At 45.8% G+C, this 72,089-nt stretch overlaps 1 protein-coding gene across 1 annotated transcript; it reads left to right on the top strand.

Moving 5' to 3' along the window:
- The first annotated feature begins 26,869 nt into the window (after positions 1-26,869).
- LOC147957725 (uncharacterized) lies at positions 26,870-29,335 on the top strand. The gene has a single exon (XM_087531842.1). It carries the CDS (start codon positions 26,870-26,872, stop codon positions 29,333-29,335), a length of 2,466 nt encoding a protein of 821 aa, XP_087387968.1.
- Positions 29,336-72,089: the final 42,754 nt, after the last annotated feature.

Genomic DNA, 72,089 nt, shown 5'->3' on the forward strand with positions numbered 1-72,089 from the left:
CGCCGTCACACTATTGTAGTTAGTTACTTGTATAAATGACACATGTTCGTCCATAAATAAAGAAGCTATGGTCCTAATGTTGGATTTATAATACTCTAAGAGCATGTACAAGAGGATCTAGTAAAGCTGAGCCCCCAAATGTTCGCGAACGCGTCCGCTCAGCCCGCATTTTTCATTAATTGCAACACACTCCCATTTCTAAATACCATTTTCACACAATGCCATGCACCATCCATTTGATCTACGTACATATTAACAAGACAGAGAACTAGCAAACGCCGTCACACTAGTACATGTCAAGGGATATGTCAATAACCTCCTTGCCGAAGCCGCTGGACTCTTGGTCATTGGTAGCACGGTGAAGCGTTGGCGCCTCCTTATCGCCTTCCCCCTCCACAAAGACATGCTTGCGCTTAACGCCAGACTTGTGGATGAAGCGTCGGTTTTCTGCCACCTTCTCCTCGAACTTGATGGACTCGAGGATGGCCTGCTCCTCCCCCTCCTCCTCCTCTTGGGAAAGCAAATCATCATGTGTGTCCTCTATGCCGAATCCATCCTGCTCTGGTACCGGTTCCTCCTCCTCCTCATCTGACTGCGGCTCCTCCTCCTCCTCCTCATGCTCCACCTATTCCATCTTATCTGGTGCGCCCATCTCCTCCTTCAACACCTCCACCTCGCCTTGCTTCAGCGAATGCTCATCCGAACTTTCCTACCCTAAAGGAAGGCCGGCCAGCCAGAATGCATGTGGTGTACTGCTACTTGCGATATTGCGTTGGGTTTTCCCTTGAAGAGGAAAGAGTGATGCATCACAGCAACTGTAAGTATTTCCCTCAGTTGTGAAACCAAGGTATCAATCGAGTAGGAGGATCCACCAATGCGTAAGAGGGTTGTCATCCCTCCTTGGTATTGAGATAGATTAAATTATATGAGATTGGATAAATAGATCTAGCAAAATCACAAAATAAAACAAATAAAGAAAAAGTGCAGCAAGTTATTTTTGGATTTTTGGATTAATAGATCTGAAAATAATATGATAGGACATAGACCTGGGCCCGTAGATTTCACTAGAGGCTTCTCTCAAGAAAATAGCATATGGTAGGTAAACAAATTACTGTTGGACAATTGATAGAAAAGCAAATAATTATGACGATATCCAAGGCAATGATCATGTATATAGGCATCACATCCAAGATTAGTAGACCGACTCATGTCTGCATCTACTACTATTACTCTACACATTCACCTCTATCTAGCATGCATCGAGTATATTAAGTTCATGGAGAAATGGAGAAATGGAGTAATGCAATAAGAACGATGACGTGATGTAGGCAAGATCTATTCCTGTAGGAATAAACCCCTTCTTTTTTCCTTAATGGCAACGATATATGCGTACCTCGCTACCCCTTCTGCCACTGGGTGAGGACACCGCAAGATCAAATCCACCAGAAAGCACCTCTTCCAATGGCAAGAAAAATCAATCTAGTTGGCCAAACCAAACCAAAGTTTCGGAGAGGAAATACGAGGCTCTAACAATCATGCATAAGAGACTTCAACAAAGAATCAAATAATATTCATAGATAGATCTGATCATAAACTCACAAATCATTGGATCCCAACAAACCACATCGCAAAAAAGAGTTACATCAAATAGATCTCTAAGAACATCGAGGAGAACATTGTATTGAAGATCAAAAAGAGAGAAGAAGCCATCTAGCAACTTCCTACGGACCAGTAGGTCTGTGGTAAACTACTCACGCATCACCGGAGGGGCAAGGGTGTTGATGAAGAACCCCTCCGTGATCATTGACCCCTCTCGCAAGATGTCGAAAAAGGACTCTACATTGGATCTCGTGGTTCGGGAACTTGCGACGGCGGAAGCTCTGATATCTCTGCTCCCCTAGGGTTTTTGGGATTTTAGAGTATTTATAGAGCTAATAGGCGGTGGAGAGGGGGCATGTGGACCCCACTCCCACCAGGGCGCGCCAGGGGCTTCTGGCGCACCCTGGTGCCTTGTGGGCCCCACAGGCCTCCCCTCGGACACTACCTTTGCTCCCAAGTTGTCTTTTGTCCAGAAAAAAGTCACCAAAAAGTTTCTTGGCATTTGAACTTTGTTTGGAACTGATATTCTGCGAAGTAAAAAACAAGCAAAAAACAACAACTAGCACTAGGGACTATGTCAATAGGTTAGTCCGAAAAAATGATATAAAGTTCCTATAAAGTGAATATAAAACATCTAGGATTGATAATATGACAACATGGAACAATAAAAAATTATAGATAAGTTGACGTATCATCTACTGGGATGTGCAATGATCTAGCGTGACATGTATAAAAAATATGAATGGTGGCGGAGCCACAAAACTACTATGCCAACTATATGATCGTGCAAAGCAGTATGACAATGATGATATGTGTCATAATAAATTAGAAAGGCGGAAGTTGCATGGCAATATATCTCGGAATGGCTATGGAAATGCCATAATAGGTAGGTATGGTGGCTGTTTTAAGTAAGATATAAGGTGGCTTATGTGTGATAGAGCGTATCATATCACGGCTTTGGATGCAGTGGCGAAGTTTGCACCACAACCTCAAGGTGAGAATGGGAAATGCTCGGTACCAAAGAGGCTAGCAAAATGTGGAAAGGTGAGAGTGCGTATAATCCATGGACTCAACATTTGTCATACAGAACTCACATACTTATTTCAAAAGTTTATTAGCCATCAAAGAAAAATACTACTACGCATGCTCCTAGGGGGATAGATTGGTAGGAAAAGACCATACTCTTCCCCGACCGCCACTCATAAGGCGCATGCTTCGGGAATCAAAAACCTTAACAAAAATATTCTTACTAAACCACAATTACTACCTACCATGACTCTAATATCACCATCTTTATATATCAAAACAAATGCAAGGAATCAAACTTCTCATATATTCAATGATCTTCATGAAAGTTTTTATTATATGCCTCTTGAATATCTATCTTATTAGGACTAAATTCATAACCCAAGCAAATTGCCATGCTATTTATAAGACTCTCAAAATAATATAAGTGAAGCATGAGAGTTCATAAATTTCTTAAAAATACAACCACCGCTGTTGGTGTCAAAACCGACAGACCTAGGAGTAGGGGGTCCAGAGCTATGGATCTAGGATTGATGGGGAACAAGGGATGACGAACACAGTGTTTACCCAGGTTTTGGCCCTCTCGAAGAGGTAATACCCTACATTCTTCTTGATTGTATTTGATGTATGGTGTGGTTTACAAAGTAGATCTACCTCGAGATCAGTATGAGCTAAATGCTAAGGAGATGAGGTGATGAGTGTAGCTCTATCCCTAAAGACTAAAAACCCTCGGTTTATATAGACACCGGTAGAGTTAGGGTTACCGGAGATAGATTACAATAAGGGATTAAAGAGATCCTACGCCTTCTTGACTTGGAGGGTACACCACGGCTTCATGTCACTATACGACTCCACCAGTCCGGCCTACGTATAATGGGTCGTTGCCCCGAGGACCCCTTAGTCCATGACTACATCGGTAGCCCCAACTTGCCTCCAACGCAAAGGCTTGTATCCGGCATCCACTCACCCGACCAGTATTACGCTTGCGAGGCGACTTCTTCAGTATGTTTTACCCATGTTTGGAACCAAGTGATGTCTAGAGCCAGAAACGGCAGTTTTCCTTAACACCGAAGGCAATAATAAAAAATACCATCCAAGTGTAAATGGTGCCTTCATCTGACAACTTTTTCTCTTTCAACAAAGAGTCGCCTCTGGCCACAACACCGAGCAGTTACTATTTCTCGAAGCGCAGCTCGAGGCCGATGTCACGTTTGCCACATCCCCTCGAGGTGGAGATCGTGTCCTACCCATCGGGGGATACGGTTAATGATTATGATTCCCCTCCCCGCATATAATGTTGCGGGCGTATCGGGAAGCGGAGAACACAACGGCATGGAAAAAGGAATCCCAGGCCTGTCAACAGTCTATAAAAGGGAGGAGATACCACAATCAGCATCTCATGCCTTCTTCGACCACCCGCCTCCGCAGATCCTCAGAGCTCTGGCGCCCTCTTTCTCTGCTTCCAAAGCAAATCACGTCCCGTCTCCTTCGACCATGGCCAGCTCCAGCGCCAACGGGAAGTGGGAAGCCACCTCCGTCACCGATGACGACATCATGCGGCTGAAACAGGCCGGCTATTTGTCAGCCGATGTTGTTCATCGGGCCCCCGAAGAGGGATAGATCATCCCTACACCCAAGCCGGGTGAAAGGGTCGTGTTCCTTCCCCATTTGCTTAGGGGCTAGGATTTCCCCTGCACCCCTTTGTGCGGGGGCTGATGTTCTTCTACGAGCTAGATTTTCACGATCTATCCCCCAACTCCCTTCTCCACATTTCATCCTTTATTATCTTCTGCAAAGCCCTCCTCCAGGTCCGGCCACACTTCGACTTGTGGCTAAAGGTGTTCAACGTCAAACCCAAGGTAGTTAGCTGCGAGCAGGCGGACTGTAGTGGGGTTATGATCGGCAAACTGATGCGGGTCCAGTGGTCCAAGGGCCACTTCGTCGACACCGTCAGAATGTGGCAAAAAGAGTGGTTCTATATCACTGAGCCACGGGGAGCCGGTTAGGCGGCAGCTCCGGCATTCAGATCCGGACACCCTACTAGGCTGGCCTCATGGATCAACAAGGGCCCGGGCTGGGGGGTCCGCCGACGATTTAAAGGCGCTGCAGAAGCGCGTCGTTAGCTCCATGGGGACCGGTGCGAAGCTGGTCGATGTCATTTAGGTCATCCTCCATCACCGAGTCCTCCCCTGCCAGGAGAGGGCTAAGCCATGTGGGAGTATGGCCCCGAAGATCCGGCCACCATGTAGCACCTCTTTGGCATGACCCACAAGAAGGTTTGGAGTCTGCTATTAAAACCGCAAAAGGAGTGGCCGGTCGAGGGGGAGGACATTGGCATCGACGCCGCGAACCCTCCGAGGAAGGTGAGTGACACCTGTCTTATCATAGATTCGACTATTGGTGCCACACCATTTGATCCGAACCCCTTTATGTGGGTTTTGCCGGGCTGGCTTGCCAAAGCTGAGAAGATCAGCGGCCCAGCGCCGCTACCAGAGGGGCCCCGATTCGAGCATCTTGAGAAGTTGTTGGTCGTGGTTCCCTACAAGGCGCCCGACAAGAAGGGCAAGAAGACGGAGGTGCCAGAGGCCCGAGAGGGCCTCCATCGGAAAGCCCGTCCGAACAGCAGGTCCAGAGACAATTATGTCATTCTATGTATGCTACTATACTATATTATGTCATTCTATGTATGCTACTACAACTACGTTATATCTCTCAAATCAGATAATTTTGTATAACATATTGAAATTTTGACCACATATTCTAATGATCACATGATGACACCATGTAAAGTTTATTTTGTTTAGGCAACACTTACAACTTTTGGTAAATTGCTTAAAATCCTGAAATTCTGTTAGCACCGTGCCATTTCCTGGCAAACGCTGTAAACCTTGCATCTAGCATCATGTACATTACATCACATGCTAATTTCATAAAATATATTATCTTGTTAGAAAATAGCAAACCCATCTCATATAAATTCAATTATTGGAGATGCAAATTTGATTTGTCTGCATTACATGTATACAAGATTTTTTGGTCATACAAATAGCAATACTACCTTCCCCTCTCTCAAGTCGGACATTCTTCCCCCCCCCCCCCTCGAATCTAGGAATCTCGCCATGGATATCGACAAGTATGTAAGCAACATATGTCATAACTTTTGTGTATCACATTGAAATTTTAATCACATATTCTAGTGATCACATGATGACACCATGCAAAGTTTATTTTGTTTAGACAACACTTCTATCTTTTGGTAAAACTACTTAAAATCCTGAAATTATATTAGGAGCGTACCATTTCTTGGCAAATGTTGCAAACCTTGCATCTAGCAGTGTGTCATTTCCAGGCAAATGCAGCAAACCATGCATCAAGCAGAATGTACTTTGTAGCACACGCTGCTAACTTAATAAAATATATTATGTTGTTAGAAAGTAGCAAACCCATGTAAATCTAGTAATTGGAGATGAAACTTTATTTTGTCTGCATTACATGTATACAAGATTTTTATGTCACAAAAATAGCAACACTACCTTGCCCTCACTCAAAACGGACACTACGCCCCCCCCCCCCCCCCCCCGCCTCCTTCGAATCTAGGAATCTCTCACTATATATTGATAGGTTTGTAAGCAACATATGTAACAACTTTTGTGTAATACATCAAAATATTAACCACATATTCTAGTGATCACATGACACCATGCAAAGTTTATTTGTTCAGACAACACTTGCAACTTTCAAAAATCAAAAACTGATTCACATGTCTGTTTAAATAATCCCAACAAATGTTTGGACTTCTCATCAATCCATCTAAAAACTAAAATATACACTAGAAAACTTTTATACCATGGAATTGGCACATAATTGTGGGTGAAGTGTCTAGCAGCTGGCCAGTCACTGGACGATGCAACTTAGCAGTGCTCATTTGCTAGACACATTGCCAGGCTTTAACCATTTAACTGCCCGTCCACTTTAGTTGGGGAAAATTCCCCAAATATCGATGAAGATATCATCTTTCTTCAACAAAAATACACAAAAGATATCCCTTCTAAATGAAGTAAGTTAGGCAAAGCTTTTATCTTCCAACTCTCCAAGTTGTTCTTTAACTTAACCAACTAGCTCAGGGATATCCAACACAGATTCTTGGAGAAGTGGTGGTTTATAAGAAAACTAACTTGATCACGAGCTCAACATAACGGTCAGGGGACAACCTGGTGATACTTCCAAGAAGATATCCGGAAAATTGCTAACCACCGATATGTTATGAAGCTCGAGAACAATCTTGCCTTTCAGGGCTGGACGACATGATCAAAAGACTGAGGGGTTGACACAATCCTAACTCATTGATCGAAGAGTGCACCAAAAATAAGGACAAGGCAGCACGATCAATCTTAGAATGATAATTCAATAACCAACACGCTAAGAATGAGATCATTGTCCATTTACTATCAAGCACCGTTGCTAGGAGTATTGATTTCACACATCGCATTTCATTTGTCGGCATTCCGGTTGCAACAACGTGGGGACCGAGGAATGAATAATGATGATGAGAAGTATCACCAGGACATGGGAAGGCTTAGCCGAGATCGCCTGACGGCGTCCTCGCGTCTTGGCGGACTAGTCTGATTGCGACAGGTGCACTATCGGGTGGAGGGTCGCGGTGCCGCCTGGCCCATGGGGCCCATTTCAGGCAAGGCCGCACGAGTTGGCTGGCGCGTGGGCCCACTCGGCCAACCCGTTAGGTTGGTCCGGTCGCGACATGCGTTGTGTGCCTCCTGCCTTCCTATGCATGCTCATGCGTGTGTAGTGCCCGGGAGAGTGGCACGGCCATCACACCCATGTGAGCCGGCTGGCACATGGGGCCAGCCGGTCACCCCTCATTGGCCACACGAGGACTCGCTTGGTTCCACTCGCATGGCTGGGCGTGGCGTATGATGCTTGGTCCGAAAGATCCATCCGGCTACGGTTGCGTTCTCTAGACAGTCGGTCCTGAGTCCCATATAGATAGGGTTGCGGCGATAATAGGGAGGTATGTCGTGCTCGATGTTGTCTGGTTGCTTCCCTGGCACTGGCAGCGTCGTTTGCTTGGTCGTCCTGTCATTTGACTCGGCAAGCTGGAGCTGTCTCGGAATGGATGGTTGGTTGCTATACATGACAAGCCATTTGTTTTCGAGGGCATTTTGGTCTTTCCCTTAGGTTGGTTGAGGTTTCTTATAAGTTATTGTCTTACACCGCAAGTCGGTTGTCGTGTATGTTGGTCTGGCTTTCGCTTAGTTTTGATCCTGCTAGCAGCAGCCCTATCTTTGAGGTGAAAAGTCTTTGGCAGCACAACCGGTGTCGAGGCCATCGCCGTGGAAGCCGGTGTGGGCGCCTAGCAGTGTCATTGTCGTGTCGCGACTAGGAGTGTTGGCTATGGGCATATCGAAGTCCTCCAGCTTCACGACGTTGGTGTGGCTTTCTCAAGAAAGGCAATCACAACCTCATGGCAGGGATATAAATTGCCCTTCTAGAGGTACTCGCCGGTACCACTCGGATGTGCTTGTGTCTGCAAGGCCGCAATGTGGCGTCCCTTTCACCGCTTCTGTTTTGGGTCGGTGTCCCCTTCGTTCCGTTGTTCGTGCTCTCGTTTTTTTATTTAGGCGTCTTTGTCGCTGCGATGTTTCTATCATTCTTGTATGTGCCAAGAACACGAAATTCCACGTTTGGTGCTGTCAATGTTCTATAGCGGCATGTGATTTTGTTCCTTTAAGAAACTTCATGGTTGTATGTAGTGTACTTTATTGTGTAGTTGTTAATCGATAGGTTCTTTTTCCGAGCCAGTTGCACGACTTGAGTTCACTGGTTTAGGTATCTACAGGGCTTGCTATTTGTGTATGCTATTGTACATAGGAATATCACTTACTGCTCACAGCGTCCCCTTGCTGCACAAGGCACAAAACCACCTTGGCCGATCAATGCCTGTGCTCACTGGATTATAGAAGTAATGACCCCTTGTAATGATGTCACAAGCCCGAACGTTGCCCGGACGGGAAGGAGCTTGGCTTGCCCGGGCACGTAGGGGCTTCCCCGAACTGTCTGGCCTGGTGCAGTTGTATCCTATACTTAAAACATCGAGCCAGAGATCAACTGGGTAGGCGCAACAGTGCGAAGAGGCACGTGATGGAGTCGCAAAACGTGGTAGATCAAGCCAATCAGGTTGTTGAGGTGAATAGAGTGATCGTAGAGGTCGTGCAAGCCAGACATGCATGGAACTTGTTTACTCGGCTTTTGGATCTATTGGCCTCCAAGAAACTGTCACGTGTTCCAAAATTTTGGCTGATCTGGTTCCACGACGAGGAGAAGGTGAGTAGGTTCTTAGCGTTCCAGGACCAATCAGGTGTTCTCCTACCCGGAAAAACTCAGGTCCACATCCAGGTCAGTACCAATGGGGATGTATTAAGCTACTCAAAACAACTCAGGTCCAAATCCCAAAAGACATCGTTGACCAGATGACCGGCGAATAGATACAGGGGATCTGGCAGCGATCTTGCTATACCGTTGGTTGGCAGCAAGATGACCGCAATGGGGCCAATGGCTAGGATCTGGGTAAGCAAGGTTCCATTGCATTAACCTGCCAGAGCCAAAGGACGGAATTGTCATGTATACTACTATAATACTACCAGCGTAACCAACACAACCATACTATTTTTTAGCCATGTTAACAATTCCATCAATTTGTTTGTTTTTTTTTCAATATTTCTCCATGATTCAAGGGGACTTTAAGTTCCGGTCAAGACACATTTTTGTTTCCGTGTCCGCTCTGTATTCGCTCCAGGTTTCTTTCTGGTAGTATTTGTTTTCATATTCGTTTCCAGGGTTTCTGTATTCGCTTGGGCTTCTGCAAAAAAATATGAAAACAAATATGGCGGCACCCAGTTCCGTCCGTTTCCGCGTTGTTTCCGTCCCTACTTGGAACCAAACAACTCCTTGGATACTTTTGGTAACTTAGTTGAGGAGGATTTGTACCACACAGGTGCGGGGCATTGATTCACTCGTGCGGACTTTTTCTTTTGGCTTTCTACTTTTAATCTTTCATATCTTTCAAATAATAAGTCTAAATTGAGTTATGTTTTCATATTCGTATCTCGTGATGAGAGCTTTCAAATAAGATCCATTTTGAATACATTTTGAGGAATTCTCAAACATTCCATTATTTAAACTTAGTAGGCACGACCGATAATTAAGTTTTTTTTTCATATTCGTATTTCTCGTGATGAGGGTTTACAAAAAAGATCCATTTTGAATACATTTTGAGGAGTTTTATAAAATTCTGTTAATTTTCAACCGTTGAAACTTAGTACACACAACTGATAAAATCATAACTTTTGTACAAAATAATCACTTAGTATTTGAACTCCGAAACTTAATACGAACGACCGAGAAAACTGTAAGCTTCAGATGCAAAACCGTAAGTTTCCAAGTTTAAAACTTAAACTAATATGTTGCCCTGTGTACGATACAGCTACTTTGCGGATCGTGAGACGATTGGGTGGCCAGGGAGAGAAAGCAGGTGCATGCCCCTGCGAATTTTGGACTTAGTTGATTATATACATTGAAGGTTTTCTCCTACACCACGATGGACATGTTTTTATTTATGAAAATGTACATTTAATGAAGTGAAACACATTACCCCCCACGGATCTATTCAAAATTCTGGAATCGTCCCATGTTTCTATTTCGATTGTATGGCGTGGCGTATACACGTTATGCAAACAAAACGTGTAGTGGGGGTGTCATTCTGACGAATTGGATTCGGCAACCGAACATAGCTCGTTGCAAAGGCGGCTAAAATATATTTCCTCAATTTCATAATGTATTGTCCTCGTGCTTTTCGAGATTCAACTTTGACCATAAATTAGACCAATAATACATAAATCATTTTACTGAGAAATTATACCTTTGAAAACATTTTTAAATACGAATTCAAAGGTATCTCCATGCTACGGCCGCAGTCGCTAATGTTGGTTAAATTTATGGTCAAAATTAAATCTCGAAAAGCATGGGCGCACTACATTATGAAATGGAGGGAGTACCATTAGTTTATTCTTTTACATAAAGGATCAGATCTGCTATAAAAGATTATCAGAAATACAAAGCATCTCAAAAAAAAAAGAATACAACGAAATTTGGATACCACCAAACGATCACTATTGTTGCCAGACCGAGCCGCCGACGCACCCTTGTCGCGGCTTCCCTACCGGAGCCGGATTGACCTTTTGGATAACAGTCGGACCAGTGCCTTGGAGCCATAGTCGTCGCCTTTGACGCCATGCATAGATATGAAGCACCTGATACCAAAGGTAGCCACATGACGAGAAACCCTAACCTCACCGCCCTAAGGTGGCGGTAGGAATCTACGCCAGAGCTCTATCGACTCTGTCCAAGCGGACAAACTCGAGGAGGACTGAAGTCCAGAATAAAAACTCGAAGAAGAAGTGTCACCATCCGGTCGAGCACCGCAACAGTGAGGACTAAAAAACCCTAATCTAAACTACCAACCGGAGCAGAGGCACCAGGATTATCCTCCCCGCCACCGGGCTGCGGAGTGGCAGGCAGAGTGGCAGCGGTTCCTGGGGTTAGATACCATTAGTTCATAAAAGTTTGCAAAAGAATATTTTAATCCAAGAACTTTGTAAAATTATGCTTGACATGGCAAATGTGTTTATTTAGACACAAATTGTCGAGAGAGAGATTAGACATTAATGTGGCAACAAGATACACTAGGATATCTCCAACGGAGAATCTCAAATCTCCTGCATCCATCCGGACCGCGCGGTTCGGATCCTGCCAGCCATCCAACAGAGTCCCGCATACATCCACATACTAGTATAGACTTTGGTTTCCCCGCAAACCGGAATCAAACGAGGGGGCTTGTGGGAATCTAGACACCAGCCACGTAGGTCTCCGACATCTCCGGCCCACCGAAAGTTGAGCCGGAGCCCACGCATTTGGAGCTGGCCGCACTATTTTCACGGCAAAATCACTCTTTCTCAATCCTCTCCTCTTCCATCCCGCCGTTCTCCACCCCAATTCTCGCCCTTTTCTACTATTGCCGCTGCATAGAGGATACTAAAAGTTATCGGAGTCAAAGGTCGGTGATCCGATGAATGTGGTCGTCCGCAAGATCAACTCGGCGACATAGCAAGATAGCCTACTCATGCATAAGGCAAAGGCGGAGCCTTTTAAGAAGAAGAAGGCCGGCGGACGGGACAGTCGTGGCAGGGGACGAGCAGGGGCTCGGTCGTGGTGCCGGCAGCACTTATGGTGCGGGGCAGGGCCTGGGACATGGAGCGTCGCTTCCGCCGTTGCATTCCATGCAAACATAGAGCTGGCTAGAGGAATAAAAAGATCCCTACTTCTACGTCAATGTCAATGCGGCACCACTTTTCTTATATTCTACATCAATGCAACTTCTCCGGACATGGACGTCAGCGTGGACCAACTAGGTGCATGCATGTTGTTCGTATGAATGCCTAAAGCAGGTGACCTAGTGTAGAATGACGCGGACAGACAGTTGTTTGAGATGATACACGACGGATGCAGAAATTGCTACGAGGACGTGCAAGTGGATGACTCGAAAACCACACAGCCGGGCGTGTACAACCAATCCGACACGTAATCCCAGCCGGATTGGGCCACCGGGCATTACGAGCAGTAGGAGGACGGCGATGACGATGCTGATGCAGATGAATTTGCAAACGATCCAAAGAAAAAAGTGTAGAGGACAAAGCTTCATATGAGGGAGAACGAGTTGTTGTGTGATACATGGTTGGCCACTAGTGTCGATCCTCTCCATGGCACGGATTAAAAGGGATCGACATTTTGGGCAAACATCCACACTTGGTTCCATGAGCACAAGCATTTCTAGCCATGCGCCGACGAACTCATCCGCAATCGTTTGGTGAAGTGTCGGTGTCAAAACCGGCGGATCTCGGGTAGGGGGTCCCGAACTGTGCGTCAAGGTCGGATGGTAACAGGAGACAAGGGACACTTTATTTTACCCAGATTCGGGCCCTCTCGATGGAGGTAAAACCCTACTCCTGCTAGATTAATATTGATGATATGGGTAGTACAAGAATAGATCTACCACGAGATCAAGGAGGCTAAACCCTAGAAGCTAGCCTATGGTATGATTGTGTATGATGATGGTCGTCCTACGGACTACAACCCTCCGGTTTATATAGACACCGGATAGGGTTAGGGTTACACAGAGTCGGTTACATAAGTAGGAGATCTTGAATATCCGCATCGCCAAGCTTGCCTTCCACGCCAAGGAAAGTCTCATCCGGACACGGGACGAAGTCTTCAATCTTGTATCTTCATAGTCCTGGAGTCCGGCTGAAGGTATAGTCCGGCTATCCGAACAACCCCTAATCCAGGACTCCCTCAGTAGCCCCCGAACCAGGCTTCAATGACGACGAGTCCGGCGCGCAGATTGTTCGGCGTTGCAAGGCGGGTTCTTCTCCAAATCCTGTGTACCTGTAGGAATAATGTCTGATTTTTGTAATGTGGCGCTTCTCGGCTTCCACGCCTAATAATGGCCATCTTCCACGTGCCGAATGCGAAAAGCCGGGGTGTTTTTACATCCACACCCCTAGCCGTATAAACGAGCCGCCTTTTTAACGGGATGGGGATTCAGATCCAAACCACATCTTCTCCTCCCCAGGAGTTATCATCAGAGTGCTCCCAGCAAAGGTCCATTCCAACATGGCCAGCCGTCGCAGCCCTTCCCCTCGCCCCTCCGGTCCTAAACCCGGGGACTGGGAGAGTTGCACCATCCCACATAGCGAGTTAGTGTCGCTTCAGGCCAAGGGATTTCTCCCTCAGGCATACATGGTCCCGGTCCGAGCCGGTCTCGCCACCTACAATGGCGGAAAACAAGCGGAGAGCACCCCCAATCCTTCTAAAGGAGAACGGGTGTGCCTTGTTCCCTATCTAATAAGGGGACTGGGATTTCCAATTCATCCATTTCTCCGCGGGCTTCTGGAGTTCTACGGCCTCCAGCTGCACAATCTCACGCCCGGCTCCGTGTTACATATTGCGGGCTTCGTTGCCCTTTGCGAGCTATTTTTAGGCGTCGAGGCTCATTTCGCGCTGTGGAAGAGGTTGTTCTGCTTGGTACCCCGTTCTCAAGAGGGGTCCATATATCAAGTGGGCGGAGCCGAAGTATGGCGCATCGCCGGGACCGGATACCTATCCGGAACCCCAAAAAAGGCGTCCGAGGACTGGCCTTCGGAATGGTTTTACATAGATGACGTCCCGCTGCCGGACCCTATCCGGGTCGGTCTCCCTGAGTTCAACAGTGCTCCATTGAAGAAACGCTTGAGCTGGCGTTCGCGGAGCTCTTAGAGAGAAAACGACAGAGACGTCCTTTACCTGATGGGCCGGATAAGACTGTTGGCACATTCCGGACTAACCATGATTGGAGTCATGGCCGCATGCATTATGCGGGGGGTGCAGCCGCTTCAATATAGAGGCCACCCCATGTGGGATTTCAACGGGGAGAATGACGCCACCCGTTACGGCCGTAAGGGGCCAGCCTCAGCTGCCGCTCTAGTAAAGATTTTAACATCTTTGTACAAGGGAGAAAAGGAGGACTTCCTCCGCGTCAACCCGCGGGCCGGATTCACTATGTACGAACCTCCAAGTTGGGTAAGTGAACAATTGCGCTTGCCCGTTTGTTTAACACTCCCATGGTTAGATACGTAGTCTGACGACTTCAATGCAGGAACTGCGACAGGAAATAAAGGATATCAACAGCCGCCCTCCACAGCCCGAGGACCCAGCACGGTCCCTCGATCCGGACTCCGAAGAGGATCCGGACATATCGGTGGAGCTTATCGACGGGGTGTTCCACCAGTTAAGCAAGGACAATACCTTGGTAGCCATTACGGCTGATTACCCCGGGTTAATCCCGGCCTCCCAGGTGACAGAAACCGGAGTGTTTATTCCCTTAAGAGAGATTCCATTCTCACATATTCCGGCGTTTCCAACGACAACCGTATTTTGCAGGGGAGATTTCCGAGGCGGGAGGCCGAACCTGCGGCGGCTAGCCAACGAGGGGCCGCAGGGCCTCGCGGGGCAAAAAGAAATGTAGTCCGGACTGAGATGCCGGCGCAAAGGTATAACGCGCCCTCTGTTTCCCTGGTGTTATTCTGTCAAGGCATATTAATGTTCGTGCTGTCTCCAGGACAAAGAGGCCTCGCCGGACTATATCCGGAGAGGTTGCCAATCGCGCCTCCACCAGCCAGGATCCAACGTCTGGCCAGGAAGCGGTGGCGAGCACCAGGTGCGCACCGGACGCTCCTCCGACAAAGGATGCGGACCGGCTGTCTGCCACAAATTCCGAAGTGGAGAGTGCCATGAACCACAGGCGTCGCCGGACAGTTCTACGCGACGCTTGTTTCTCCCGAGAGGCTTTAGATGCCTTTAATTCGGGAGATGCGTACCTCCGTGCCGCTCAAGATGGTTTAGCCAGAGCCACAGAGCAGTATGTGAAAGACATACGGGTAAGAAAATTTTGGTTAAATATATATATATATATATATATATATATATATATATATATATATATATATATATATATATACCAGTAGCCCCCGAGACTTGAAACAGTTAAAGTAACTGATTTAAGGATCATATAACATGCAGGTTCTTACCGAGAAGAACACCGTGCTGTCCCAGGAGCTGGAAAAGTGCAAGGCCCAACTAGAGGCCGCACTAGCCGCAACAGGGGAGCCCAAAGGGACCCCCTCAGGTAAGATACACTTCGAAAGATTAGTATTGTGTGGCTTGGGTGCAAATCTGACAATTCATGTTGCAGATGGCGCCGGACTTGATCCGGGGAAGCAACAACTCTTACGCCGGTTAAAGGCCGGTGAGAGTACGTTGACAAAGGTGAGGCAAGAGAAGAATGATCTTCAGGATGCCAACACCAAGCTGGACGTTGAACTTAAGGACGTTCGTGGCCAGCTGTCGGACTCCACGAAGGAGAATCAGCGGCTTCGACGCGGCTTATTTAGTAAGTGCTTGAATGAACTTTGAAAAATGAGTTCGGCGAGGAAGTCAAATAACAGAGTATTGTTTGTAGGTATGCTCACAGGTCGTCCTGCAGAGGAGATGCCTGGTTCTACGGGTGACCTTCTTCCCGAACTCCTGCAACTGCACGAGCGAATTCGGCAGGCGATGCAAGGCGTTGCCCAAGCCTTATGGCCTGCCCACTCCACGCCCGAGGGCCTTGGAGAGCTTGCGGAGAAGCTGAAGGGAGCTCGGCGGCGCTTCCGGTTGTGGAAGATATCAGCCTGCCGACAAGGCGCTAGGGAGGCCTGGGCCATGGTGAAGACCCGCTTTACAAAGTATGACCCTAATCACATGGCCGAGGTCGGACCGGTGGGGCCTGACGGGAAGGAGATCCCTGTGAGCTTAGTGTATGGCCAGGTAGAATTGGCCGCAAAGTATTCCCAGCAGGACTGTAAATTAGACAGCCTGTTAGATGGTATAGAGGAGGAATACAATCAGTCAAGATGACTATGTAATTTATAATTGACATGTGTAATGCCTTCTAGCCGGATTGTAGATCGTTTGTCGTTGCCGACCTTTTTGCTTCGACCTCGGGACCTGACGGTCCGGAGTGTGTCCGAATACCATAACGGTTATATAAGAACCGAGGTATGCATGGAGACCAGGCGTAGGGGTCATTAGTGCTTTATCAGACAAGTGCCCAACTAATTATGTTATATTACATGGTTAGTAAGAAACATCTTCCAGAGAGAATAGTTCCGTTAAGGGTTCCTTTCGCTGGGGTGGCATGCCCTGAAGTGCACGTCCGGACTGCAAATGCAGGAAAACATCTGGGGGCATGTATAAGTAAAAAAGGTTCATCTTTAGTTCACCGACCGAATATTCCCTTAAGAACGCTAGATTTCGGCTTCACCCAGTCTGAGGTACACATCCGGCTTATCCAGCAGTAGCAATCGCAGAGGTGCTCCCTTTACCGCCTAGCCAAACAATCGGGAACGTAGGGGTAAGCACAGGAGCCAGGCAACCCAGCTTGGCCAAAACTTAAGTCATATCGATGCATATAATGGTGAAGAAAAGGTGCATGCGGAAGTCTGACGCATGCGTTGGGCGTGAAACCCATATAAACAAGCTTCTATTAAAGAAGCCCCCAGGTTTAAGGAGCGCTGGTAGCGCGTCACATGATGAAACTTTAAGGGCTATAAAAGCAAAGAGTGGGAGGAGACAAAATAAAAACAGAAATATATATATAAAAATGGACAGAGGAAGGAGACAAACTCAGAGTTCGGCGCTAGGCATAGAATCTTCGGAGACGTGCGGCGTTCCATGGGTTCGGCTCGAGTCGGTTATCCGACGCATCTCGCAGGCGGTATGCTCCACCAGTTAGGACTTGGTCAATTATGAAGGGACCTTCCCATTTGGGCTTAAGTTTGTCCTTTTTCTTATCCGGCAGGCGTAGAACTAGTTCGCCAACATTGTAATTTTTGGCCCGTACTTCTCTGCTTTGATATCTTCGAGCCTGCTGTTGATAAAATGCGGAACGGGCTTTAGCCACGTCGCGCTCCTCCTCTAAGGCGTCCAGGTTGTCCTGCCGATCAAGCTCGGCTTCTCTTTCTTCGTACATGCACAGTCGAGGTGAGCCATGAATTATGTCGCAGGGCAGAACTGCCTCTGCGCCGTACACCATAAAGAATGGTGTGAATCCGGTGGTACGATTCGGCGTGGTTCGCAGCCCCCAGAGTACGGAGTCGAGCTCCTCTACCCAGTGCGTATTAGATTCCTTGAGGGACCGCACTAGTTTGGGTTTAATGCCGCTCATGATGAGACCATTTGCACGTTCGACCTGACCGTTAGTTTGTGGGTGATAGATAGAAGCATAGTCGAGCTTAATGCCCATGTTTTTGCACCACAGCTTTACTTCGTCAGAGGTGAAGTTTGTGCCTTATCGGTGATGATACTGTGGGGGACACCGTAACGGTGTACGACCCTGGATATGAAGTCTGTCACAGGTCCGGATTCAGCCGTCTTAACAGGCTTGGCTTCTATCCATTTGGTGAATTTATCCACCATGACCAATAAGTATTTTTTCTTGTGGGTTCCACCTTTAAGGGGTCCCACCATATCAAGCCCCCAGACCGCAAAAGGCCAAGTGATGGGGATAGTTCGGAGGGCGTTGGGCGGCATATGGCTTTGGTTTGCAAAGAGCTGGCAACCGACGCATCGTTTGACTAAGTCATGAGCGTCTGCTCGGGCCGTCGGCCAATAAAAGCCCGTACGGAAAGCCTTGCTTACAAGGGACCGAGCTGCGGCGTGGTGGCCACCGAGTCCGGCATGAATTTCAGCCAACAGACTCCGCCCTTCCTCTTCGGAGATACATCTTTGAAGGACTCCTGTAGTGCTTTTCTTATATAGCTCTCCCTCGTGGACTTTATAGGATTTAGATCGCCGCACTATGCAGCGTGCCTCGTTTTGGTCCTCTGGGAGTTCCTGCCTAGTAAGGTAGGCTAGGAATGGTTCTGTCCACGGGGCGATGACCGCCATTATTACGTGGGCTGAAGGTGTGATTTCGGTGGCAGGGCCTCCGATTATGTCGGATTGTTCGGCGTCGGGTTGTGCGGTTGTGTCCGGACTGTTATCCGAGGGTTCCCCCTCCCATGCTACAGATGGCTTGAATAATCTTTCTAAGAAGATGTTGGGGGGGGACTGCATCTCGTTTTGCTCCGATGCGTGCCAGGACGTCCGCTGCCTGATTATTTTCTCAGGCTATATGGTGAAACTCCAGTCCCTCGAACCGAACTGACATTTTTAGGACGGCATTGCGATAAGCTGCCATATTTGGGTCTTTGGCGTCGAAGTTGCCATTTATTTGGGATATCGCGAGGTTTGAGTCCCCGCGTACTTCCAGGCGTTGAATGCCCATGGATACTGCCATCCGAAGACCATGTAGAAGGGCCTCATATTTGGCTGCATTGTTGGAGTCCGTGTACATAATTTGGAGTACATATTGGACTGTGTCTCCTGTAGGGGACGTCAAAACGACGCCAGCCCCCAGTCCGGCCAACATTTTGGAGCAGTAGAAATGCATGATCCAGTTTGAATATGTGCCGTACTCTTTAGGGAGTTCGGCCTCTGTCCATTCGGCGACGAAGTCGGCTAGGACTTGCGATTTAATGGCTCGCCGTGGTTTGTAGGTTATGTCGAACGGGAGGAGCTCTATGGCCCATTTTGCTATCCGGCCCGTTGCATCGCGGTTGTTGATAATATCGTTGAGTGGTACTTCCAAGGCTACTGTTATAGAACACTCTTGAAAGTAATGTCGTAGCTTCCGGGATGCCATAAACACCACGTATGCAATCTTTTGGTAATGCGGGTACCGTGATTTGCATGGTGTGAGGACAGTGGACATGTAGTAAACCGGCCTTTGAAGGGGGAGTTTGTGTCTGTCCGTTGCCCGCTCGACGACGAGTACTGCGCTAACAACTTGATGAGTTGCGGCAATGTACAACAACATGGGTTCGCCAGTGTTCGGCGCGGCCAGGACTGGGTTTGTTGCCAAGATGGCCTTTATTTCCTCGAGTCCGGCCGTGGCAGCGTCTGTCCACTCGAAGTGTTCGGTGCGCCTGAGGAGGCGGTAAAGGGGCAATGCTTTTTCTCCCAGACGGGAGATAAAGCGGCTTAAAGCCGCCACACATCCGATGAGTTTCTGTATTTGTTTGAGGTCTTTTGGGACATCCAATTGTGACAAAGCTCGGATTTTAGCTGGGTTTGCCTCAATTCCTCTACCGGATACAATGAAGCCCAGGAGCTTTCCGGCTAGAACGCCGAAAAAGCATTTTTCCGGATTGAGCTTAATGTCATATTTTCGGAGGTTGTAGAATGTAAGCCTCAAGTCGTCTACTAGAGATTCGACATGTCTTGATTTAACGATCACATCATCTACATACGCCTCCACTGTTTTGCCGATCTGGTTTGCCAGGCATGTTTGAATCATGCGCTGATATGTTGCGCCGGCGTTTTTTAGCCCAAAGGGCATTGTGTTGAAGCAGAATGGGCCGTATGGTGTGATGAATGCTGTTGCGGCTTGGTCTGATTCTGCCATCTTGATTTGATGGTAACCGGAGTATGCGTCGAGGAAGCACAGCGAATCGTGTCCTGCAGTGGCATCGATGATTTGATCTATTCGAGGGAGGGGGAAAGGATCCTTTGGGCAAGCCTTATTAAGGTCTTTGAAATCGACACACAGGCGCCAGGATTTATCCTTCTTTGGTACCATCATCAAGTTTGCTAGCCAGTCCGGGTGTTTTATGTCTCTAATGAATCCGGCCTCCAATAAGTTGGCTAGCTCCTCTCCCATAGCTATGGGAGAGAGTCATTGAGCACCTCTTAGGAAGAATGACAAGCGTGACCAAAAATCAATTTTGTTTCATGCCTGGGAGGTCGACCATGGAAGCCATTTTCTTGGTACGACAACTTATGGAGAGATACATGTAACAAAATAAGGACTTGTATATGGTATTCATTGAATTGGAGAAGGTCTATGATAAGATACCGTGGAATGTCATGTGGTGGGCTTTGGAGAAACAAAAAATCCCAGCAAATTACATTACCAACATCAAGGACATGTACAATAATGTTGTAAGTGTTCAAGCAAGTGATGTCGACACTAATGACTTCCCGATTAAGATAGGACTGCATGAGGGGTCAGCTTTGAGCCCTTATATTTTTGCCTTGGTGATGAATGAGGTGACTAGGGATGTACAAGCAGATATCCCATGGTGTACGCTCTTTGTGAATGTATTGCAAATATGCCCTAGAGGAAATAATAAAGTGGTTATTATTATATTTCCTTGTTCATGATAATCTTTTATTAGCCATGCTATAATTGTATTGACTAGAAACTCAAATACATGTGTGGATACATAGACAACAACATGTCCCTAGTGAGCCTCTATCGGACTAGCGTGTTGATCAAAGATGGCTATGGTTTCCTAGTCATAGACATGAGTTGTCATTTCATAACGGCATCACATCATTAGGAGAATGATGTGATGGAAAAGACCTAAACTATAAACGTAGCATATGATCATATCAAGTTTATTACTATCGTTTTGTGCATGTCAAGTATCTGTTCCTATGACCGTGCAATCATGCAACTCATTGACACCGGAGGAGTACCTTGTGTGTATCAAACATCGCAACGTACTTGGGTGACTATAAAGATGCTCTACAGGTATCTTCGAGGGTGTCCTTGAGTTGGAATGGATCAAGACTGGGATTTGTCACTCCGTGTGACGGAGAGGTATCTCAGGGCCCACTCGGTAATACAGCATCACAATGAGCTTGCAAGCAATGTGACTAAAGAGTTAGCCATGGGATCTTGTATTACGGAATGAGTAAAGACACTTGCCAGTAACGAGATTGAACTAGGTATGGAGTTACCGACGATTGAATCTCGGGCAAGTAACATACCGATGGACAAACGGAAGTGCATATGGGATTAGATGAATCCTTGGCATCGAGGTTCGACCGATAAATTTTTTCATAGAATATGTAGGAACCAATATGGACATCCAGGTCCCGCTATTGGTTATTGACCGTGGAGCTGTGTCGGTCATGTCTACATGATTCTCGAACCCGTAGGGTCGCACGCTTAACATTCGGTAGCCCTAGGGTAGTATTGAGAAATTAATAGTGGAAAGTCCGAAGGTTGTTTGGAGTCCTGGATGGGATCCGGGACATCACGAGGAGCTCTGAATAGTTCAGAGGTAAAGATTCATATATGGAAAGTTGTTATCGGGGTTCTGGAAAAAGTTCAATTTTTTCGATATTGTACCAGGAAGGTTCTATAAGGTTCCGGACTGGGGCCCACCTGCATGGGGGACCCACATGAACTTGGGTAGTGGGGAAATTCCCCACAACACTGGTCTAGGCGCACCAGGACCCTCCCTTAAAAGGAATAGTATCATATCCAAAGGGGATAAGATCAGTGTCCCTCAAAAGGGGATAGCGATCGGTGGGGAAGGAATGGTGGGGTTTCCTTCCTCCCCCTTTGGCCAATGACCCTAGGGCCTTGGAGGGCAAGCCACCAGCCCCCTCCACGCCTATACAAAGGTGGGGGGGCGGGCGTTGGGGGCAGCCACCCTTCGACCCATTCCCGTTACCTCTCCCAACTCCACCCATGTTTCACTGTGATATATGTCCATTTAGCATCATGTTTTCCTACTATTATTTATAATATTTTCATGCATAATAATGCTTTATGGAGTAATTCTAATGCCTTTTCTCCTATAATATGCAAGGTTTACACAAAGAGGGAGAATGCTGGCAGCTGGAATTCTAGACCTGAAAAAGCTACGTCAGAGCTACCTATTATGCACAACTCCAAATGAGGTGAAAATGTACAGAGAGTTATTTTGGAATATATGAAAAATATTGGAGCAAATAACTATCGGAGGGGGGCCATCTGGTGAGAACAAGACACCGCGGCCACCTGTCATACTAAACCGCAAAAAGGGTATCAAGAGACACCTGTAGGTCGAGCAAGTGCCGCTGAGATCCAGCCCAGATTCAAGCAACCACCAAGGAGATCTGCAAGTTTTTCTTCATCGAACGCAGGCACTAAGAAGAGGAGGGGAGGAGGACCAAATACTACATTAGAGAATTCTTGTAAATGATTTACGCAAGCAATTGGATTAAAAAATTACAAGATTTTTTTATTCTTGAGATATGCAACAAATGTACAGCCAAACCAATTATTTCATTTCCATGCATCCATATGATTATATGTTGTTCCTAACTTCTATACTTTTTTGTTTTGAATTAAAATAATAGTAAAACGTATCCCCGCATTGGCACTTATTCAAAATGGCGAATTTATGTATCAGTATCGGCCTGCTGATATTGAGCACGTGAATAGATTCTAGGATGGACAGAAATATTGTTTTTTTATTAATTCAAAGAAACTTTACAAAAGCTGAAATACAACAGATTTATCATTACAACAGGTTTATGAGATTATGCTATGCCTTTTCTTTTCTATCCGTCCCAATAAACCAATACATAATGGGTACATGCCATCTGGCATAAATATGTGTGAGCTAAAATATTTATGTTCACTGAAACTAAAATAGGAGAGAAAAGCAACTGGTTGTCATTTATTAGCAATCCATCAAACGACAACATATCCAAATAAATTTCAATGCACATATATCATTAAGAATCGGTCATTGTGCTTTTAAGTCCTTTGATGGTTGACACTAAGGAAAAGTCATATGTTCAAATTCTATTAACCTAAGGCATTAATTCAAATAGCATGATGAAGCCTTTCCAAAAAAAGGCCTCTACAAAATAATCAGCTAAACTATATGTACTGAACATAATAACTAAACCAGCAACTACAGGGGAACCGAAAAAAAGTAAGGAATAAGACTAACCTATGACATTCCCACTCAACATTCTTTTATGCTGTTAAGAATTCCATAGATTACTTATAAGCAATTACAACGGTGCAAGCATCGAACGAGTGTGCACCAGAATAGACTCGTAATCAAATTGATGTGTTGCCCAACGCATAATTAGATGCAACTGACGGATTGAGCAACACCTGCAGCAAGACGGAAAATTCACACATCAAACAGATGTGAGGTATCCGTCCTGGGTAAAATACAAAAGGAACCGGCAAGGCAAACTAAAAATGGTGATAACCAAATGACATACCCGAAGATGCTGATAACCAAATGCAAATATAAAAATGTGTGAATGGGATACAAATCTATTCTGCGTATGAAGCATAGGAGTCACCATAAATATTAAACATGACGCATTCTTCTATAGAAGCTCATCAAATGCATGCCTCTTAGAATATATAAATGGTATAGGTGCCCTATGAAGGAAAAACTATATCAATACAAATTGTGTGTTTCTTATTTTTATTGTGGTGTCAACGGAGGAAAAAGAACGATGCATGACTACAAAACAACAAATCAATTTTCAGGGAGTAAAAAAAGTCTCACGGCCGGATAAAGGTATTATGCATAACATTTCAAGGCAGAAACATGCTAAATGGCTAAATGCACATTCAGTTCTATTATAAATCCATCTTCCATTGTATGATAAAAACTTATCTTCAAGATAGTAATGGTACTGACCTAAAGAGATGGAGGCATGAAGCGGATTGAAAAGCATGGAAATAAATTAAATTGGATCCATGCTTTCTGTCACACCAATGCCCAGAATCATTAATGTATTGTCACCTATCAATGTTGGTAACTTAGATATAGAGAACAAAGCTACGCACCCCCGTAGAAAGAATAAGATAATTTCTTGATTAGCACAGAGAACTGAAAAGTAATATAATCTCCGTACATTTGAGAATTTAAAACCGGATGGAAAGAACACAATACATATTTTTTATCTATTTCTCAACATAATATATGGATTATATCACACATGCATTTATTGAAGCTATCCTTATTTGCATTATTTAGGGTGTTGTTATTCGAACTTGAGCACATCATGTTATGTCGAGCTATAGAGAACACGGATCAAGACACACACAGAGGAAGGAGGAACCTGGGTGTTGAGGCGGCGAAGCGCCTATAGTGCAGCAGGGCGAAGGATGAAACGGAGGTGAGAGCCGGAGAGGAGAGGACAATTAAAGCATGTAAAAATCAAGAGGCCAGGATACAACTACTTCAGTAGTCCGCCCACCTATAACAAATGCACTACAGAAAGGCCATGATTTCTGAACATCTAGCAACCAGTGAACACTACAATGTCAGCCAATCTACAAAAGGCTGCTAAATATAATCTCTTATGAACGATATGTGTGTAAATTTTGGTTAGACGGAAAACATAATTAATATGGCAAAGCGGCTAGTGCCACTTGTGCATTTCAGAAATTCTAGCCCAAAACTATAGCAACAATATGTTTACTACAAAACGTGAACAGAAACATAGATCTTGGCATGCATGGTAATGTTAGCATCAAGTTAATGGTTTCACTTGCAAGTACACTAGAGGCTTATCATAGAAGTATCTGTAGGCAAAAAATTAGTATACCTAGTAAACAACTGCGACCAATAGTCAATTTCCTTTCCGAGGCAATAAGATCAACGACATGGCCAATTCCTATTAATGATTCAACTCATGCTTTTCTCTTATGAGTAGATCTGCTTGCATGTCTTTGTGTATAAAAATAAAATTAGACTTATTAGCTATCGACCATTACTAAGATCTCACATAGAGATCACTATGCACTGTTGGTTAAATCTTATTTTAAATACAACCAAGGTAAACAGAAATAAACTCAACTTACCTTTGGTGGAAACCCTATTCACTAATTGACCATTACATGAGATGGCGATCCACTCGACGTATCGCAAGTGGATCTGCAACCACATAAACTATGCATCGGTATAAAAATAAAATCAGGCTGATTAGTTCTTTATCATTACTAATATCTCACATAGAGATCACTAGGTATTGTTGGCTAAATCTTTTAAATATAACCAAGATGAACAGAACTAAACCTTAACTTACTTTTGGTGGAAACCCACTTTGCTAATTGACCATTCCTTGAGATGGTGATGCACTCAACCTATCACATGTCAATATGCAACCACATAAGCCAAGCATCAGCATGAATTTTTGATATTTTCGACAGAGAGCGGTCGATACTACAGACCCTTCTCTAGTCAACCTTAGAATGCATGCATATTCGTATAACACTATCAACACCATTTATGCTTTTCGCAAGCTCGGCCAGATCCAACTACATACATAACACATGTATCTATTTGAACTGTCACTACTGACAACAAACATAAACTCCATCTGCACCAGCAGGAAAATCCTATACATGTTAACAAACAGCCACCACCACCGACCTTACAAGGCAACTCACACTGGGATCGGCACCTGCAGAACAGTAGGCATCAGAGAAGCAACATCGCGTCAATTAGGTGAATATGAAGCTAAGAAAAGAGAGGCAGTAAGGGGACGAGTGCAGTCAGGGAGCCGCCTCCTCCTCCTCCAAAAGGCATAGCGGGGGTCGGAGGAGGAGGCCCGCCATTGGAGCATTGCATCGATGACAGGTAGGCGATATTATCCTCGTGCACAATGCCGTTGACGGCCTCGACGTACCTGAGCCGCGCACCGCCCTGGCCGCCCTCGTCCCCCCTGCCGCGACCGAGATGGGAAGATGAAGACCTGCAGCTTAGGGCTGGCGACGGCCAGCTTGTCGTACTCCTCGACCATGTTGTCGCGGTCCTTGTTGGAATTAAACACGAACACAGCCTTCCAATATTGATACGTGTCCAAGTTGATAATGTATGTACGTATCCGAGTAGTGCTGGAGTTAGCGTCCGAGTAGGATTGGTCTAGTTAGCTGCTAGTGCTATTTATATACGTGCAACCAGCCTTGTAAACTTGTACCGATCAGAAGCAATAAAGAATCAGGAACGTCACTGCAGAGGCATTGGCAGTCAGATTTGGTTTGAATCTAGCCAGAACCATTGGATGTAGCAAGATCGTGATCAACTCGGATAGCATGGAGGTTGTGGAAGCTTTGAGAGCAGGCAACTCCTCTTCGGTGGCAAGTGCAATTATTGATGATTGCTATTTCATGTCGTCAGATTTTAATCATGTAATTTATGATCATTGTAATAGAGAGAGTAATAAAGTAGCTCATGAACTTGCTAGGATAGTTAAGTTTTCTCCTCCTTCTATCTGGATGGATTCGGCACCGGATGTACTGCTTCCATTGCTTGTAAACGATGCCACTATTTTGCTAAGTGAATAAAGGAGGAGAAGTTCTGTCAAAAAAAAAGAATCAAGGAACGTCACGTTCCTGTGGCAATACCTTGGCTTTGTGTGCGTGGTGGCGTTTGGTTTCCGGCCGGCTGGCCGTAGTGTACGCTCACGTGTTTCTGGTGTTGCTTGCCGTAGCTATCGATCAGGAGTTCATCGACTAGCAGAAGGCTACCTTTGCACTTTGGTACATCGTGCATCTCGGCGTAAAGTATTTCGTCGGGCTGAGCCAGCTTGGGGCAGGAACCAAGACATTCAACATCGCTTTGCTTCGTCGTCGTTTATCGTCGGTCATCACCGTCGCCAGAAAGTACTCGGTGTCGGGTCTGGGCCAACAATTAGTATCAGAGCAAGGTTGATCTTCTAGTAACGGAGGATCATGGCGGACGACGAGAAGAACAAGCAGCTGGCGGAGTACTCCGGTGCGGCTAAAATATTTGCTGCTCCGGCGAGTTCATCGTACTCACGATTTGATCGCGAGAACTTCGGGGTCTGGAAGGCCCTCATGGAGTGTGGTCTCCGCGCCAACGAGCTATGGGACGCGGTGGATCCCGGAGGCGACGCGTTCAAGAAGAAGGGAGCCGAGCACCAGAAGAATCGGCAGGCAGCATCGGTGATTTACTCGGTGATGCCGATGGATGTCCTCCAGCACCTAATCGCCAAAGCAACGGCGAAGGAGGTGTGGGATACGCTGAAGCTCATGTTCGACGGACACACCCGTGTCAAGCAAGCTAATCTCCAAACTCTCCTAAGAAACTACGAGACTTTGGTCATGGGCGACGATGAGTCCGTGGATGTGTTCGCTTCACGGGTGGCTACTCTCGTCAATCGGATCCGCGCGCTTGGAGAAAACCTCACGGAGACCTCGGTTGTTCGGCGGTTCTTACACGCGGCCCCTGCCCGGTACCTACAAATTGTCACGGCGATCGAGCAGTGCGTCGATCTCGCGACTCTCTCCATCAACGATCTTGTCGGACGGTACAAGGCTCACGATGAGCGGATGCGGTACAATCTTGGGGACGGGAGGAACGACGAGCTTGTGATGCTCACAAAGGCGCAGTGGATCGCCCTTGAAAAGCAAGGCGGGTCCAAGAGCAGCAGCAAGAAGAAGGGAAAGCAGAGTTCGGCGAGAAAGAACTTCGCTGACTCGGACGACGACTTAGATAATGAGGCTGCACCACCACCGAGGAGAAAGTTTGGCATCAGGAAAGTGAGGTGTTATAACTGTGGCCTCCTCGGTCACTTCAAGGCTGACTGCGAGGAAGCACCGAAGCAGAAGGCGCTCATTGCCCAGCAAGGAGATGATGGTGACATGATGTTGATGTGTAAACTGGTGGACGAGGAGGATCCTGAATCTCAAGTGCCGACTAAAGAAACTATCGCGCTCGTGGAAGAAAAAGTTTGCCATCATGATCGCGATTCGGAAACCTGTGTCGAAGCTACAGATGCGGGGAGTGATTCCGAAACTTATGTCAGTGCTATGGACGTAAGTGCCAACTTTGCTGGAGCGGATGAAGCGATAGCTACGTGTGCTCGACCGTGGAGAAGCAGCCCTGTTACAAACCTGATTGGTATTTTCAAAACTTGTGCCGAAGCTACTGGCACGGGACGTAATTCTGAAATTTGTGTCGATGCGACGGACACGAATGTCAACTTGGCGTACGTGGCGCCTCAAGACCACGTATCAAAATATGCTGATGCAAAAGTAGACACGTATGCAGCAAATGTGGCCGTGCCGGAAGCCGGTGCATCGAGTCATGCGGTGACTTGCACAAGTGAAACATGGACGAGGAGTTCTGAAAGCATTAACGACTTGATGGAGTCCGGTGGCACTTGCGCAGCAGCCGTGCCACGCTGGCTAGTAACAGGCAGACGTGTAGTCCAACCAGAGAAGAGGTCTGTTCGACTGGAGGAACGCAGCCCAGCAGGAGCGTTTTGTGGCTCAAGTGGTGTGCTAAGGTCGTCACCTAGTGGCTCACCGAGCGGAAGTTGCAGCACAGCAGATGGGCAAGGCCCACCATTAGTGGCGGCTGGAAGTCCAGTTTGGGAAGTCACGCAAGATGACCATGCTAGCAGCCGAAAGGATGTTTCATGCAAAGCATGTAATGGATTTTTTGCTTTGCCAAAAGAACAGTGCATAGCAGAAAATGAAACATTGTCTCCAAAGACACAGGAGACGAGGACAACTTCATCTACACCCATGCATCTTAAACCGGTGTTACACCCATATTCGGAGAAAACTCTTCGGACGCTTGACCCGGAAAAGGTGAAAAGGAGTGGACGACGGTGTCTAGTAAGCGTCGAGGAACCGGCGGATTTGGAGGACGCAAATACGAAGGAATGTTGGCGTCAGGCAATGGAAGAGGAGTTGAGGTCGATCCACGACAATAATGCATGGAAGTTTGTGGATCTTCTCAAGAATGAAAAAGCCATGGATTTCAAGTGGGAATTTGTGATCAAGAAAGATGCCGAAGGGTCCGTGAAGCACAAAGCGAGGCTAGTAGCGAAAGAGTATGTGCAAGAGGAAGGTGTGGACTTCGAAGAAGTGTTCATTCCCGGTGCAAGGATGGAATCGGTGAGACTACTCATCGCTCTCGCGATTCAGGAATCATGGAAGATACATCATATGGATGTAAAATCCATGTTTTTGAACGACGAGTTAGAAGGAGATGTGTATGTTAATCAACCACCGGGTCTCATCAAAGAGGGAGAAGAGCACAAGGTACTGAAGTTACATAAAATCTTGTATGGGCTATGGCAAGGACCTCGGGAGTGGAACATCAAACTTGATCGGACATTGGTTTCTCTTGGATTTAAGAAAGCCCCACTAGAGCATGCAATGTAGAAGAGAGGTGAAGGAAGGGATCGTCTACTAGTTGGCATCTACGTCGACGACCTATTAATTACCGGAGCAGATGAAGAGTTGATTGCAAAGTTCAAGCTACAGATGAAAGAGCTTTTCAAGATGGATGATCTCGGTCTTTTGAGCTACTACCCCGGGATAGAGGTACATCAAAAGATGGAGGGGATCACATTATGCCAGGAGGTATACACAAACAAGGTACTTGAAAGCCGTGCCATGAAAGATTGCAATCCAGTTGACGCCCCAATGAAACCTCATCTTGAGCTAAGCAAGAAGAGTAAAGTAACTGTAGTTGATGCAATAGAGTATATTGCAGCGGCCGCTGCGGCGTGTCAAGGTGTGTGGCTAGGGAGGCTACACGGTGATCTCTTGGATCGAGATCCGAAACAGGTGATGCTCAATGTTGATAGCAAGTCTTAAAGTTTTCTACGCGGGAGACCCAGTGCGGCATGATAGGAACAAGCACATTGATACGGTGTATCACTACATAAAGGACTGCATAGAAGAAGGTAAGATGAAGGTCAACTACAGTTGCACCGATGATCAGATGGCGGACATGCTAAGCAAGGCTTTGGATCGAGAGAAGTTTTTGAAGATGCGAAGAAGGATCGGCGTCGGAGCTGTAACATGACGACGTCGTATTTAGGGGGTGATTGTTGGAATTAAACACGAAAACAGCCTTTCAATATTGATACGTGTCCAAGTTGATAATGTATGTACGTATCCGAGTAGTGCTGGAGTTAGCCTCCGAGTAGGATTGGTCTAGTTAGCTGCTAGTGCTATTTATATACGTGCAACCAGCCTTGTAAACTTGTACCGATCAGAAGCAATAAAGAATCAGGAACGTCACGTTCCTATGGCAATACCTTGGCTTTGTGTGCGTGGTGGCGTTTGGTTTCCGGCCGGCTGGCCGTAGTGTACGCTCACGTGTTTCTGGTGTTGCTTGCCGTAGCTATCGATCAGGAGTTCATCGACTAGCAGAAGGCTACCTTTGCACTTTGGTACATCGTGCATCTCGGCGTAAAGTATTTCGTCGGGCTGAGCCAGCTTGGGGCAGGAACCAAGACAGTCAGCATCGCTTTGCTTCGTCGTCGTTTATCGTCGGTCATCACCGTCACCGGAAAGTATTCGGCGTCGGGTCTGGGCCAACAGTCCTCAGTCGAGGAGACCGAGATGAGCGCATTGAGGCCCTTGTCGCATAGCTGGTACATGACCTTGAAGTGCCGGCCTGTGGCGCCGCCGTAGGCGTCGGCGAGGCGCACGAGCAGGTCCTGCAGCGCCGCCCCGCCCAGCACGGACATGATGTCGCAACCAAGAAGCAAGCTCACCGGTGGCCACCTCGCCGCCAGCCAGCACGGAACCGGAGGGAGGCACAACGAAGTCACTAGAGACATGCACCTCGTTCGCCCACCGTCATGCGGGGAGGGATGACCGTGCTAATCGTCGCTGGACTCGGGGAGGACGATGACGACGAGGCAAGCTCGTGCTGAATGGGGACGGCATGGGAGGCGGCCGGATTTGACCTCAGGTGTATCAGAGGCGGATGACCTCAGGTCGTCTTCCCACCCTCTCATGCGCCGCGTCTAGGGAGGAAGAGGAGTGCAGCAGCTTGGCGACCTGTAATGGAGAGAAGAGACATGGCTGGGAGGGCGGGGCAAGGGAAGTGAGGAGGCAGGAGTGGCGCCATGGCGGCGCAAGGGGGGGAGAGGACGAATGCGCGAGGGGGAGGAGGACGATTGGGAGCACGAAGACGCAGCAGTCGCCCTCCCTCGTCTCATCCAACCACGTGAAAAGACGAAAATGCTCTCGGCGGGGCACCGAATTCACACGCAGTGGCATGCCATCTTTTGCCGCCGGAGGTAACTACTCATTGCTATAGGGTCTCCAGATCGATCCGGCAGCCCAGATTGTCTGGGGCTTGATCCGATGGCCAGAATCGCATCAAGAAAACGAGATGGATGGCCATATCTTCCAAATCGCTGAGGAGGCAAGGGTTCTCTCACGGATCTTGTTTTTGGATAACTCAGACGTGCCGGACAGTGGAAATGTAGAAGGCAAGATGCCACGAGTAATTGAAATGGTTGTACCTAAACCAAGAAACGATGTAATCCCCTCACCCTGGACACCTCCTCCGGTGAGTCAGGTGGTGCTCTCTATGGATGGTGCGTTTTCAGAAGTCGATGTTACAGCCGCCGCTAGTATGATCTTGTGACACCATGATGCGACGGTTATGTTTGTTTCTTACAGACTCTTATTCCACTGCAATGACGTGTTGGAAGTTGAGACAAATGCAATGATACAAGATATATGGCTTTGGCAGCGCAACACACCGAGCTTCCGGTCATCTTGCAGTCGGACTCGTCTATAGCCCAATCTATCTTCAGAGACAAGTCACTTGTTTGTTTTCCATATGGTCATGTTGCTTTGGATATCGAAGCCCCGAGAGAAGCTCGGGAGTTTATTACTGAAAAGCTCAGAGTAGCTGATTGTCCGGCGAGAAACATCCGCATTGAATGTGCCACCGCTGTCTTGCTATATAGAGGCCCCATGTGTACTGATGTATTCTTTCCGCTTAACTGTAACTTTATTATCATAGAATAAAACTCCTTTTACACCTGTAAAAAAGAGCAATGATATCAACTAAAAGTAGCATAGTTACAATTGTGTTGTATGGACTAAGAGACTTTCGGGGGTTATCCGTCCACATACAAGATACATAATATGGATTTTTTATTCCTTCTACAAAGGTGAACACCAAAGTTACAGTTCATCGTCATATGAATGAGGTTGAAATCAACAGTATACTTACTCAACCTCTTGAATCTTCCCAGGAAGATCTGTGACCTCTGCCTATCCCAGACCCGCCAAAATTTAAAGTTCATCTGTGAAAAAGCTTACAATGGTCAGCTGGTGTATCCATCGGGTGATGGGATTGGCACGGCCTATTCTGCACCTTGAGTGGCGAATTGCCGCTAAATCGTACTGTGGGCCAGGCCGAAAAATCTTCATTTTCGAGAGGGCTGCCAGACTCACTTAGTAATGCTACATCCACAAAAGGTTACTTAAACTTTTTACAAACAAGCTGATGTGCGGGATTATGATTGATAATAGGGGGATGAAGGGGCTCATCCCAGTTAAATTGAGTGGGGGAGAGAATTATAATTTGGGAAGTTATTAATTCTTTGCTGGTCTAGCAGTATTGCGGATCGCCGATTCCTCTTACCTCACTTGGTTTTCTTCACTTGCTCGTCTAGAAAACAGCAATAGCTACAGACTCAGGAAAAAAATTGCTACACTATGTTGATAGATTTGAAACAAGTTTGTAAAATAAAAAATGGCTAGCTAATTTTTAAAAAATGTTCATAAATTTTAAAAATACTCGTAATTTTATTAAAATCTTCACCAACTAATTTTTCCCGAATTTAAAAAATGTTCATTTTTTAAAGTACCTACTGACGGCTATATCCAATTAGCAAAGTAGATGAATTAGAAAGTTGAATGGACTTAAAAAATGTACAAAAATTTATAAAATGTTCGTGGATTTGAAAAAAAATCATGAATTTTAAAATTCTTCATGAACATTGTGATCACTACTTGAAAAATATTCACGAGTTAATGTTCATTAAATATCTATTCCAAATGATACATGAAGTTGTTACGTAGGTTCAGTTCAATACACATCAACTCGCAAAATGTAACGAACTAGTCAAGCCCTCAGGGCCATATCACTTAAGCCTTTGGAATGTCCGGTCAGTGTTAATGCTCATCACTCACGCATGGTCCTGGGCCAGTCAGTAATGAGGGGTCATTGGTAAAACGAACGTTTTCTAGTGGAGCAGGATCCATCCGTCGCCAGCACTCGTCTTTAACGATTTACATGTTGCCTGTGGTTTGAATCCCAATGCAAGATAAGAACACAAATTGTTTTCGCCAGCAAGTGGAAACAGAAGAATATGATCACTCAGCTCCATTTATCAGACAAGACTATGACTGAGGAGCAAAGTGTCAAGGGTAACTTGACGACTGAGTTCTACAAGGGTCTTTAGAGCTCAGAGGGTGTAAGCGGGTTGCAAGATGTTATTGATACTGCACTTGTAAAGGTCACATCGGCAATGAGAGAACAACTTCTAGCCCCACTGATTTTGAAGTGAAGAACGCTAGTATTTTTGGATGTTCCCCATGAAAGGCACCGAGTCCAGACAGGTTTCAGGCGCATTTCTTTTAGCGACGTTGGGACATCAGTGGGAGCAAGGTTACTGCAGTTATCGTCCGTATGTTGCAGGGTGTGGAGAGTGTTGAATCCTTATGTTACCGTGGTTAGAGGAATAAAAATGTGGTTTCGAGAGGTTAGACCGAACCCAGCAAATCCCTTAATGTCTTTAGCCCCTCAAATTTTTTACTCCTCGTGCCCAGGGCCAGTCCAGTCCTTCCGGTGGCCCATGGGAAAATTCAGAAATTGGGCCCATTTAATTTTGTGGAGTTAAAAAAATTGCTTGATTCGAACCATTTGATTAAAACATGGAATTGCTCATGGAACTTTGATACAAAAACTTCCATGTGCAACTTAAGGACTAATAATATCATGAAATGTCATAACACAGAGTGGTTTTTCTATACCAAGGATTGGTGCATCCACGCTACACCGCCTTATCTAGCCAGTCCACCATGTTGTTCTGCCTTCTTCAAGATTCGTTCCAAGAGCGCGTCAGAGATTAAATTTTGTTTAACAGATGTAACAGTGCATTGTTTGTCCTAATGTTCTGTCAGGACTCTAACCAACTGCTGCAGTAGAACTGAGAGACAAAAAGGTGGGGTAGCACACATAAAACTAATTAAAGAGAACTAGCAAAAGGTCCCCTGCGTTGCAACGGGTAGAAAATGTCCATGCAGTGTCCTAATAACAAAACAACATAGCGTGCAAGGCACGATAATCAAGCTTTTCTTATTTTTAGGTGAGAAGCTCATATCATACATTGTAAAGGCTAATGTATATTTCAAGGCAGATGCACCATGTTATAGCATATGATTTCTATAACCATAAATGCAATTAAATTGCAGATCAAAAATCTATTTCTTTATGAAATTTGTGAATCTCTGTGAATACTTGTAAACTGATAGTAGTACATAAAATTTCCAGAAATTTAGAAATAAAATATCATATTTAGAGTTTGAACCTACTTGAATTAAAATTCAGTTTTTATTTTAACATGTAAATAAGTATTAACTACGTGTAATATGTAAATATTTTCTTCGCATCTTTTTTAGAGAAATTTTATTCGATCTTTAATGGTCCATATAAGAAAATCATATATCTTCTAACAAACTAAAAGTTAGCTCTGCTGGTTGCATCCTTTGGTACGTAATAAAGTAGAGGCCGTGTGCTCAATCCCGAGCAGGAGCAATATTTATTTCTTATTCTAGGAGGCCAAATCACATGGCTTACGGCCTCGTCGGGTGATCGTTCGAGCCAACACCGACAATTATTTTTGCCTGGATGGGATAAGGCCCAGTCTGGTGATGCCAACTGAAAAATTGGGTGGGTACAGGCCCAAGTGAGCTACATGCGATTGTTACGTCTCACATGTGCGACTTGCAAGTGATACATACCTATAAGAATAGGACAGACAAATAATGTGTTGGGGCCGCGAGCAAAAAAGTGGACGGACCAAAAAATCAGAGGAACGCACGGTCATTTATTATTAAGAAGAAATAGCAAAAGAGCCCTGCATTGTAACGGGGAAAATACACGTCTCCCCCCCCCCCCCCCCCCCCCATCCCTCCTTTGGGTGTTGATGCTCTTATCTTGACCGAGTGTAGTGTTAGAACTTGATGCTTCTCGTAGAGGGCAGCACTCGTATTGTTGTACATCAATCAATGTAAATAATTAAGGAGCAACAACATAAAAATTGAACCGAAATGTTACAAAATAATTTAAAAACACTATGATTTGCATTTTTCTTTCTGTCTCAAGAATCCAGTGATTTGTTGTATAAGGCACGGAGTACAAATGTGCCCGCAAAATGATAAGTAAACTTGCAATCCAGATTTCTCTAGATTAAATTTAAGTTCTACCTCTCTTAATTATCCAACCAAGTGAAAATGAAGCTCCCCAAAGTTGTTTATACCAATAATTTATGGAAACATGTGCCCATTTTGCTCACAAATAAACTCCGCAATATCAATTATACTAACACCGTCTGTATGGCCCTTGTATGCTGTACATTGTGTTACTGTAAATTCTCTCAGAGAAAATGCAATTAATCCAACTTTCAGATGGTTCGTTTAGCTCTATTAGCAGATGGCCCAATATGGTTCAATTATTTTATTAGCACTTAGAAGTACATTAAATCATGAAAATCAACAATGATTACTATAGCAGATGGCTCAATATGGTTGAATTATTTTATTAGCACTTAAGGAGTACATTAAATCATGAAAGTCAACATTGTTCATAATCGAAGAACAATGAAAGAGCTAAGTAGTAAATTACTAACTTTCAGACCTCCAAAGAAGCAGGGAGTTGGCCAACAGGAGGCACGCCACGGCCATGAGGTGCAGCACATACACCACCTCACACCAAGCATCTTTTATCTCAGCCTTGTCTCCGAAAATAGGTGTAACCCGTCCTACTTTGGCATTGTGTCTTCCAGGTTAGCACAAACAGACTGCACTTTGTTTGTCAGATGACGGCATGCAACATCACACATGATGAATCAATCAGAAATCACCATCTGAAAACAAAACAAAACATTGTAGGACTGGATAATAACTTTCTTCCATCAGTCCTAGCTGGCACGTACTCTTCTAAAGCCTGGAGAAGATTAGCAATGCTAAGAGTCAAAGAGAATGGGATTAGCAGAGGAGATTGAGCAGAGCGTGCAACTACACGCAAGGAGAGGGCGGCAGTTCCAGGTTGACAGTTGGGGCTCGGCACCTTCCCGTAAGATCAAGTCAACAATACATACATGCAAGCAGCCAGCGACGTCTCACTTGAGGATCCGTTGGCTGCGGCGGAAGCACCAGGCAAGTAGGAGGCTGAGGCGTTCACTCCAGCAATACCAACACCGACAATATGATCCAATGGGCGCCGGCAATGTGATCCAACAGCTAGAGGTATGAATTGGCCGCGACTGGACAGGAAACATGGTCTGATCTCTTTCCTTTGACCTGTGCGTCGCATCTACTGACCGGTGTATTTGTAGCTCCACAGCTGCGCTGGCAACACGAATGCTAGCACATCCGGTGGCGGCGCGGAACAAGCCATGATCTGCACGGTGGCCTTAGTTTCTCTGGGATTGGTTACCTACGCGCTAGGCCCAGCAGCGAACCTCGGATCGACCTCGAGTATGGATTCCCTGCCGGAACCATGGTACGTGAGGCCCAGCGACAGCAGCCACTCCACGTGGCCCTCGTCAAGATCAGCAGTATAGATTACCCGCTAGTGCCATATCATTGGTGAGGCCGAATGACAGCAGTCGCTTCGCGTGGCCCTCGATGAGATCGCATGCGCCCACCCTCCGCATGACCCTCGATGAGATCACAGGCGCCGACCCTCAGGTTGGCTCCCTTGCACCCGCGGATTTTATGGTTAGGACGACGCTAACGCCCACATGTGTGGTGGGAGCTAAACCCGCCCACACGCTGTATAACACACAGATTGTGCCACCTCACCGCATGCATTCATGTGGGGATCTTTTGAATTTTCAGCTTTAAAAATGTTTTATCTCTTAAATGAAAAAACCGATTGAAGATCCGTTTTCACCATTAAATCCCTCGCGACAAGATCTTCGAAACTAGATCTCATATCAATATATTTTTATGATTTTTTTTGGGTTAAAAGTAAATTTTGACATTTATAAAATAGGGAATTAAGAAACTAGACTTGCCATGAACCATAAACTAAAATTGCCATGATATATGCTCTTAAAATTCCCATGGTTCATATAAAAAATAATTTTCATGGTCAAAGTACTGGAGTTGCCATCATCAAAATACTAAAATTGCCATGCTCTACAAATTAAAGTTGTCAGTTTAAGCACTATGGCAACTACAGTGTAAACATCATGGCAACTTTTGGGCAAAAAAAAAATTCGTCGAAACATATCAACATGGGGTCTAGTTTTGAAGATCTCGTTGAGACGGATTTAATGGTGAAAATGGATTTTAAATTCAATTTTTTAATTAGGAGATAAACGTATTTAAGCCGAAAACCAAAACGATTCCTGCTGATGTCATCTATTCTCATGTGGCAAAATGAATGGTAAAAAAGGTATGTGGGCGATGTGCAAGATGCCACACGTGTGGGTGTTAGTTTTTTCGTAAGTTTATTGATTTGTTCCGATTCAATTCCCACGATGCGATCTGAGGAGGAAATCGAGAAGATTAATCTATCTTTATGGCGACTGGATTGGTTTTGGAGTAGCATACAACTCTGTTTTCCAAGGAAGTCTACAGGAACAACCTATGAAGAAACGGACAGGCGATGGGCTGACTATGTCGGACCAAATATATCAAACGGGCTCCGAGGAGAAAGGCCGAGTGAGCAACGGGATTTGTTTGGCTTCCAAGTTTTTCTTTTTTTTCAGAAAACTTAACGACAGACATCACGTACAAACAAAAAATTTGATAACCACACACACGGATAAAATTTGGTGAGGGCATATGGGAAACAAAGTGGATCAGGATATCATCTCCCTTAATAATTTATAAAAATAAGATAGAGGTATACATAGAAGGGATAAGAGAGAGAAAACGTTCCTCCTTTTATATTTCAACCATCAATCTTTATGATTAACATAAAACCAACGGATATAAAAAGGTGACAGATGAAGAACTATGAAAGTCTCCGTCCTTTATCATTAGGTGGTAAAGATAAAGAAACGGTGGACATTTTATGAAGAGATAACTTGCCAGTTAGATATTTCAGAGAGAACACCTTCCTTTGAGAAATTCAAGAGGAGTCCGTCAGATATTTGAGAGTCTTATTTAAAGGAGAGAGAGAGAGTCCATCAGAGACATGTGTGTGAGAGAGAGAGTCCATGTGAAATATGTATACGTTTTCTATGTTTCTGGACAAGTGAGAGAGATGTGAGAGTGCTTTTAAAAAAAGTGTGAGAGACAACTTGTGTGTCAGGTAGAGCTTTTTATTTTATAGGTCAAAGAATGTATGTGTGTGAGAGAGAGAGCGCGTGAAAAAGACTCCAGTAATGGGTGGCAAAATGGATATGCACGTCCGGGTATAGTTAAAGGCGCCCAACGCATCAACTGACCCCGCCGCTGCCAAGCTCGCCCGCGCCTGCCCGCCCTCGCGCCCGCTCACCCTCGCCTGCTAGCCGTTGCCGCCCCGCCGCGACCTACCGAGCTCGCCCACTCCGCCCCGCACCTACCCGTGCCTCCACCACGCCCCGCACCTGCCCGCACTTGCTGCTCCGCGCCCTGCCCCGCACCTGCATGTGCCCCGCTGCGGCCTGCCGGTCGGCGCGCGCCGCGCCCACGCCACGCTCGCTCACGCCTCTTATGCGGCACGCTCACGCCCCACCTGCGCCGCGCTCGCGCCCCTCCCCGCACCTGTTGACGCCCTGCCCTGCCCCACACCCGCTGCTCCGTGCCGCGCCCGCCCTCCCGCGCGCCCTGCCCGCCCGCCGTGCGCGCCGCCGGGCCGCGCCCCGACCACGTCCCGCGCCCGCGCTTGCTCCGTGCTGCTGCAGGAGCCGCGCCTCGCCCCGACCGCGTCCCGCGTCCCGCGCCCACCCCGCCACAGTCGCCACACTCGCTGCTCTGGACCGCCCGCCGCGCCACCGTGTCTTGCCCGCGCCCCGGTGCTGCAGCTGGCGCTCGCCTTCGAGCTCTCGTGCGTGGAGGTGGCCGCCGGCTGCAAAAGGGGAGAGAGAGAGAGGGAGAAAGAAAAAGGGAGAGAGAGAGAGGGACGGGTGGGTGGGCAGCCGGGCCCATCTGGTTTCAATGATAGTTGGGTCAGGGGTCACATGCAAAGGACACAGCCAGACAAGGACCACGCTGAGAATCGTCCGCTCGTGTCCGTTCCTGACGCAAATCCGGCCCAACGTTGCTCCCAGGGTGGGGCGAGACGGACTAGAAACGGACACTTTTTACGGATAGGGTTACGCGTTGGATCGTCTCATTTTTCCGTTTAACCCCAAACAGATAGACCCGGACGTTTTGGGGTCGCCCGGTGGAGATGGCCTAAGACAGAGGCATGTATGTGATAAAACCGGGTCACTTCTATCATCACCAGGCCAGCGCACCCATCGTCAGGTTTTCGAATGGCTGGATAAGTGCATGTAGCGGGGCTGCAGCGATCCTGGGTATAGCCACTACTTTCCCTTTGGATGCCCTATTCGTGATAGATTTGTTTTATGTACTAGCAAAAGGGCCCGTGCGTTGTAACGGGAGAAAAGAATACCACACGCTCTTAATTTACAAAAAATGGTCTATATCTGAGTATTTGTAGCTATGGTCCAAACAAAGATGGTCTTTGCCTGCAAAAGCGCACGTTCAAGATTCCACATGTCTTCTATTTAAACACGGCTTGAATGTAGATTTAATACGTACAAAGAAACGGGCAAGTGATCTTCAATTTCGTCTCCAATACTGATTTTGCTGAGATGTTCATCCACGATCCAGATCAGTACCGATATGAAAGAAAGACAGATAATACACTGTTGATTAAGATTGCACCCTAGATAGTACTTTTTTAAATGGTTAAAAGGTAAAATAACATCATATTCAGATTCTATATATTTTTCTAATCAAATTCCATATATAACATGTTAAATTTGGAGTTACGGTTTAGAAGATATGAGTATTTTAAAAAACATTTGATATGTACTGCGGGTTTAATGTAAAAAACATCAGGGGGTTTTCTATAAAATAGTGATGACGGACTAAGAATACCTATTTCTTTTATTAGTAGGTATAGATATAGATATAGACATAGATATAGATTGTTTTATGAATATCTTTGCAATCTTGTGCGGGCCTACTATGCAGGACACCTTTTCTGCAATGCAAATTCGTATATGCCACAACTTTTTTTTGTAACGGCCAATAACTACAAAGAATTATTTTAGTAAGTAATAGATTTCGACCAGAATTTTATGGTAGTAATGACATTCTGAATCTTTCCCCAAAGCTATCCACGTACATTGGATCCAGATTTATACTATATATAGAGACTGAATTGTGTTTACATAACTGTGGAAACGCAAGGATATATCCTACTAGCAAAGCTCTTTTTGGCAACAAGTAATTAAGAATTAATACGTGCTAGCTGTACTTTGCTGGTGACAACATTAGCTGTAGAAAGGAACACGGTTTGGCCGACCCTCCCCGCGTTTATATTCCTGCTCAGAACACAATTTACAAACCTGTGTTTTCTCTTCGTCTAGACACTCCCACCTTGCTCTCATATCAGTAGGAAAAACAAATCATCCCAGGGCTTCCTGCCAAGCATCTCCCCGTTCTATCCTCCGGAAACAAGGTTTGTTTTCATCTACCTTCCTTGAATATATTCTCCTCATCCCATTTCTGCTTCGTCATTTTATTAACTTGTTGGTAACTAGGGCAAGATGGATCTACGTGTTGAAAAAGCAGAAGATTCAAGTGATTCCAGTGAAAGAACTATCAGCAATAGTCCTATGGGGATCGCATACTGTGGCAGCCAAGCCCAGGATGACGACCTGGAAGCAGATTCTGCTATGGTATTACCTGCTGTCGGATGGAAGGAAGCAAGATCTGACGGGCATGGTAATGGCCTTGAGATTGATTCTGCCTCCCCTGCTGGGAGGGCTGTTGTGAGCTCTGAATCTTTACCAGTGGCACAACCTGGAGACTACATAGATATACCTCTCCCTCAGTGGCTGAAGGATATAGATTCAGGAGCAGGGATGTGGACAGCTGTTAAACAATTTCGAAAAGATGGGAAGCAGTATGACAAGGTTTGTGTACTCATGTTCTTCTGCGGTATTTCCACTAATAATTTTGTTGTGTGCTAATCCCTAATCATCACAAAGATGTGTTTTAATTGAGTTATCTTATAAATCTTTGATCTTCTGCGTCCAAATAATATTCTCCATATGTTTCTGCACTAGTTTGTACTGTATTTGGTTTTGCACAACCATGCATGTATGTGAAACAAGACATAGGGCACATTGATATCATGTTATTATAGAATTCTCTTGTGTACTGAAAGGTTAAAATAATTAAAACCCACTCAACCAATCATGTGACGTTTGACTATCTGATGCCATAATTTCAAAAACATAATATCAAAATAATGCATTAACAACATGTAATTCTTTGGTGTTCAACTAAACAATTGAATTTGTCATAGTATTTAACCCAAAATTCAACCAGTGTGACTCTGATCTGTCCAGACACTTTTGGATGCTCACTTGTCATAGCACTTAACCATAACTTATGAAAATGCAACACAGAAATATAATAAAGAATTGTTAGTATAGAATGCTCGGTTGTCTGCTCTCACCGTAACATTTTTCCTTATTTTTATATTAACAACACATTTTTTACTACAATAGTAAATTTCTCCTTTTGTATTCTCTATGCAATTTTACACGTTAAATCATGCATGTGTCAAATTAATTATATATTTTTTGCTCATTTCAGTACTACTTTCACAAGGAATATAGTCACAGATTCCGCTCCAAACCCAACGTTATAGAGTTCCGAACAACAGGAAATGTAAATGGAGAGCCAGTTAAAAAGGTGCCTAAGTACTTGACATCAAAGTATTTACTAATTGTGCAAACATATATACGATTACGTATTTTTCATATATATTTACAAGTGTAAATTTAATATGGTATTCTATGTTTTGACAGAGATCTGCTGATACTTCTACGGACAATCATGGTATGTGTAATTTCACCGATGCATTTGAATATATTTTTCTATTATTACTGTGTGGAATTCTCAAACTTAGAGTGCAAATGTAATCCATATCATGGATAAGAAATAGACTTCTACATGAACTCAATATAAAATACTCAGTAGTGCAGTTACTCAACTTAAGTTAATTTGGAATTGACAATATTTTAGGTTATTTTGTTAGATGATAAAGAAAATAGTTTATATAAATGTTACATGGGAACCTCCGCATGATTGTAGTTACATAGTTTTACAATGATATTACTTGTTTAATTTCATACAATGTCCGTGTATCATTCCGTCTGGACGAACAATCATGCGGGGGACAAGTTCAAGAAATGCTTCTGGTGAACAAGCAATAATTTTGTATAACTTGTGGAGGATGTAACTTGTTGGTGGTTTTAAATACTTTGACACCCTTGAAATCTTTTGTTCTAGCATTATTTTTGCAATTATTTCACTTACAAATGCATTCATCAACATATCTATCATATTAGTGTGAAAACATCTTCCAGAGTCTACTTGCACATATGCATTATTCTTTGATATTTTTTGTATCACAGTTACCTTTTATTATAGCAAGATAAAAAGTTTATCTAGCTATAATTTTTGCAGACTATAGATGGGCCACCAAAAGACAAAGGATGACGGCGCCAACTATAAGTAATTCTTCTTGCATACCAAATACATTTCTAATTTTGAGAGGGTATCACTTGTAATGTTGTTCAATATTTAAACTAGCTTCACAGTCATGTATGCTAGCAGTTATTTTTAGAACAATTTCATGACAAAATGCAAAAAGTTAACAAAAACTTATAGTTTCTGATGATTCCTAGTTGCATGATCACTAAGCATTACACACCTTCTCTGGTAGAAGTTGTTATTTCCATATGTATCTATTACATATTATTAGTTGTGATTGTTGGGTGAAGAATATTTGCTGCTCATGCTTAGACTTTATGCTTTTATTAATAAAACAACATAGAGAAAAAACCATTACATATTAAAGTAAATCATCAATTTAGTATAAAATATTTCTGACTAGTTTGAATGGATCTGTTCTGCAATTATAATACTTCTATGTTCCTAATATTTTATCCATAAAATGTGCAGGTTCTAGTTTGTCTACAAGAGGACGAACAACCCCAACTTCTACAAAACTTCCACATGGTTTTGTGTAATTTCATGTAGATCGCATTGAGACATTGAAGATTATTTGTAGTGCCAAAGATTTGTTGGGTGCAACATATTTTAAAATTGATATGTACTTTCATATATATGTGATACTTGGTGGTGGTTGTTGAGGAATATATTTCACTAGACTGTTATATTTTGCATAATTATTTGACTAATGCGTGCTTATTTGATAAATGAGTACATATACCTTTAATCCTAAAAAGATTAACAGCTAGACATCCATTCGAGGAAGTTGTGTTCTTATGAATTATTGTTCTTATGAATTGTCCCCAATAGGGAAATTTTGACAATGGAGACACTCGTAGAACCTCCTCATGATTGCAGTTACTCAACTTATGATTTCCAAGTCCCTAATCGAACCTATTTGAGCCACTATGAGTAATAACAGACACTTTCCTAATGCATGGGCAGGCTAATACTAGTGCACCAACTTCAGTCGCACAATGTAGGAAACCCATTCCTTATCTCCCTTAGAAGACTAAAGAACGCCGTCACACTATTGTAGTTAGTTACTTGTATAAATGACACATGTTCGTCCATAAATAAAGAAGCTATGGTCCTAATGTTGGATTTATAATACTCTAAGAGCATGTACAAGAGGATCTAGTAAAGCTGAGCCCCCAAATGTTCGCGAACGCGTCCGCTCAGCCCGCATTTTTCATTAATTGCAACACACTCCCATTTCTAAATACCATTTTCACACAATGCCATGCACCATCCATTTGATCTACGTACATATTAACAAGACAGAGAACTAGCAAACGCCGTCACACTAGTACATGTCAAGGGATATGTCAATAACCTCCTTGCCGAAGCCGCTGGACTCTTGGTCATTGGTAGCACGGTGAAGCGTTGGCGCCTCCTTATCGCCTTCCCCCTCCACAAAGACATGCTTGCGCTTAACGCCAGACTTGTGGATGAAGCGTCGGTTTTCTGCCACCTTCTCCTCGAACTTGATGGACTCGAGGATGGCCTGCTCCTCCCCCTCCTCCTCCTCTTGGGAAAGCAAATCATCATGTGTGTCCTCTATGCCGAATCCATCCTGCTCTGGTACCGGTTCCTCCTCCTCCTCATCTGACTGCGGCTCCTCCTCCTCCTCCTCATGCTCCACCTATTCCATCTTATCTGGTGCGCCCATCTCCTCCTTCAACACCTCCACCTCGCCTTGCTTCAGCGAATGCTCATCCGAACTTTCCTACCCTAAAGGAAGGCCGGCCAGCCAGAATGCATGTGGTGTACTGCTACTTGCGATATTGCGTTGGTTTTTCCCTTGAAGAGGAAAGAGTGATGCATCACAGCAACTGTAAGTATTTCCCTCAGTTGTGAAACCAAGGTATCAATCGAGTAGGAGGATCCACCAATGCGTAAGAGGGTTGTCATCCCTCCTTGGTATTGAGATAGATTAAATTATATGAGATTGGATAAATAGATCTAGCAAAATCACAAAATAAAACAAATAAAGAAAAAGTGCAGCAAGTTATTTTTGGATTTTTGGATTAATAGATCTGAAAATAATATGATAGGACATAGACCCGGGCCCGTAGATTTCACTAGAGGCTTCTCTCAAGAAAATAGCATATGGTAGGTAAACAAATTACTGTTGGACAATTGATAGAAAAGCAAATAATTATGACGATATCCAAGGCAATGATCATGTATATAGGCATCACATCCAAGATTAGTAGACCGACTCATGTCTGCATCTACTACTATTACTCTACACATTCACCTCTATCTAGCATGCATCGAGTATATTAAGTTCATGGAGAAATGGAGAAATGGAGTAATGCAATAAGAACGATGACGTGATGTAGGCAAGATCTATTCCTGTAGGAATAAACCCCTTCTTTTTTCCTTAATGGCAACGATATATGCGTACCTCGCTACCCCTTCTGCCACTGGGTGAGGACACCGCAAGATCAAATCCACCAGAAAGCACCTCTTCCAATGGCAAGAAAAATCAATCTAGTTGGCCAAACCAAACCAAAGTTTCGGAGAGGAAATACGAGGCTCTAACAATCATGCATAAGAGACTTCAACAAAGAATCAAATAATATTCATAGATAGATCTGATCATAAACTCACAAATCATTGGATCCCAACAAACCACATCGCAAAAAAGAGTTACATCAAATAGATCTCTAAGAACATCGAGGAGAACATTGTATTGAAGATCAAAAAGAGAGAAGAAGCCATCTAGCAACTTCCTACGGACCAGTAGGTCTGTGGTAAACTACTCACGCATCACCGGAGGGGCAAGGGTGTTGATGAAGAACCCCTCCGTGATCATTGACCCCTCTCGCAAGATGTCGAAAAAGGACTCTACATTGGATCTCGTGGTTCGGGAACTTGCGACGGCGGAAGCTCTGATATCTCTGCTCCCCTAGGGTTTTTGGGATTTTAGAGTATTTATAGAGCTAATAGGCGGTGGAGAGGGGGCATGTGGACCCCACTCCCACCAGGGCGCGCCAGGGGCTTCTGGCGCACCCTGGTGCCTTGTGGGCCCCACAGGCCTCCCCTCGGACACTACCTTTGCTCCCAAGTTGTCTTTTGTCCAGAAAAAAGTCACCAAAAAGTTTCTTAGCATTTGAACTTTGTTTGGAACTGATATTCTGCAAAGTAAAAAACAAGCAAAAAACAACAACTAGCACTAGGGACTATGTCAATAGGTTAGTCCGAAAAAATGATATAAAGTTCCTATAAAGTGAATATAAAACATCTAGGATTGATAATATGACAACATGGAACAATAAAAAATTATAGATAAGTTGACGTATCATCTACTGGGATGTGCAATGATCTAGCGTGACATGTATAAAAAATATGAATGGTGGCGGAGCCACAAAACTACTATGCCAACTATATGATCGTGCAAAGCAGTATGACAATGATGATATGTGTCATAATAAATTAGAAAGGCGGAAGTTGCATGGCAATATATCTCGGAATGGCTATGGAAATGCCATAATAGGTAGGTATGGTGGCTGTTTTAAGTAAGATATAAGGTGGCTTATGTGTGATAGAGCGTATCATATCACGGCTTTGGATGCAGTGGCGAAGTTTGCACCACAACCTCAAGGTGAGAATGGGAAATGCTCGGTACCAAAGAGGCTAGCAAAATGTGGAAAGGTGAGAGTGCGTATAATCCATGGACTCAACATTTGTCATACAGAACTCACATACTTATTTCAAAAGTTTATTAGCCATCAAAGAAAAATACTACTACGCATGCTCCTAGGGGGATAGATTGGTAGGAAAAGACCATACTCTTCCCCGACCGCCACTCATAAGGCGCATGCTTCGGGAATCAAAAACCTTAACAAAAATATTCTTACTAAACCACAATTACTACCTACCATGACTCTAATATCACCATCTTTATATATCAAAACAAATGCAAGGAATCAAACTTCTCATATATTCAATGATCTTCATGAAAGTTTTTATTATATGCCTCTTGAATATCTATCTTATTAGGACTAAATTCATAACCCAAGCAAATTGCCATGCTATTTATAAGACTCTCAAAATAATATAAGTGAAGCATGAGAGTTCATAAATTTCTTAAAAATACAACCACCGCTGTTGGTGTCAAAACCGACAGACCTAGGAGTAGGGGGTCTAGAGCTATGGATCTAGGATTGATGGGGAACAAGGGATGACGAACACAGTGCTTACCCAGGTTTTGGCCCTCTCGAAGAGGTAATACCCTACATTCTTCTTGATTGTATTTGATGTATGGTGTGGTTTACAAAGTAGATCTACCTCGAGATCAGTATGAGCTAAATGCTAAGGAGATGAGGTGATGAGTGTAGCTCTATCCCTAAAGACTAAAAACCCTCGGTTTATATAGACACCGGTAGAGTTAGGGTTACCGGAGATAGATTACAATAAGGGATTAAAGAGATCCTACGCCTTCTTGACTTGGAGGGTACACCACGGCTTCATGTCACTATACGACTCCACCAGTCCGGCCTACGTATAATGGGTCGTTGCCCCGAGGACCCCTTAGTCCATGACTACATCGGTAGCCCCAACTTGCCTCCAACGCAAAGGCTTGTATCCGGCATCCACTCACCCGACCAGTATTACGCTTGCGAGGCGACTTCTTCAGTATGTTTTACCCATGTTTGGAACCAAGTGATGTCTAGAGCCAGAAACGGCAGTTTTCCTTAACACCGAAGGCAATAATAAAAAATACCATCCAAGTGTAAATGGTGCCTTCATCTGACAAATTTTTCTCTTTCAACAAAGAGTCGCCTCTGGCCACAACACCGAGCAGTTACTATTTCTCGAAGCGCAGCTCGAGGCCGATGTCACGTTTGCCACATCCCCTCGAGGTGGAGATCGTGTCCTACCCATCGGGGGATACGGTTAATGATTATGATTCCCCTCCCCGCATATAATGTTGCGGGCGTATCGGGAAGCGGAGAACACAACGGCATGGAAAAAGGAATCCCAGGCCTGTCAACAGTCTATAAAAGGGAGGAGATACCACAATCAGCATCTCATGCCTTCTTCGACCACCCGCCTCCGCAGATCCTCAGAGCTCTGGCGCCCTCTTTCTCTGCTTCCAAAGCAAATCACGTCCCGTCTCCTTCGACCATGGCCAGCTCCAGCGCCAACGGGAAGTGGGAAGCCACCTCCGTCACCGATGACGACATCATGCGGCTGAAACAGGCCGGCTATTTGTCAGCCGATGTTGTTCATCGGGCCCCCGAAGAGGGATAGATCATCCCTACACCCAAGCCGGGTGAAAGGGTCGTGTTCCTTCCCCATTTCCTTAGGGGCTAGGATTTCCCCTGCACCCCTTTGTGCGGGGGCTGATGTTCTTCTACGAGCTAGATTTTCACGATCTATCCCCCAACTCCCTTCTCCACATTTCATCCTTTATTATCTTCTGCAAAGCCCTCCTCCAGGTCCGGCCACACTTCGACTTGTGGCTAAAGGTGTTCAACGTCAAACCCAAGGTAGTTAGCTGCGAGCAGGCGGACTGTAGTGGGGTTATGATCGGCAAACTGATGCGGGTCCAGTGGTCCAAGGGCCACATCGTCGACACCGTCAGAATGTGGCAAAAAGAGTGGTTCTATATCACTGAGCCACGGGGAGCCGGTTAGGCGGCAGCTCCGGCATTCAGATCCGGACACCCTACTAGGCTGGCCTCATGGATCAACAAGGGCCCGGGCTGGGGGGTCCGCCGACGATTTAAAGGCGCTGCAGAAGCGCGTCGTTAGCTCCATGGGGACCGGTGCGAAGCTGGTCGATGTCATTTAGGTCATCCTCCATCACCGAGTCCTCCCCTGCCAGGAGAGGGCTAAGCCATGTGGGAGTATGGCCCCGAAGATCCGGCCACCATGTAGCACCTCTTTGGCATGACCCACAAGAAGGTTTGGAGTCTGCTATTAAAACCGCAAAAGGAGTGGCCGGTCGAGGGGGAGGACATTGGCATCGACGCCGCGAACCCTCCGAGGAAGGTGAGTGACACCTGTCTTATCATAGATTCGACTATTGGTGCCACACCATTTGATCCGAACCCCTTTATGTGGGTTTTGCCGGGCTGGCTTGCCAAAGCTGAGAAGATCAGCGGCCCAGCGCCGCTACCAGAGGGGCCCCGATTCGAGCATCTTGAGAAGTTGTTGGTCGTGGTTCCCTACAAGGCGCCCGACAAGAAGGGCAAGAAGACGGAGGTGCCAGAGGCCCGAGAGGGCCTCCATCGGAAAGCCCGTCCGAACAGCAGGTCCAGAGACAATTATGTCATTCTATGTATGCTACTATACTATATTATGTCATTCTATGTATGCTACTACAACTACGCTATATCTCTCAAATCAGATAATTTTGTATAACATATTGAAATTTTGACCACATATTCTAATGATCACATGATGACACCATGTAAAGTTTATTTTGTTTAGGCAACACTTACAACTTTTGGTAAATTGCTTAAAATCCTGAAATTCTGTTAGCACCGTGTCATTTCCTGGCAAACGCTGTAAACCTTGCATCTAGCATCATGTACATTACATCACATGCTAATTTCATAAAATATATTATCTTGTTAGAAAATAGCAAACCCATCTCATATAAATTCAATTATTGGAGATGCAAATTTGATTTGTCTGCATTACATGTATACAAGATTTTTTGGTCATACAAATAGCAATACTACCTTCCCCTCTCTCAAGTCGGACATTCTTCCCCCCCCCCCTCGAATCTAGGAATCTCGCCATGGATATCGACAAGTATGTAAGCAACATATGTCATAACTTTTGTGTATCACATTGAAATTTTAATCACATATTCTAGTGATCACATGATGACACCATGCAAAGTTTATTTTGTTTAGACAACACTTCTATCTTTTGGTAAAACTACTTAAAATCCTGAAATTATATTAGGAGCGTACCATTTCTTGGCAAATGTTGCAAACCTTGCATCTAGCAGTGTGTCATTTCCTGGCAAATGCAGCAAACCATGCATCAAGCAGAATGTACTTTGTAGCACACGCTGCTAACTTAATAAAATATATTATGTTGTTAGAAAGTAGCAAACCCATGTAAATCTAGTAATTGGAGATGAAACTTTATTTTGTCTGCATTACATGTATACAAGATTTTTATGTCACAAAAATAGCAACACTACCTTGCCCTCACTCAAAACGGACACTACGCCCCCCCCCCCCCCCCGCCTCCTTCGAATCTAGGAATCTCTCACTATATATTGATAGGTTTGTAAGCAACATATGTAACAACTTTTGTGTAATACATCAAAATATTAACCACATATTCTAGTGATCACATGACACCATGCAAAGTTTATTTGTTCAGACAACACTTGCAACTTTCAAAAATCAAAAACTGATTCACATGTCTGTTTAAATAATCCCAACAAATGTTTGGACTTCTCATCAATCCATCTAAAAACTAAAATATACACTAGAAAACTTTTATACCATGGAATTGGCACATAATTGTGGGTGAAGTGTCTAGCAGCTGGCCAGTCACTGGACGATGCAACTTAGCAGTGCTCATTTGCTAGACACATTGCCAGGCTTTAACCATTTAACTGCCCGTCCACTTTAGTTGGGGAAAATTCCCCAAATATCGATGAAGATATCATCTTTCTTCAACAAAAATACACAAAACATATCCCTTCTAAATGAAGTAAGTTAGGCAAAGCTTTTATCTTCCAACTCTCCAAGTTGTTCTTTAACTTAACCAACTAGCTCAGGGATATCCAACACAGATTCTTGGAGAAGTGGTGGTTTATAAGAAAACTAACTTGATCACGAGCTCAACATAACGGTCAGGGGACAACCTGGTGATACTTCCAAGAAGATATCCGGAAAATTGCTAACCACCGATATGTTATGAAGCTCGAGAACAATCTTGCCTTTCAGGGCTGGACGACATGATCAAAAGACTGAGGGGTTGACACAATCCTAACTCATTGATCGAAGAGTGCACCAAAAATAAGGACAAGGCAGCACGATCAATCTTAGAATGATAATTCAATAACCAACACGCTAAGAATGAGATCATTGTCCATTTACTATCAAGCACCGTTGCTAGGAGTATTGATTTCACACATCGCATTTCATTTGTCGGCATTCCGGTTGCAACAACGTGGGGACCGAGGAATGAATAATGATGATGAGAAGTATCACCAGGACATGGGAAGGCTTAGCCGAGATCGCCTGACGGCGTCCTCGCGTCTTGGCGGACTAGTCTGATTGCGACAGGTGCACTATCGGGTGGAGGGTCGCGGTGCCGCCTGGCCCATGGGGCCCATTTCAGGCAAGGCCGCACGAGTTGGCTGGCGCGTAGGCCCACTCGGCCAACCCGTTAGGTTGGTCCGGTCGCGACATGCGTTGTGTGCCTCCCGCCTTCCTATGCATGCTCATGCGTGTGTAGTGCCCGGGAGAGTGGCAAGGCCATCACACCCATGTGAGCCGGCTGGCACATGGGGCCAGCCGGTCACCCCTCATTGGCCACACGAGGACTCGCTTGGTTCCACTCGCATGGCTGGGCGTGGCGTATGATGCTTGGTCCGAAAGATCCATCCGGCTACGGTTGCGTTCTCTAGACAGTCGGTCCTGAGTCCCATATAGATAGGGTTGCGGCGATAATAGGGAGGTATGTCGTGCTCGATGTTGTCTGGTTGCTTCCCTGGCACTGGCAGCGTCGTTTGCTTGGTCGTCCTGTCATTTGACTCGGCAAGCTGGAGCTGTCTCGGAATGGATGGTTGGTTGCTATACATGACAAGCCATTTGTTTTCGAGGGCATTTTGGTCTTTCCCTTAGGTTGGTTGAGGTTTCTTATAAGTTATTGTCTTACACCCCAAGTCGGTTGTCGTGTATGTTGGTCTGGCTTTCGCTTAGTTTTGATCCTGCTAGCAGCAGCCCTATCTTTGAGGTGAAAAGTCTTTGGCAGCACAACCGGTGTCGAGGCCATCGCCGTGGAAGCCGGTGTGGGCGCCTAGCAGTGTCATTGTCGTGTCGCGACTAGGAGTGTTGGCTATGGGCATATCGAAGTCCTCCAGCTTCACGACGTTGGTGTGGCTTTCTCAAGAAAGGCAATCACAACCTCATGGCAGGGATATAAATTGCCCTTCTAGAGGTACTCGCCGGTACCACTCGGATGTGCTTGTGTCTGCAAGGCCGCAATGTGGCGTCCCTTTCACCGCTTCTGTTTTGGGTCGGTGTCCCCTTCGTTCCGTTGTTCGTGCTCTCGTTTTTTTATTTAGGCGTCTTTGTCGCTGCGATGTTTCTATCATTCTTGTATGTGCCAAGAACACGAAATTCCACGTTTGGTGCTGTCAATGTTCTATAGCGGCATGTGATTTTGTTCCTTTAAGAAACTTCATGGTTGTATGTAGTGTACTTTATTGTGTAGTTGTTAATCGATAGGTTCTTTTTCCGAGCCAGTTGCACGACTTGAGTTCACTGGTTTAGGTATCTACAGGGCTTGCTGTTTGTGTATGCTATTGTACATAGGAATATCACTTACTGCTCACAGCGTCCCCTTGCTGCACAAGGCACAAAACCACCTTGGCCGATCAATGCCTGTGCTCACTGGATTATAGAAGTAATGACCCCTTGTAATGATGTCACAAGCCCGAACGTTGCCCGGACGGGAAGGAGCTTGGCTTGCCCGGGCACGTAGGGGCTTCCCCGAACTGTCTGGCCTGGTGCAGTTGTATCCTATACTTAAAACATCGAGCCAGAGATCAACTGGGTAGGCGCAACAGTGCGAAGAGGCACGTGATGGAGTCGCAAAACGTGGTAGATCAAGCCAATCAGGTTGTTGAGGTGAATAGAGTGATCGTAGAGGTCGTGCAAGCCAGACATGCATGGAACTTGTTTACTCGGCTTTTGGATCTATTGGCCTCCAAGAAACTGTCACGTGTTCCAAAATTTTGGCCGATCTGGTTCCACGACGAGGAGAAGGTGAGTAGGTTCTTAGCGTTCCAGGACCAATCAGGTGTTCTCCTACCCGGAAAAACTCAGGTCCACATCCAGGTCAGTACCAATGGGGATGTATTAAGCTACTCAAAACAACTCAGGTCCAAATCCCAAAAGACATCGTTGACCAGATGACCGGCGAATAGATACAGGGGATCTGGCAGCGATCTTGCTATACCGTTGGTTGGCAGCAAGATGACCGCAATGGGGCCAATGGCTAGGATCTGGGTAAGCAAGGTTCCATTGCATTAACCTGCCAGAGCCAAAGGACGGAATTGTCATGTATACTACTATAATACTACCAGCGTAACCAACACAACCATACTATTTTTTAGCCATGTTAACAATTCCATCAATTTGTTTGTTTTTTTTCAATATTTCTCCATGATTCAAGGGGACTTTAAGTTCCGGTCAAGACACATTTTTGTTTCCGTGTCCGCTCTGTATTCGCTCCAGGTTTCTTTCTGGTAGTATTTGTTTTCATATTCGTTTCCAGGGTTTCTGTATTCGCTTGGGCTTCTGCAAAAAAATATGAAAACAAATATGGCGGCACCCAGTTCCGTCCGTTTCCGCGTTGTTTCCGTCCCTACTTGGAACCAAACAACTCCTTGGATACTTTTGGTAACTTAGTTGAGGAGGATTTGTACCACACAGGTGCGGGGCATTGATTCACTCGTGCGGACTTTTTCTTTTGGCTTTCTACTTTTAATCTTTCATATCTTTCAAATAATAAGTCTAAATTGAGTTATGTTTTCATATTCGTATCTCGTGATGAGAGCTTTCAAATAAGATCCATTTTGAATACATTTTGAGGAATTCTCAAACATTCCATTATTTAAACTTAGTAGGCACGACCGATAATTAAGTTTTTTTTTCATATTCGTATTTCTCGTGATGAGGGTTTACAAAAAAGATCCATTTTGAATACATTTTGAGGAGTTTTATAAAATTCTGTTAATTTTCAACCGTTGAAACTTAGTACACACAACTGATAAAATCATAACTTTTGTACAAAATAATCACCTAGTATTTGAACTCCGAAACTTAATACAAACGACCGAGAAAACTGTAAGCTTCAGATGCAAAACCGTAAGTTTCCAAGTTTAAAACTTAAACTAATATGTTGCCCTGTGTACGATACAGCTACTTTGCGGATCGTGAGACGATTGGGTGGCCAGGGAGAGAAAGCAGGTGCATGCCCCTGCGAATTTTGGACTTAGTTGATTATATACATTGAAGGTTTTCTCCTACACCACGATGGACATGTTTTTATTTATGAAAATGTACATTTAATGAAGTGAAACACATTACCCCCCACGGATCTATTCAAAATTCTGGAATCGTCCCATCTTTCTATTTCGATTGTATGGCGTGGCGTATACACGTTATGCAAACAAAACGTGTAGTGGGGGTGTCATTCTGACGAATTGGATTCGGCAACCGAACATAGCTCGTTGCAAAGGCGGCTAAAATATATTTCCTCAATTTCATAATGTATTGTCCTCGTGCTTTTCGAGATTCAACTTTGACCATAAATTAGACCAATAATACATAAATCATTTTACTGAGAAATTATACCTTTGAAAACATTTTTAAATACGAATTCAAAGGTATCTCCATGCTACGGCCGCAGTCGCTAATGTTGGTTAAATTTATGGTCAAAATTAAATCTCGAAAAGCATGGGCGCACTACATTATGAAATGGAGGGAGTACCATTAGTTTATTCTTTTACATAAAGGATCAGATCTGCTATAAAAGATTATCAGAAATACAAAGCATCTCAAAAAAAAAAGAATACAACGAAATTTGGATACCACCAAACGATCACTATTGTTGCCAGACCGAGCCGCCGACGCACCCTTGTCGCGGCTTCCCTACCGGAGCCGGATTGACCTTTTGGATAACAGTCGGACCAGTGCCTTGGAGCCATAGTCGTCGCCTTTGACGCCATGCATAGATATGAAGCACCTGATACCAAAGGTAGCCACATGACGAGAAACCCTAACCTCACCGCCCTAAGGTGGCGGTAGGAATCTACGCCAGAGCTCTATCGACTCTGTCCAAGCGGACAAACTCGAGGAGGACTGAAGTCCAGAATAAAAACTCGAAGAAGAAGTGTCACCATCCGGTCGAGCACCGCAACAGTGAGGACTAAAAAACCCTAATCTAAACTACCAACCGGAGCAGAGGCACCAGGATTATCCTCCCCGCCACCGGGCTGCGGAGTGGCAGGCAGAGTGGCAGCGGTTCCTGGGGTTAGATACCATTAGTTCATAAAAGTTTGCAAAAGAATATTTTAATCCAAGAACTTTGTAAAATTATGCTTGACATGGCAAATGTGTTTATTTAGACACAAATTGTCGAGAGAGAGAGATTAGACATTAATGTGGCAACAAGATACACTAGGATATCTCCAACGGAGAATCTCAAATCTCCCGCATCCATCCGGACCGCGCGGTTCGGATCCTGCCAGCCATCCAACAGAGTCCCGCATACATCCACATACTAGTATAGACTTTGGTTTCCCCGCAAACCGGAATCAAACGAGGGGGCTTGTGGGAATCTAGACACCAGCCACGTAGGTCTCCGACATCTCCGGCCCACCGAAAGTTGAGCCGGAGCCCACGCATTTGGAGCTGGCCGCACTATTTTCACGGCAAAATCACTCTTTCTCAATCCTCTCCTCTTCCATCCCGCCGTTCTCCACCCCAATTCTCGCCCTTTTCTACTACTGCCGCTGCATAGAGGATACTAAAAGTTATCGGAGTCAAAGGTCGGTGATCCGATGAATGTGGTCGTCCGCAAGATCAACTCGGCGACATAGCAAGATAGCCTACTCATGCATAAGGCAAAGGCGGAGCCTTTTAAGAAGAAGAAGGCCGGCGGACGGGACAGTCGTGGCAGGGGACGAGCAGGGGCTCGGTCGTGGTGCCGGCAGCACTTATGGTGCGGGGCAGGGCCTGGGACATGGAGCGTCGCTTCCGCCGTTGCATTCCATGCAAACATAGAGCTGGCTAGAGGAATAAAAAGATCCCTACTTCTACGTCAATGTCAATGCGGCACCACTTTTCTTATATTCTACATCAATGCAACTTCTCCGGACATGGACGTCAGCGTGGACCAACTAGGTGCATGCATGTTGTTCGTATGAATGCCTAAAGCAGGTGACCTAGTGTAGAATGACGCGGACAGACAGTTGTTTGAGATGATACACGACGGATGCAGAAATTGCTACGAGGACGTGCAAGTGGATGACTCGAAAACCACACAGCCGGGCGTGTACAACCAATCCGACACGTAATCCCAGCCGGATTGGGCCACCGGGCATTACGAGCAGTAGGAGGACGGCGATGACGATGCTGATGCAGATGAATTTGCAAACGATCCAAAGAAAAAAGTGTAGAGGACAAAACTTCATATGAGGGAGAACGAGTTGTTGTGTGATACATGGTTGGCCACTAGTGTCGATCCTCTCCATGGCACGGATTAAAAGGGATCGACATTTTGGGCAAACATCCACACTTGGTTCCATGAGCACAAGCATTTCTAGCCATGCGCCGACGAACTCATCCGCAATCGTTTGGTGAAGTGTCGGTGTCAAAACCGGCGGATCTCGGGTAGGGGGTCCCGAACTGTGCGTCAAGGTCGGATGGTAACAGGAGACAAGGGACACTTTATTTTACCCAGATTCGGGCCCTCTCGATGGAGGTAAAACCCTACTCCTGCTAGATTAATATTGATGATATGGGTAGTACAAGAATAGATCTACCACGAGATCAAGGAGGCTAAACCCTAGAAGCTAGCCTATGGTATGATTGTGTATGATGATGGTCGTCCTACGGACTACAACCCTCCGGTTTATATAGACACCGGATAGGGTTAGGGTTACACAGAGTCGGTTACATAAGTAGGAGATCTTGAATATCCGCATCGCCAAGCTTGCCTTCCACGCCAAGGAAAGTCTCATCCGGACACGGGACGAAGTCTTCAATCTTGTATCTTCATAGTCCTGGAGTCCGGCTGAAGGTATAGTCCGGCTATCCGAACAACCCCTAATCCAGGACTCCCTCAGTAGCCCCCGAACCAGGCTTCAATGACGACGAGTCCGGCGCGCAGATTGTTCGGCGTTGCAAGGCGGGTTCTTCTCCAAATCCTGTGTACCTGTAGGAATAATGTCTGATTTTTGTAATGTGGCGCTTCTCGGCTTCCACGCCTAATAATGGCCATCTTCCACGTGCCGAATGCGAAAAGCCGGGGTGTTTTTACATCCACACCCCTAGCCGTATAAACGAGCCGCCTTTTTAACGGGATGGGGATTCAGATCCAAACCACATCTTCTCCTCCCCGCGAGTTATCATCAGAGTGCTCCCAGCAAAGGTCCATTCCAACATGGCCAGCCGTCGCAGCCCTTCCCCTCGCCCCTCCGGTCCTAAACCCGGGGACTGGGAGAGTTGCACCATCCCACATAGCGAGTTAGTGTCGCTTCAGGCCAAGGGATTTCTCCCTCAGGCATACATGGTCCCGGTCCGAGCCGGTCTCGCCACCTACAATGGCGGAAAACAAGCGGAGAGCACCCCCAATCCTTCTAAAGGAGAACGGGTGTGCCTTGTTCCCTATCTAATAAGGGGACTGGGATTTCCAATTCATCCATTTCTCCGCGGGCTTCTGGAGTTCTACGGCCTCCAGCTGCACAATCTCACGCCCGGCTCCGTGTTACATATTGCGGGCTTCGTTGCCCTTTGCGAGCTATTTTTAGGCGTCGAGGCTCATTTCGCGCTGTGGAAGAGGTTGTTCTGCTTGGTACCCCGTTTTCAAGAGGGGTCCATATATCAAGTGGGCGGAGCCGAAGTATGGCGCATCGCCGGGACCGGATACCTATCCGGAACCCCAAAAAAGGCGTCCGAGGACTGGCCTTCGGAATGGTTTTACATAGGTGACGTCCCGCTGCCGGACCCTATCCGGGTCGGTCTCCCTGAGTTCAACAGTGCTCCATTGAAGAAACGCTTGAGCTGGCGTCCGCGGAGCTCTTAGAGAGAAAACGACAGAGACGTCCTTTACCTGATGGGCCGGATAAGACTGTTGGCACATTCCGGACTAACCATGATTGGAGTCATGGCCGCATGCATTATGCGGGGGGTGCAGCCGCTTCAATATAGAGGCCACCCCATGTGGGATTTCAACGGGGAGAATGACGCCACCCGTTACGGCCGTAAGGGGCCAGCCTCAGCTGCCGCTCTAGTAAAGATTTTAACATCTTTGTACAAGGGAGAAAAGGAGGACTTCCTCCGCGTCAACCCGCGGGCCGGATTCACTATGTACGAACCTCCAAGTTGGGTAAGTGAACAATTGCGCTTGCCCGTTTGTTTAACACTCCCATGGTTAGATACGTAGTCTGACGACTTCAATGCAGGAACTGCGACAGGAAATAAAGGATATCAACAGCCGCCCTCCACAGCCCGAGGACCCAGCACGGTCCCTCGATCCGGACTCCGAAGAGGGTCCGGACATATCGGTGGAGCTTATCGACGGGGTGTTCCACCAGTTAAGCAAGGACAATACCTTGGTAGCCATTACGGCTGATTACCCCGGGTTAATCCCGGCCTCCCAGGTGACAGAAACCGGAGTGTTTATTCCCTCAAGAGAGATTCCATTCTCACATATTCCGGCGTTTCCAACGACAACCGTATTTTGCAGGGGAGATTTCCGAGGCGGGAGGCCGAACCTGCGGCGGCTAGCCAACGAGGGGCCGCAGGGCCTCGCGGGGCAAAAAGAAATGTAGTCCGGACTGAGATGCCGGCGCAAAGGTATAACGCGCCCTCTGTTTCCCTGGTGTTATTCTGTCAAGGCATATTAATGTTCGTGCTGTCTCCAGGACAAAGAGGCCTCGCCGGACTATATCCGGAGAGGTTGCCAATCGCGCCTCCACCAGCCAGGATCCAACGTCTGGCCAGGAAGCGGTGGCGAGCACCAGGTGCGCACCGGACGCTCCTCCGACAAAGGATGCGGACCGGCTGTCTGCCACAAATTCCGAAGTGGAGAGTGCCATGAACCACAGGCGTCGCCGGACAGTTCTACGCGACGCTTGTTTCTCCCGAGAGGCTTTAGATGCCTTTAATTCGGGAGATGCGTACCTCCGTGCCGCTCAAGATGGTTTAGCCAGAGCCACAGAGCAGTATGTGAAAGACATACGGGTAAGAAAATTTTGGTTAAATATATATATATATACCAGTAGCCCCCGAGACTTGAAACAGTTAAAGTAACTGATTTAAGGATCATATAACATGCAGGTTCTTACCGAGAAGAACACCGTGCTGTCCCAGGAGCTGGAAAAGTGCAAGGCCCAACTAGAGGCCGCACTAGCCGCAACAGGGGAGCCCAAAGGGACCCCCTCAGGTAAGATACACTTCGAAAGATTAGTATTGTGTGGCTTGGGTGCAAATCTGACAATTCATGTTGCAGATGGCGCCGGACTTGATCCGGGGAAGCAACAACTCTTACGCCGGTTAAAGGCCGGTGAGAGTACGTTGACAAAGGTGAGGCGAGAGAAGAATGATCTTCAGGATGCCAACACCAAGCTGGACGTTGAACTTAAGGACGTTCGTGGCCAGCTGTCGGACTCCACGAAGGAGAATCAGCGGCTTCGACGCGGCTTATTTAGTAAGTGCTTGAATGAACTTTGAAAAATGAGTTCGGCGAGGAAGTCAAATAACAGAGTATTGTTTGTAGGTATGCTCACAGGTCGTCCTGCAGAGGAGATGCCTGGTTCTACGGGTGACCTTCTTCCCGAACTCCTGCAACTGCACGAGCGAATTCGGCAGGCGATGCAAGGCGTTGCCCAAGCCTTATGGCCTGCCCACTCCACGCCCGAGGGCCTTGGAGAGCTTGCGGAGAAGCTGAAGGGAGCTCGGCGGCGCTTCCGGTTGTGGAAGATATCAGCCTGCCGACAAGGCGCTAGGGAGGCCTGGGCCATGGTGAAGACCCGCTTTACAAAGTATGACCCTAATCACATGGCCGAGGTCGGACCGGTGGGGCCTGACGGGAAGGAGATCCCTGTGAGCTTAGTGTATGGCCAGGTAGAATTGGCCGCAAAGTATTCCCAGCAGGACTGTAAATTAGACAGCCTGTTAGATGGTATAGAGGAGGAATACAATCAGTCAAGATGACTATGTAATTTATAATTGACATGTGTAATGCCTTCTAGCCGGATTGTAGATCGTTTGTCGTTGCCGACCTTTTTGCTTCGACCTCGGGACCTGACGGTCCGGAGTGTGTCCGAATACCATAACGGTTATATAAGAACCGAGGTATGCATGGAGACCAGGCGTAGGGGTCATTAGTGCTTTATCAGACAAGTGCCCAACTAATTATGTTATATTACATGGTTAGTAAGAAACATCTTCCAGAGAGAATAGTTCCGTTAAGGGTTCCTTTCGCTGGGGTGGCATGCCCTGAAGTGCACGTCCGGACTGCAAATGCAGGAAAACATCTGGGGGCATGTATAAGTAAAAAAGGTTCATCTTTAGTTCACCGACCGAATATTCCCTTAAGAACGCTAGATTTCGGCTTCACCCAGTCTGAGGTACACATCCGGCTTATCCAGCAGTAGCAATCGCAGAGGTGCTCCCTTTACCGCCTAGCCAAACAATCGGGAACGTAGGGGTAAGCACAGGAGCCAGGCAACCCAGCTTGGCCAAAACTTAAGTCATATCGATGCATATAATGGTGAAGAAAAGGTGCATGCGGAAGTCTGACGCATGCGTTGGGCGTGAAACCCATATAAACAAGCTTCTATTAAAGAAGCCCCCAGGTTTAAGGAGCGCTGGTAGCGCGTCACATGATGAAACTTTAAGGGCTATAAAAGCAAAGAGTGGGAGGAGACAAAATAAAAACAGAAAAATATATATAAAAATGGACAGAGGAAGGAGACAAACTCAGAGTTCGGCGCTAGGCATAGAATCTTCGGAGACGTGCGGCGTTCCATGGGTTCGGCTCGAGTCGGTTATCCGACGCATCTCGCAGGCGGTACGCTCCACCAGTTAGGACTTGGTCAATTATGAAGGGACCTTCCCATTTGGGCTTAAGTTTGTCCTTTTTCTTATCCGGCAGGCGTAGAACTAGTTCGCCAACATTGTAATTTTTGGCCCGTACTTCTCTGCTTTGATATCTTCGAGCCTGCTGTTGATAAAATGCGGAACGGGCTTTAGCCACGTCGCGCTCCTCCTCTAAGGCGTCCAGGTTGTCCTGCCGATCAAGCTCGGCTTCTCTTTCTTCGTACATGCACAGTCGAGGTGAGCCATGAATTATGTCGCAGGGCAGAACTGCCTCTGCGCCGTACACCATAAAGAATGGTGTGAATCCGGTGGTACGATTCGGCGTGGTTCGCAGCCCCCAGAGTACGGAGTCGAGCTCCTCTACCCAGTGCGTATTAGATTCCTTGAGGGACCGCACTAGTTTGGGTTTAATGCCGCTCATGATGAGACCATTTGCACGTTCGACCTGACCGTTAGTTTGTGGGTGATAGATAGAAGCATAGTCGAGCTTAATGCCCATGTTTTTGCACCACAGCTTTACTTCGTCAGAGGTGAAGTTTGTGCCTTATCGGTGATGATACTGTGGGGGACACCGTAACGGTGTACGACCCTGGATATGAAGTCTGTCACAGGTCCGGATTCAGCCGTCTTAACAGGCTTGGCTTCTATCCATTTGGTGAATTTATCCACCATGACCAATAAGTATTTTTTCTTGTGGGTTCCACCTTTAAGGGGTCCCACCATATCAAGCCCCCAGACCGCAAAAGGCCAAGTGATGGGGATAGTTCGGAGGGCGTTGGGCGGCATATGGCTTTGGTTTGCAAAGAGCTGGCAACCGACGCATCGTTTGACTAAGTCATGAGCGTCTGCTCGGGCCGTCGGCCAATAAAAACCCGTACAGAAAGCCTTGCTTACAAGGGACCGAGCTGCGGCGTGGTGGCCACCGAGTCCGGCATGAATTTCAGCCAACAGACTCCGCCCTTCCTCTTCGGAGATACATCTTTGAAGGACTCCTGTAGTGCTTTTCTTATATAGCTCTCCCTCGTGGACTTTATAGGATTTAGATCGCCGCACTATGCAGCGTGCCTCGTTTTGGTCCTCTGGGAGTTCCTGCCTAGTAAGGTAGGCTAGGAATGGTTCTGTCCACGGGGCGATGACCGCCATTATTACGTGGGCTGAAGGTGTGATTTCGGTGGCAGGGCCTCCGATTATGTCGGATTGTTCGGCGTCGGGTTGTGCGGTTGTGTCCGGACTGTTATCCGAGGGTTCCCCCTCCCATGCTACAGATGGCTTGAATAATCTTTCTAAGAAGATGTTGGGGGGGGGACTGCATCTCGTTTTGCTCCGATGCGTGCCAGGACGTCCGCTGCCTGATTATTTTCTCAGGCTATATGGTGAAACTCCAGTCCCTCGAACCGAACTGACATTTTTAGGACGGCATTGCGATAAGCTGCCATTTTTGGGTCTTTGGCGTCGAAGTTGCCATTTATTTGGGATATCGCGAGGTTTGAGTCCCCGCGTACTTCCAGGCGTTGAATGCCCATGGATACTGCCATCCGAAGACCATGTAGAAGGGCCTCATATTTGGCTGCATTGTTGGAGTCCGTGTACATAATTTGGAGTACATATTGGACTGTGTCTCCTGTAGGGGACGTCAAAACGACGCCAGCCCCCAGTCCGGCCAACATTTTGGAGCAGTAGAAATGCATGATCCAGTTTGAATATGTGCCGTACTCTTTAGGGAGTTCGGCCTCTGTCCATTCGGCGACGAAGTCGGCTAGGACTTGCGATTTAATGGCTCGCCGTGGTTTGTAGGTTATGTCGAACGGGAGGAGCTCTATGGCCCATTTTGCTATCCGGCCCGTTGCATCGCGGTTGTTGATAATATCGTTGAGTGGTACTTCCAAGGCTACTGTTATAGAACACTCTTGAAAGTAATGTCGTAGCTTCCGGGATGCCATAAACACCACGTATGCAATCTTTTGGTAATGCGGGTACCGTGATTTGCATGGTGTGAGGACAGTGGACATGTAGTAAACCGGCCTTTGAAGGGGGAGTTTGTGTCTGTCCGTTGCCCGCTCGACGACGAGTACTGCGCTAACAACTTGATGAGTTGCGGCAATGTACAACAACATGGGTTCGCCAGTGTTCGGCGCGGCCAGGACTGGGTTTGTTGCCAAGATGGCCTTTATTTCCTCGAGTCCGGCCGTGGCAGCGTCTGTCCACTCGAAGTGTTCGGTGCGCCTGAGGAGGCGGTAAAGGGGCAATGCTTTTTCTCCCAGACGGGAGATAAAGCGGCTTAAAGCCGCCACACATCCGATGAGTTTCTGTATTTGTTTGAGGTCTTTTGGGACATCCAATTGTGACAAAGCTCGGATTTTAGCTGGGTTTGCCTCAATTCCTCTACCGGATACAATGAAGCCCAGGAGCTTTCCGGCTAGAACGCCGAAAAAGCATTTTTCCGGATTGAGCTTAATGTCATATTTTCGGAGGTTGTAGAATGTAAGCCTCAAGTCGTCTACTAGAGATTCGACATGTCTTGATTTAACGATCACATCATCTACATACGCCTCCACTATTTTGCCGATCTGGTTTGCCAGGCATGTTTGAATCATGCACTGATATGTTGCGCCGGCGTTTTTTAGCCCAAAGGGCATTGTGTTGAAGCAGAATGGGCCGTATGGTGTGATGAATGCTGTTGCGGCTTGGTCTGATTCTGCCATCTTGATTTGATGGTAACCGGAGTATGCGTCGAGGAAGCACAGCGAATCGTGTCCTGCAGTGGCATCGATGATTTGATCTATTCGAGGGAGGGGGAAAGGATCCTTTGGGCAAGCCTTATTAAGGTCTTTGAAATCGACACACAGGCGCCAGGATTTATCCTTCTTTGGTACCATCATCAAGTTTGCTAGCCAGTCCGGGTGTTTTATGTCTCTAATGAATCCGGCCTCCAATAAGTTGGCTAGCTCCTCTCCCATAGCCTGTCTCTTTGGTTTGGAGAAACGCCGAATGGCTTGTTTGACAGGTTTGAATCCCTTCTGGATATTTAGGCTGTGTTCGGCCAACCTGCGTGGGATTTCTGGCATGTCTGAAGGGTGCCAAGCGAAAATGCCCCAGTTCTCTCGTAGGAACTCTCGTAGTGCGGCGCCTACATCAGGGTTCAGTCTTGCCCAGATGGAGGCTGTTTCATTGGGGTCCGTTGGGTGGACCTGGAATTTGACTATTTCGTCCGCTGGTTTGAAGGATGTGGATTTGGATCTCTTATCGAGTATCACATCATCCCTATTGACCGTGGATCGCAGCGCAGCCAGTTCTTCGGCCGCTAAGGTTTCGGATAGTGCCTCGAGGGCCAATGCGGCTGTCTTGTTCTCGGCGCGGAGTGGTATGTCCGGATCACTAGCGAGAGTGATAATTCCGTTTGGCCCAGGCATCTTAAGCTTCATGTACCCGTAATGGGGTATAGCTTGGAAAACTGTGAAAGCCTCCCGTCCTAGTATAGCGTGATATCCGCTTTTGAACGGGGCCACCTGGAACGTGATCTGTTCGGACCTGTAATTATCCGGCGTGCCGAATACCACATCTAGTGTGATCTTTCCGGTGCAGCGCGCTTCCTAACTGGGGATTATTCCTCTAAAGGTTGTGCTTCTTCGCTCAATGCGGTTCCAGTCTATTTCCATCTTTTGGAGGGTTTCCTCGTAAATGAGGTTCAATCCGCTGCCTCCGTCCATGAGTACCTTTGTGAGGAGACAGCCGTCCACTATGGGACTGAGGACCAATGCGGCTGGTGCTCTGGCTGTTCGAAATTTAGGTTCGTCACTCGCGTTGAAGGTGATAGCAGTATTACTCCATGGATTTATTATCGCTACTTGATAGACTTCAGTGAGGCTGCGGAGTGTTCTTTTTCGCATGTTATTTGATGCGAAAGTCTCAAAAACTGTGAGAACGGAACTGAAATTCTCGGGCTGGTTTCCTTCGACCTTTGGAATTAGGAGGTCCTCGCCAATTTTGGCCACCTGCCGGAGTATCCAACATGCCCTGAGGCTGTGAGTTGGGGTGGCGTCCTCTGCACTATGAATCTTGCAGGGTCCATCTAGCCACTTTTCCAATACGGTTCCATGCCCTCTAAAGGGTTTTGATTTTTTGGTATTTAGTCCGGGCACCTTACTGTGGTGCGCCCTCTTAATACGGACGGGATTGCTATTCAAGGCCGGATTATCCCAAAATTTTATTTCGGTTTTCCAAGCACTTTCCATCGCACAGTATTTTTGTACTATGGACGCCAAGTCAGCAAAGTGTGTAATATTACGACGACTTATGGCGTTGAGTATTCCCTTGTCCGTGCAGTTGCTGCAAAAGATTGAAATTGCGTCTCCCTCGCGGCAGTCCTTTATCCTGTTCATAACCAGGAGGAATCTGGCCCAGTAATGATGTACTGTTTCTTCGGGCATTTTCCTGATTTGGGAAAGATCGCTTAAGATCGGGCGGGCGGGTGTCGTTGAATCTGAGACTTCGCCCAGTTTGCTGTTCGGAGGCCGAAGAACTTCCAGATTCTGAGATCCGGAGTCTTGGATGTTATCCGATTTGCCTGATTTTAAGCTCAGGTCTTGGATTGTATCCTCCCCTCCGCGGATATCCGGCATGGAGGGTTCAGGAATTCGGACGTAGCTAGTCCTTAGGATAGATGAAGGGTCGCCGCATTGTGCCTCCACCACAGCAACGTGGTGGGTGACTTGGGGAGAGTTAATTTCTTTTAGATCGGGTTTAAGCCCAACCTGGTCGTAATTTGTAGCGACACCCAGTGCGGCGATGCGATCCAGGAGCTCGTTTACAGAAGAGAGCTCCATCGGATCCAATTGCTCGGCGAGTTCTGAGACGACGTGGAGGTTGCTTTCGATGACCCGGGAGGTCACCGTCGGCGCAACAGCCGAACATGTGGTTGCGAGAAAATCACCTAGCCGGAGAGTTTGGCCGACAGCAAAGGCTCCTTTTGTAATGGCGCCGTCTTTAAAGACAGGATGAGGCATCCTTCCTGATCGCGACGGCACAGAGGAACTCTCAATGAAAGCACCAATGTCGGTGTCAAAACCGGCGGATCTCGGGTAGGGGGTCCCGAACTGTGCTTCAAGGTCGGATGGTAACAGGAGACAAGGGACACTTTATTTACCCAGGTTCGGGCCCTCTCGATGGAGGTAAAACCCTACTCCTGCTAGATTAATATTGATGATATGGGTAGTACAAGAGTAGATCTACCACGAGATCAAGGAGGCTAAACCCTAGAAGCTTGCCTATGGTATGATTGTGTATGATGATGGTCGTCCTACGGACTACAACCCTCCGGTTTATATAGACACCGGATAGGGTTAGGGTTACACAGAGTCGGTTACATAAGTAGGAGATCTTGAATATCCGCATCGCCAAGCTTGCCTTCCACGCCAAGGAAAGTCCCATCCGGACACGGGACGAAGTCTTCAATCTTGTATCTTCATAGTCCTGGAGTCCGGCTGAAGGTATAGTCCGGCTATCCGAACACCCCCTAATCTAGGACTCCCTCATGAAGCCTATCAACCATTGATGGTACATCATTCAAGAGTCCGTGTCTAGGTATTGCGGCCACTTGAAGCAACTCATCCCACTTTTTGCCAAGTCATGCCCAAATCTCCAAGAAAGTAAGTGTGTTGGTCATTTGGCCGGATATGCAACTTGTTGGTCGGAATGCTCTATGTTTTGATCATTTGCGGGATATGTAACTTGTTGGCTGGATATGCTCTATGTTTTAGTCATTTGGTCGGATTGGATATGCAAATTGTTTACAATGTTTTATACTTTGTAGCCTTCCCGTGCATGCAATTTGTTCTTCAAGTTGGAGTAGAAGAAATTTGTTCTCATACATAGTTGCTTGAATTTGAAGTTGAATGGACAACGCAAGTAAAATATATTCATTGCCAACTCCATCAACACCGCGGGCATCGTCACCGAGGAAGATACGGGTGATACAACCGACCCAACAAAAGAACCACTTAAGAAGATTGGAAGAGGGTTCCGAGAAAAGAAGTGGGAGGAGGAGAAGGCGAAGAGAGAAGGGAAGGCTACCAAGATGACAGAGAGGCTTGGGAACATCTTGGTGAAGAAAGAGGATTCATATTTCAAGCGCTCTAACATGATGGAGGCATGTAAAGCCGAGAGGTTTAACATGTTGATGGCGTAGACCGACTAGAAGCTCAAGCTTGAAGAGAAAAAAGGCATGCTCGAAGAGAAGAAGGTTCATATTGCAGCTGCTTCGGAGGAGGTGAATATGTTGACCTTGCGGATGGATGAGTTGGATGACGGTGCAGGGACGGTCGTGCAAGCCATTTGTTTCCTGATGTTGAAGTGGCAGAAGGTTGAGTTGAAGGCGGAGGCCGAGAAGGAGGTGACCAAGGCAGCATCAGCGGCAGAGTGTGCGATGGAGGCTTAGATTGCCTGTCCAGCAATGCAAATTTTTGCATGCATTACGGGACAGATATTCTTTTTTGATTGGGCATGTGAAAACTATGGATATTTGCCTCTTTTTGGTTTTCACTGGGCGCTATGGGATCCGGCGCGTGAGCTATGTCATCTGTCCATGGACGGATACCGTGTCCAATCTGATGGTCAGCACCGGAGAAGCCCGTACACATTATTGGACAAGTTGACATAAACACATAGTGCTCACGCGAAAATCCATAGAAAAATATTATAAATGTTTGCTTGAGCTAGGAGCACATGCTCACGGACTCAACTATGAATTTACCGAGCGGATTTTGAGTTTCCGGATCCAGTTGCATCTTTTAGTTTAGAAAACCAAAAACACTTTTTCCCGGGTGGACCGAAAACTATATTTATTTTTAAAGTTATAAATAATCATGAACAAATTATGTCATGCACACATAGTAGCTCACGATGTGCCTGCAAATTTTCACGACAAAATATACTAGTTGGTGTTTCTTGGAAAAAACGGCTAGAATGAGTAACTATAGCAATATCTTATTGCTCATTTAATTTGTTATTTCTGTATAGGGCTCAAGAGTGAATGTTTTTTACGCCAAGCTTTGCAAGAACTCGAGTATTTCAATATGTGTACGTCTGAAAAAAAAATAGAAAATCATATGTTTGTACATTGTATAAATATTTTCTTAAGGACAAAATGAGAAAAAGGTTGGCATAGATTTTTTTTTTTGAGGGAAGAAAAAGTTTGGCATAGATAGGAAGGGTTTTTAAGCGAGCTTTTCATGGGAGGCGGAAGGGATGGCAGTTGCTTGCTCGGCTGGGAGCGTGAGCCCGCGCAGCATATATAAGCACCTGAACATTGCCACGACCGGCCTTCTTATCTCTTGGGCGACACGATTTGCGACACACAGGCGATTTGCGACACACGTCGAACTTGTCGCACCAATCGCCACGGGCTCGAGCCCAAACCCCCCAAAGCCCATCGTATTATGCCAACCCGCCCTCCGAAGCTGGAGTCATAGGCGTGCACCACCACGCCCGGCTGGTGCAGCGGACGAGAGGCACGCATATATCCCGGTGTGAACCATGCTGTGCTAGCGATATGGTACTATCGTTCTTAGAGAAAAAGTCTGACCGTCTCCATCTTTGGCTGCCGACATGTGAAGGCGAAAAAACAGCCAAAAAAGAGTTGGCGTGGATGGGGATAGAGATGAGCGAGCAGCCGGGGCACTGCTTACTTGGGACTCAATTTCTCGGGCTGGGAGCGTAACCCCGCAGCGCCATGCGTTCCCGTCGCTCCCGTACGAGGTGTAAGATCACGACCGAGTGCCACGGGCTCGAGCCCACCACGCAACCCGATACCCGGTGCCAACCCTTTAGCCCTCCGAAGCTGGAGTCAGAAGCGCGCGCCACCGCACCCGGCTGTTCCAAACGGATGCGCTGTGCACATATATGCCGGTCTGTGCACTACTCAGCCACCGGTATTACTAGTAGAAAACAGGGCATTTGTTCCGGTTCGTAAGGGCCTGTAGTCCCGGTTCATAAACCGGGACTAAAGAGTCGTTGCTAATACCTCCCCCCTTTAGTCCCGGTTCAAACCAGAACCGGGACAGATGAGGCTCCACGTGGCCGCTGCCGGCAGCTCAGGCAGGGGGGCCTTTGGTCCCGGTTGATGACATAAACCGGGACCAAAAGGCTTCCACGCGTCAGCAGCTGGCTGGAGCTGAGGTTTAGGGGTTTAGGGGGTTATTTTTAGGTTGTTATTAGCTAGCTAATATAGAGAAGTGTCCTCTCTTATATCTTCATCCTTGGTTTACCAACGCTACTGCTATGTTCATTTCACCCCGCAGATATATAATAACTCATGCATGCTCGCATCATACATCATCATATATAATAACAAGTCCTACTAAAACATCATCATACAACTTCTACTCGTTATTAATAATAAGTCATACGATCATCATCCTCATAGTCATCGAACCCAACCCTACATAATTGTTCTTAGCACATGATCATCAGTATCAAGTAGGACCTAAACACACTTAAGGTAAAATAGCATAAAACAATATAGACCCTGACTCTCCATTATGAATAATGGAGATCATCCTGTCTCCAATTCTTGCGCCTCGCTTCCTTTTGCTTCCAAGAAGCTCATTATGACTGTCCATACATTTTTTTCATTCTTTGATTGTCATGTCTCCACTTCTTTTAGAAATCCGGTATGGATAGTTGAGATTCGTAGGATGACCTGGATATATGTTCAAAACACGAAGGCTGCCGCCATTCTGATACATCAAGTGAGGCACACAATCCTCTGGGATTCTCTGTTGAAAAACATAGTAATAACTTCGTACTTAGCAATGATGTACTAGTTTTAGAAGTATGCAAAAAGATGCATGGATGTCGTAATAGTAAAAAATCTTACCAGGGTATCTCCATGGTAGTTACCGTAGTTCAACACGTGCACTAGTGGCACGTATTGACTATAATGTTGAGGAGTTCGATTGTAGATATTGTAATTCTCAAGATCATTACAAAATCCAACCAGATGAGTTTTCTCCTTGTAAGTTAACTCAGAGTCATCGGTGTAGTAAGTTCTATCTACCATCTTCTGCACATTCTTTGATACTTCAAAATAAGCTGTCAATGGAAATAAGCTGTCAACTATTTTGAAATGAACAATATAAATTAGTTAATAATTAACTATGTTTGAGAAACTCACATAGCGGTAGAACTGGAGGCGTATCAACAAGGACCCAAATGTCCATATTGTCTTGCTCGATTTCAGGATCACCAAGATCCATGGTGACAAGCATATCCTCATCAAAACCATACAATTTGCAAAATGCTTCCCAATTTTTGCAACCAAAATGGGTTACGCTCTCAGCATTATACAACTTTACTTCAAAATCCACATCATGATGGGTCCTTAGGTGAATTTTCTTCGTTTCAAAATTTTCATGGTCTTCAAAATCCATCCTCTCCAAGACATAGCGTCTTGCATGGCATGGGATAAACTATACCCGAATTGTAAAAGATGAAAATTACATGTTTAAATAGTTGAAGTCATGCTTAATTATTAAAAAAAACACTTGTCGTCGTTGCGTACCGTTTCAACTTCGAAGGTCTCCTCGAGCTTAATGCTGAAGCGCCGACCATCGTCCAGGTGAGGCCTGTCGCACTGACCTCGATCGTCGTGGCACCAGTCGCACTCCCCCGGGAGACTTCCGTCGTCCAATGATGACATTTCCTATACGTTCATAATTCAAAGACTAAATTAGATCATTATTATTCAACTAATCATATGCACATGCCTTGCATAGTGCTCTCCAATTTGAGCATTCAATAAGAAAAATCAAATCGCAAAATAAAGTAGTATTCAAATTAGGATGCATTCAATTATAAGAAAAACTACATCATCTCCATGTGTCCGTATATCGAATATTATCACTAATACACGTCGAATACTATCATACATATCGCCAGTACAGCTAGAACCGTAGCGCCCGACGGGTATCGGCGCGGGCGGTGGACACCCAAAGGGAAGGAACCATCACAGGATCATAGCTCCAGTGAGATCCCTGAAGAACCTGCCAGGTATTCTCGAACCATGTAGCGACGGACCTGCTGGTCCTCCTCGCTGACACGGTGACGTACCACCTCCGCGGTGTCCGGAAGCCTCGGCACCATCACTGGCCCACGCGACCGCCACCAAACAAGGATCGGGTCAACGACGGGCTGGCTCCTCACCAAGCTACGCCTCCCGGAAGGTAGCGCCTCCCAGTACCACCCCGGCGGAGCCCATTTCCGGACATGGCCCATCTGGTCAAGCAGGTGTCGTCCTCCGCCGACTCGAGGATGCGGGATAGGCATCGTCCACGTCGATGCGGGAATAATTGCTTTAACTAAAAAAATAAACTAGTTCTATTAATTTTCTTGCTAAAAATAAACTACTTCTATAGTAAAATAAACCAGTTTTATTAAATCAACTAGTTTAACTACTAAGCACTTACTATAAATAGAATAATGTAGTACTTACTAAAAATAAACAAGTTTACCTAGTTCTAACTAAGTCCATTAAACACTTTCTAAGTAGTACTAATTACTAAAAGTTATCGGGGAGGGGGGGTATATCGACAACGACATACCCGATAACAAAAATAAGAAGAGGAAGAAGAAGAAAAAAAGAGGAGAAGAAGAAATAAATAAGAAGATGAAAAAGAAGAAAAAAAGAGGAGAATTATTTCTCCTGTTATTCCTCTCCACTTCTTCTTATTCTTCTTCTTCTTCTCCTTCTTCCTCTTCTTATTTTCCTTTTTTCTCTCCTTCTATTTCTTCTAAATTTGAACATATACGTAAATTGACAAAGATAAATCTATGAACAAAAAAATCATAAAAATTCTATGAACAAAATTACAACAGAAAAAAATCATAAAAAATCTATGAACAAAATTACAACAGAAAAAAATCATAAAAAATCTATGAACAATATTACAACAGAAAAAAATCATAAAAAATCCATGAACAAAATAAAAATTCTATGAACAAAATTACAACAAAAAAAATTCATAAAAATTCTATGAACAAATTGACATATTCTTTGCATATATATGAACACACAAACTTTTGCATATGCAACAATAATATCACCAAAAAAATGTATGAACAGTAAAA

This window comes from Triticum urartu, chromosome 7A (assembly GCF_056163025.1).
Source record: "Triticum urartu cultivar PI428250 chromosome 7A, HENAU_Tu73, whole genome shotgun sequence".
Lineage (NCBI taxonomy): Eukaryota > Viridiplantae > Streptophyta > Magnoliopsida > Poales > Poaceae > Triticum > Triticum urartu.

What these genes read in the sequence shown, in the direction of transcription:
- LOC147957725 (XM_087531842.1), top strand. Translation starts at nt 26,870, where the DNA reads ATGGCGGACGACGAGAAGAACAAGCAGCTGGCGGAGTACTCCGGTGCG.